The 72,089-nt window shown below is 45.9% G+C and overlaps 1 protein-coding gene and 1 long non-coding RNA gene across 2 annotated transcripts; one reads left to right on the top strand and one right to left on the bottom strand.

The window, feature by feature from the left end:
• Positions 1-3,923: 3,923 nt before the first annotated feature.
• On the bottom strand, positions 3,924-8,740 carry LOC129387285 (uncharacterized). Its single transcript, XR_008614544.2, has 2 exons — positions 7,190-8,740; positions 3,924-6,982 (listed from the first exon to the last, which is right to left on the bottom strand). It is a non-coding gene; the product is annotated as an uncharacterized lncRNA (long non-coding RNA).
• An 18,298-nt stretch (positions 8,741-27,038) lies between these two features.
• On the top strand, positions 27,039-34,401 carry LOC129387440 (uncharacterized). The gene is made up of 2 exons (XM_055076362.1): positions 27,039-27,203; positions 34,098-34,401. Exons 1-2 carry the CDS (start codon positions 27,045-27,047, stop codon positions 34,302-34,304), a joined length of 366 nt encoding a protein of 121 aa, XP_054932337.1. The 5' UTR covers positions 27,039-27,044; the 3' UTR covers positions 34,305-34,401.
• The last annotated feature ends 37,688 nt before the right edge of the window (positions 34,402-72,089 follow it).

The following is a 72,089-nucleotide window of genomic DNA, read 5'->3' as shown; positions in this document are numbered from 1 at the left end:
CTATACCAAGGGCCTTCGAGGGATTTCCCATGGCGAGAGGTGCTTGTTGTTTGTTTTTCTTTCTTTATTCAGTGAGTGTCCTGCTTTGCCAAACGACGTTACAGCAGGGGTTTACAAAGTTGAATGAAACGCTTCTTCATCTATACAGCACACTTGCGTCTCCCTTGCAGCCGGTTCCAATCTCAAATAGTCATCAGAAAGATGAAACTGAATGACATACTTGTCCTTGCACGGTACGCTTTCACTTTGTGTCGGTGCTCATTTCGACTAGATATGTAATTGGATTCGTCAAAATAGTCGTTACGAGCAATTCGAGTGTTACGATGAAAAACACAAAAGAACAACTTCAATCACACTCTTTTTCTGCGAATAGAAAGCGATTCTCAACCCAATTCTGTTTTCATAGCGGTAGAGCTATCTGTGCGCTTGTACCGCTCTAAAAGAAACCGCGCAGCTCTATTCTGAATTTTTTCGAGCTTACCTATAGACGTTGCATGCATCGGGTCCCATACAGGGCATGCGTACTCCAATATCGGTCTAATACTTGTGAGGTAAGCTGTGTTCTTCAAATTCGGGGGTGCGCATGTCATTTTCCGCTGCATAAAGTTAGGAGCCCTTGCTGCTTTACCAACGACATAATATTAGCATTCCATGAACAACCATGTGATAAAACAGTGCCAAGATATTTTCATGTTGGCTCGGTAGTAATATCATACGTATTTGTGGTGCATGCTGTTTCTATTCGTTTCTTTTTTTTTGTTGGAAACGCGCATGTAAGCACACTTTTTTGGATTCAACGTTATTTGCCACTTCTGGCACCACCTTGTACTACGATCCAAATCGTCCTGCAAACAACGCCGTCACCTGCGTTCCTAACATTCTCGTGGCAACTTTTCGAGCATAAACCTCAGGGCAAACGCGGACGTACAGGACGGCCAAATTGGAGGCCACCACCTGTCGTTACTGCCATTGCACTGAGAGATTGTTATATGGACATTTTTCGCGGTAGAATGTATTTAAGCTATCTATTTGGTTTAATAAAAAATAAAGAATAAATAAGCTCTGGCAGGACCCAGATTGAGTGGGCTGTCTAGATAGATAATGCGGATACCGGACGTTTCCTAAATTTACAAATTAGTTACAACAATTGTCTCTGGTCATAGTTGAATGTTACTTACGTTCCTAACTGTCCAGATATCGTTACCACGTATGCAACTTAACACTTCACATGTGATTGTATACTACTAGCAAAGTTTTTCAACTGTATTGTCCTATACATGTTTTGGGACCAACTGGTAAACACTCTTTAATTAATTATTAATTAATTTTACACTATTTGAACGTGAGGAGATGGTAATAATTTACTAAACATTCATTTATCTTTTGCTACGCGTTTCTAAACGAAATATGAATACAACGTTAATGCTGTTCTCTCCGAATACCTACTCTAAAATATTGGCCGCTCTGTCAAGCGACTTGTCCCGTTTAATCATACCACCTTACTCATTCTCTATTTGCCAGTTTTCTATTTCATTCATAAGGACTGAAATGAAAACCGACTTCTGATGTGCCCCTTTCCCGTACAAAAATGACTGTTGATTAACCATTGATATATTGTTGGGCAATTGTTGAAGCAACGGACTCCAACAAATTTTCAAGAGCAATTGAGTTCACTCAACCCTTGCACAACAATATTTCCGTTGAGTGTTCTCAATAAACAATTTATTGGGTAATTTGTGTTGATTTTTCTAGTTGTTTTTTTTGTTGTGTAGCAGTTGAGTATAGTATACAATAATTAGGATTCGTATATGAAGACATTCCAAACATTTATTGCGATGCGTTCCAACCTCATTCCTGTCATTTTGCGGCAGGTAGGTTTTCCGTTCGCCTCGATTTTATTAAAAGAAAATAATGTGTGACCGATGGGGTGGAATCGAACGTCGGCCGTCGAGCCCGGTACTCTAACCAATAGGCCACGAGCGCGCGTATACTCCTCTCACTCGAAAGTCAGCAAGCTCTGAAATGCTTGGCGCGTGCGTCGCGTGCCACTTCCTGGTGCTGTCGCTACAGCTGGCGCTTTGAAGCGCCTATCTCCGGGTCCGCCCCATTTTCGTAGCCATTTTCGATACGTAAGAACTGCAACGTTAGACTAGATTCATGACCGCCCAAGTTCATAACGATTTATTTCTTCGCCGGTATACAAATGCCATCGTCGTTTTAACATATGCTAGATGACATAACCATTGGTACGATCCGAAATGAGCCCGTTTCGGGGAGCAGAAGAATGCGAAATTCACTTGCAAACACGGTGACTACGCGCATGTGGAGTTCCCCAAAAGTAGACACGGCGGCAGCGCGGCCGGCGATAAGACAGGTGCCTACAGGCGACGACGCTACCTTCGAGCATCGGACGCGCTGTGGGAACCGTAGGATGCAAGCGCGCACACGCTACAAACATACACGGGTGAGGTCTTCGAATTTCCTGCGACGTACCCATTGTCCGAAAAGCAAATATAGTTTTTTTATCCAATGTCCGTGGTACTAGAGATCAAAGAACGAACGCGCTTTGAGATCGCAGCGTGCAGCCGCTATAACCATTGACTTCAAAGAGCTTCCGATTCAGCAACGGCCGCAACAGTATCACAGCTAATCGCTGTATCTGTGGCTGCTCTCGTCTCTCGCCTTGCAAGAAGCACGCGATTTATTTGAGCCTCGCCTAACTGTCGTCTTCTCATCTCCCAAGCCTGCAGGTCTCGTGTGTTCAGTGAAACACACCAGAGGGATATGAAAGAAATACAGGTAACGGACTTTTATCATGCCTTACTTGTCACCTCGTCATCTGCAAAGGCGCTACAAGCTATTTTAGTAGCTTTACTTTTGTAAAAATAGCAAGACTAGTAGTAACGTTTATTTCTAGGTAGCGCTACAAACGTCAAGGTAGCGTTCGGGTGTGCATAATTGCGCGCAAGTGGATGCAACCGGGCTTCGTTTTGCGCACACTTTTGCAACAGTACACACGGTTACCGCTAGTTTCGTAGTCGCATTTTTGGTTGTAGTATTTATTGTTTACGCAACAAATGACGTTATTCTTAAAAATTTATGAAGCTTAGTTGATGATAAATTATTGCTAATTAATTAGTGGCTTTTCAGTGCCGTTATTTTGTGTTTGAAAGGTTTTTATAACTGAATACGATAGTGAAGCTGTGAACGGCTTTCGGCTCAGTTGTTCGGTTGCAGTTGTGCGGTGGTCCACGCGTCGTGGTTTTTGATGAAAGTAGTTTTTTCTTTTCGGACATCATGACACACATTTTAGTGAAATGCTTTAACGACGATAAGTGGGACGTTTATCCGTTCAAGTGGTTGGCTCACCCAGCTACTAGTCTTCTACTGATGTGCGAGCCTGACGGTTTTGATGAGTTGGGCGGCAGAGGTCATGATGCCTGTTGGAGAGAAGGCACCCCGAAACAGTCGCAGCCGCACTTCTGAAGATAGGTAAGTAATCTCGTTTTCTTGGGCACGTAGCCTTTTTTTTCTATTTTGACATTGACGAGCGTGAGATGTTAAGCCCACTGTTCACTTTCTTCAAGCAAACCGCATGCCCCGGAGCAAATGCGCGCGATACTAACCATAGAATAAAGAACAACTTTAGAGAAGGGAAACTGTACCTTCCGCAGTGGTTCGAAAATAAGCAGCGGCAGCGCATGGAACTTACCTAGGTGGACGCCAGATGACGTTGCTAAAACAGGAAGCGGAAATGCGCATTTTTTTTAGAGCATTATTCAATATGGCCGCTTGTATCCGCTCGTGTACGCTTGTATCCGCTCGTACGCGCCGTACTCGCCTCGGCTGCCGCGTAGCCGGTGCGTTCTAATTGCCAGGAGACCAAAGAGCCTCTACTGACGCCCATACAAACAAGCCACAAGTGAGTGAGCAGAACGTGCGACTTTATTGGCAGAAGACAAGCAGTGTATGTACATTCTCGTGCAATAGCAGAAATAAAATTTGTATGTCGAGATACACTGGAATCTTTGACGCGAGCTCGTAAACGGCTCACCGTCGTCGTCACACATGGCGGTCTAGTAACGAGCGACAACCAGCGGCTCATGCAGATTGGTCAGTGTCCCGCCTGTTTGCAGCGGCAGTCGCCGTTAAAGATGAGCAACTTGCACTGCGAAACAATCGGGTGAACCAGGCATCTGCTGCCGCAGCCAACACAGCGACATGGACTACCCGGCATTTTAGCCTTAACTCCTTTACAACCTGCACGTTACTTTTCTTTCGGAGGCCGCTAATGTGTGGCTCGCACTTGGTGTCCCACATTGTCTCAATATGGACAAGTCGCTTTCGTGGGCATCACCTTCATCAGCCACTTTTGCGGGCCTTTGCACCCAACTTCACACACGTCGGACCATGTAAGCACGTATGCCGGTCTCCGTTCGTGCTTAATCGCGGCCGAGAAAGGCAACAGGCACAATTTGCCCATGGCTGCAGCAGGAAAGGCTGAACGTGAACGGGGAGCACGAATCGCGGTGTGTAAATTGGAAGTCTATGTCGCTGTGCAGATTGCAGGAGCAAATGCTTACTTCGAGAAACTGCTTTCCAGTGCAACTGACCAGGCCGCCACATCCGATAAGCATAACACGGCGACCGTAACCAAGTGAGATAACAGTAAAAATAAACGGCAATCATTCACCACATAGTGTTCAGAGAATACGTTATACATTGGCTACAAACCGTATGGCAACAGTGAGCATTCACATACACGGGTCTCTTAGGATACATTCAGCCGCCTACTTACAGGCATAATGCTTGCCTTCGTCGCATGTGGTGGTCTGGTAACGAGCGACAAACAGCAGTACAAACAGATTGGACAGAGCGTCGCACCTGTTTGAACCGACAGTTGCCGTTGAAGATGAGCAACTTCCATTGCGAAGAAATCAGGTGATGCAGGCATCTGCTGCCACAACCAACACAGCGAAATGGACTATCCGGCATTTTAGCGTTAACTCCTTTCCAACCTGCATGTTTCTTTTCTGTCGAGGGCCACTAATGTGTGGCTCACATTTGGCGTCCCACTTTGTCTCAATATGGACAAGTCGCTTTCGTGGGCATCACCTTCGGCAGCCATTTATGCGGGCCTTTCCACCCATGTGGCTATGAACTTCAAACACGTTGGACCATGTAAGCACGTATGCTTGTCTCCGTTCGTGCTTAATTGCGACTGAGAAAGGCCGCAGGCACAATTTGCACATGGCTGCAGCAGGAAAGGCTGAACGGGGAGCACGAATCATGGTGTGTAAATTGGGAGTCTATGCCGCTGTGCGGACTGCAGGAGCAAATGCTTACCTCGCGAGACTGTTTTCCAATGCAACTGACCAGGCCCCCACATCCGATAAGCATAATACGGCAACCGTAACCAAGTGAGATAACAGCAAAAATAAACGGCAATCATTCACCACATAGTGTTCAGAGAATACGTTATACATTGGCTACAAACCATATGGCAACAGTGAGCATTCACATACACGGGTCTCTTAGGATACATTCAGCCGCCTACTTACAGGCATAATGCTTGCCTTCGTCGCATGTGGTGGTCTGGTAACGAGCGACAAACAGCAGTACAAACAGATTGGACAGAGCGTCGCACCTGTTTGAACCGACAGTTGCCGTTGAAGATGAGCAACTTCCATTGCGAAGAAATCAGGTGATGCAGGCATCTGCTGCCACAACCAACACAGCGAAATGGACTATCCGGCATTTTCGCGTTAACTCCTTTCCAACCTGCATGTTTCTTTTCTGTCGAGGGCCACTAATGTGTGGCTCACATTTGGCGTCCCACTTTGTCTCAATATGGACAAGTCGCTTTCGTGGGCATCACCTTTGACAGCCATTTTTGCAGGCATTTCCCCCCGTACGGCTATCAACTTCATACACTTCGAACCATGTAAGCACATATGCTCGTCTCAGTTTTGAGAAAATCATGGCCGAGGTAGGCCACAAGCACAATTTGCCCATGGCTGCAACAGGAAAAAATGAACGGGGAGCACCAGTTATGGTGTGTGTACACTGGGAGTCTATGTCGCTGTGCGGACTGCAGGAGCAAATGCTTACCTCGAGAGACTGCTTACCAATGTAACTGAGCAGGCCCCCACATCCGAGAAATGTAACACGGCGACCACAACCAAGTGGGGCAGCAAAACCAGATTCTGCAATCTATCATTCAGTGTAGCTTGCGCAAAGACCCAGGCTATCGAGGAAGAAGAGCAACCATCAACGAGACTAGGAATATGGAAAATGAGAAAGCTTGCATTCAAGAGAGAAGCCACCCTGCTCTGCAAGCACTGAAGGCCAAAAACATCAAGAAAAGTAAAATGGTGCATAGCAAACAGTGCGTAGGTTAATGCAAGAAACATGTCGATGTTGCATCAGCTATTTCAGGAGAGGAATTGTGCATGACAACATGCACTAAAAGGTACTGCTACAAATATGTTATGCTACTAGACAGTGACTGGTATTAAGTATCAGCGAAGAATCGGTTGACCTTTATGTTTGGATGAGGATGAATGATCTCTAACAAGAATGGACAATGAAAAAGCTTGCATTTATAGAAGAAAAATTACACTTGGCACAAATGGAATTGACATGGCCAGGAAGCTGATTAAGGGCAAACTGATGGAACTCTTTTGGCCAGCGTCGTCCGTGCTTGATCAGAAGTTGCAGGCACATCTGGAGACGAAGAATTTCCATAAAGTCCTTTTTGAGTTACCTGGATGACTCAGCCAATTTGTCCGCGCTGGTGGAATGGTGGCTGAAGCTCTTTTCAGTCTTGACACAGTGCTCTGCAGACTTGATATCTCATGTAAATTCTTCTGCATGCGCTTCTTTGTTCGTGGTGTAAAAGCCTTGCAAATTCAGCTCCAGCCCCTTTCTGTTGGTGTGGATAGGAGCTCCTGTGATGACCAAGGTATGCTTGGCATGGACTCTGTTGGGGCAGAATGGTGACACATGAGATACAGCACAGATTAGCCAAACTCATGTGTGTTTTCTTTTATGTTCGAACCAATTATACTGAACCATAAACATGAGCAAACATTCATTTCTGCTGCAAACAAATGACATGTATCTCAAGACTAGCAAGACAATACAGCATATATCAGGCATACTTATTTCTGAACCACATGTTGTTTACCTTGTAGTAGCAGCCAATGTCCACACAATGGCCTTGTTGTAGCAGGCAGCAGCTTCTGTTTAGTGTGTGGAGTGTGTTGCTTTATACTGGTGCCATCCTCATTACTGCATGTCTGGAACAGAAATTTTGACTGAATCAGAAATTGAAAAAAGCACAATTTTGCAATATGAAATGCAAGAAGGTGTGACATATATATTGTATTGGTTTGCGACTACAGAACACATGCAAATATACCCTGTCTGTTCTAGGGCACTTAAGCAGCATGTTAAATAAATATTGCTATTGTCCATAAATTTATGCCTGCCTAACTATACAATGCATGTAAACAGTTTAAGTATTATTAAGATCACAAATGAGAACATTTGTGCGTTCATTTATACACTGGAAGAGATCACACTGCTGGTTCCACAAGCAAATACATGAAAGTCATGAAGCTATTAGAACTGATGCATTATTTTTCTGCACGAACGTGATGCACTGCTGCACTACTGCAAAAATAAATGCCCTACGGTAAACCAAAGTGAACAGCAAGAACATTTGGAACCAACAAGTACGACATATGAGTGAATTATCACGCTTGCAACTGTTTAATACATTAAATTCTGTACTTTCACATCATTTTACCAAAGGATTATTCGATTTTGTGGACGAAAAAAGTTGCCGGCGGACTCGAAAATAAGTTTTATATGTATATTGTTAAGGCTACCCAGTCACCTATGGCCACGGCTACAATAAGATTAAAACTGAGGCGCGCGTTCCGATATCGCTCTTTCTTTCCCGATTTGTGTGTGTATAACGACAGCCTCGCAAGTAACGGTTTACTTAGGAAACAGCAACGGGGGATCCCGGCTGCCATATGCTGTGCAGGATCTAGTTCGTTAACTTGTCTCCGCCTGTAAGTTAATGAGATGAATATTATATAACGATTCAAGCAGCGGTGTTAAACGACTCACCGTTATTGCCGTTGTCAGCCGCAGCAGAATCCAGCTCCCGTTTCGATGCAGACGTGTTCCGAATGGCTCACGACCGATACCCAACTTTCGGGCTTGCATGTCCGCTTGCAAACACGTCACTTCACCCCAGATTAAATAACGCGTGACATCGAAGCGCAATAAACTAGTTTTAGCGAAAAAGAAGCAACCAGCCTGAGCGCACGAACGAATGAATCCGTGCCGCCATGCACTCGAAAATACCGGTAAAAATTTTAAATCCAGGCCAGAGGTCACGTGAAAGATCGATGATGCTGAACGCTATTTGCGTTTATAATGACAAAGAAACAATAAACTTACTTACAAAGAATACAATATCAAATTAGCAATGATAATTTCGCCCTCTTTTTCATGTAATAAACGTGCTTCGGTAATTGTAGGCGAAAGTTTGCAAAAAAAAAAAAAAATTGCGCTTATTACGGCGCCTCCAGCGGAAAATGTTCAAACTAACGTAAGCATCCCGAAGTGATATTACTATGCTAGTTTTATTAGCAACAGCGCGCGGTCGATTTTTTCGCCCTCTGTGGCCATTTGTTGAACTTGAGAGTGTGCGGGGCCTGATACTAACTCTCGCTGCCGCCGTCACTTCGAAACAATGGTAGGCGAAGAGGCAGCGGCGCCCCATGTGCGTAAAATTCCATTGCTTCATTTGTTCCTGTCTAATAACGTTTCCTTCTTTTGTAGGAGAGAACACAATTGTAACATTAGGATAGGCTTCCCTGCGCCGTGATAATTTTGTACAGTGGCCACGTCATCTTTCATGGGGGCTCACGTGGGCCGTCTAAGCGCTTGTTATCGCGTTCCTATACGTGAGAGGCGCGCTGCCTTTCAAGGTATTTAGGCGGGCACTACGAGCTTAGGAGAACCGCGACAAATAATTGTGCAGCAGGTGTGCCGCTGTGCTACGCTTGTACCACACTCGTACCGGAAGGCAGTGTTGCACTTCACGCTTACGCATTTCGTAACTATGGCGGCCGCCGTGGCAGTTTGGGGCTCGAGGTCGTGGATACGATCCCTGCAGCGGCCGCATTCCAAAGGAGCGGAATGCAAAAACGCTCGTGCATTGTGCATTGTATCCACGTAAAAATTTCCGGGAAGTCAAAATTAATACGGAGTACCCAACTACGACGTGCCTCATAATCAGATCGATGGTTTCGCACGTGGAACATCAGAATTTTTTTTTCCGTAGTGGCTCATCGTATACCATACGGTTAGTGTGATCACCTTTTTCGCCGTAACGGTTAAGCGCACCTCGATTTAGGTTGCGGCTAATGATGCGGCGCACCGCGAAATATATTTCGCCTCTTTGGGATTTGCGGAGAACGGCCAACCGAAAAGTCACAGCTTCCGCGCGGTGACTGTACACGGATACACAGCGCAAATGAACAGAGGTGTGGTGACGACGTCGGCAAAGAACACAGCCGCCAACGGGCTCACCTTATCGCCTATCACCGCCAAAACTACCGCCGTAAACATCTTTATCTAGCGCGGTGGGTTGCCGTTCAAGGCGTACTGTACAATTTTAATAGGCGATAACCGAAACATGCCACCGTTCTCATGCTGCCTCTTTGAGCTGGGCCGATCCGAATGTGCGTTGCTTGCAGAAGCGAAAGGAGCGCCAATTGGCGCGTTGTCGCCTCGAGCTAAACGTCGCACTCGAGCGCCGTTTGCGCGGTGAAGAATTACGCGTGCATGAAAAGCTAGCTCACTGCGCGGACGCTACCGCACAAAACGCGCAAGGGCGTGTACGCGACGTTCTGCACACAAATCGCGCAGGATGATCGGAGCCACGCCGGAGCGGCTAGCTTCAAAGAAGCGCTACATACATGTTCTCACTCGTACCATAGAGAAAGGGATAGAACAAGAGCGGACACTCGGCGAAAATTGGAAACAGGAAACACGTCACGCTGTAGTATTAACACCGACGAATTGGGGCCGCGAGCATCGAAAAACAGAAGAATGTGAAATGAGATTAACAGAAATTGTTTTATTTTTTTTTCTTTCCCGGAAAAATTAAAAATATCTGCGTATAAATTAAATTACACTTTGCGGCATACTTCCGTTGCCTAGCGGCAGGCGAACCGGCGAATGACGAGCCAGATGTTTGCATCATTCGTCAGACACACCGCCGAAGCGAGAGAGACCGGCCGCGCATTTGAGCGTTGGCCTCTTCGGGCACCCGTCTGCCTGTGTTTCTATTTTGGGATTTAGCCTGGTTTGGTGGCCTCCCGGCGAATTATTGCGTTCTTTCGGAACTTCGACATGGCAGCACTGCACTATTGGACTACGGCAAGGTGAGAAACTTTGTTGGACAGTTTGCGGAGCACTTCAAGCAATTAGGCTTACTGCCCGGCACCTAGGCTAGACTTGTGACGCAGTTAACGAAAAACAGCGTGGCCGTCGTGGAGCAGTTAATTTGAATTAATGAATCGTACTGGGAGATGTTTGCGACGCTTCCTATAAGCCTCAATATTATTTTAACTAATTTAGGTAGTTTTAGGGCACGCTAGTCTCACGGGGTGCTGTGACGCAGTTTCGCGTGTACTGAATCTTACTGCGACAAGTTATGGCGCTTTCTCTGACTGCCAACATTATTGAAACTAATTTCATTACTTCTTGGGCTACCTTTCGAGCGCAGCGGGCGCGCCTGGCGCTGTGACAGCGAAAATCAGCTCGGCCGTGGTGACAAAGTTAGTTTGGCGCGTACTGAATCTTACTGCGACAAGTTTGTGGCAATTTTTATGTCCCCGCAGCAATTTAAGCCTTCTTTCGGCACTCACGCTTGTCGAAAACGCGACGAGCCATCGTCAAGAGTGATAACACGGGAGTGCGTTGCTTGCGCCTGCAGAACGCACAAAAGATAAGCCAAGGTGCTCAAACGCCAGGAACTAGTAACTCGAAAATTCTGTCTTCTGAACGGCACCCACGCATTTTGTCTTGAGTGCGAGTAGAAGGAATTCTGCGAGCGTCCAGCATGCTCTGGTTGAGAGCCTGTGTTGTGGCCACCTCTGTGTATTCGTAGCGTACTATCGCGTCGGTTGTAGCCAAGTTCGCGAAACGCGCCGTTGCCCGCGCATTCGTGCTATTAAAGTGCAGGAAATAAGTATTGGGAAGAGGGGAATGCTTGGAATTACAATGTGTTTGTGGTATGTACGGTATTGCTTGGGATGTGCCGGGTATTTTCTACGCCGTGTGTGTAAATACGAGCTGCTTTTGTTTGTAATGCCGCCCACTCACCACTTTCTCACGCTTCGCCTCTACAGGCATTATTCTTACATGTTAATACCAAAATAACGCTTGTAATTTTTTCAGCTCACGTCGTCTGGTGGAGCTTCCTGCGGAAACTACTGCTGCTTACCTGGTGCCGCAACGTTGGCTGAATGCACAAAAAGCCCGCGACGAGCATTTACAAAGAATAAAATAAACATTAATTTTTCCTCATTTCGCAAGGTGTCTTGCGTCTTTATGAAATTGCACGTGGCACATATTCAATGGAGGCTTGTGAATATCGTTCACAATCAATTTTACTTAATCAAATAATTTGCAAATAAACGTTTAATAAATAAAAAATAAATATATAAATAAATATTTGCTTCAAAAGCAAGAAGAAAAAAACGGAACCGGCGTGACGCGCATCAGCTAGTATTTAAAACGCGCGCGCACAAGACCGAAACCGGAAGTGGGCTTCAGGTTTTAACACCCGCGGCTTGGTGCGCTGCAGTCAATTCGGCCGCTGGGCTCTATGGGAGTGTCCGCTCTTGTTCTGTCCCTTTCTCTATGCTCGTACAGACACGCTCACGCTTGCGTCGCTCTCGGCTATCTTTAGGTCATTCCTTCTGCTGGACTTCTACCCAAAGATTCGATATCTGCCTGGTATCGGCTATGCACTGTCGCGTGGTCTTTGGTTCTGCAAGAGAGCCGGGAATATTTTTCTCCGCTGTGAAACATAGCTGTGCGTGTTTTAGCTAACATTTACCATAGCAAGCCATTTCTTCCTTTTCTCGGCGGCACTTGTAAAGAGCCACAAACTTTTACTTGCCAGTAGAGTGTGTACTTCTATTTCGTGCGTAGTTATGTGTAGTGTGACAGATTCTTAATCCGCGTAATCTCATTTTCTGTCCACATTCCCTTCTCACAGGTTACGCATGCAGCAAATTCCCAGGTGCTAAAGTGTTCTACGCCAAAAGCACCTTGGCGTCGTGCAAGAGACACCCGCAAGAGACACCCGTTGATATGTGGCTGATTCACTAGCAAGCTCGCATCTCTGTTGCCACTCTCCATCAAGTGGGATTTTCAACTATTTTTTGTGCTGCTCTGTGGTGTACTAGCTGCCGCATGGACGCTGTGAAGGCTTACTTTCGATTTGCTCTGGCGTTTAGTAGTAAAGGATGGGCTACCTTTTGAGGGGAGGCATTTACTTTTGTTTGTGAGAACGTTTACCAGCCTAACCAAGTGATACGTGCGTACTGTAAACAGCAGCACGAACAGAGACGGACGACAAAATAGGTAGGAGCACACACGAGCGCAAGCTCTACTAAAAGTTTACTTTTGATTACAGAGGTATTAAACACACTGGTCAACTTAACAAAGTTAAAAATCTGCACGCGTGGCAGAAACAGCCACGTGCGACAAGAAAAAAATATGAGAAAGTCATGTCATGTAGAATAAACGTGCGTGAAAAACGAGAACTATCGGACAATTCTTTCAAACAAGCGCAAGATTTGTCCGATAAATAAGTGATACTACCCAACGAGAAATACTCTTTTGAGAACTGCAAGTTTTTCCCACTAAGGGCAACAGATAACTTGGCTATGCATTTGTTTCGTTTGTGATCAATAAATATTGCTTCTGGAACTCCTCTGGTTTTGCGGTATAGAGCAGAAAGAACGATTGTTTCATCACAAAGACCAGAACACAAGAGGACTTAAGGAAGCATTATTTATTGGTCACGAAGAAATATTGATAAGCAAGATTTCTGTGACCCTTAGTGGGAAAGAGTTGCTGCAGTACTTCTCGTTAATATCACTTACAGGACAAACCTTTCAGTTTTCATGTTTTTGTTAGTTTTTGATGCACATGTTTATTCTACAGGACGTATTTCGGTCTTTTGTTGTGCCGGGCTGTATGGCTTTTTCTTCGTGAAGTTGGCCAGTGTGTTTAAAATCTTTGTCTTCAAGAATAAATTTCTAGTTGAGTCAGCGTTCCCGTGTGTTCCTAAATTCATCCTTCTCGTCTCTGTTTGGGTGGTTGTCAAATATAAATGTACACCGCATTGGCGAAGTGTCCATAGAATTGATACGTGAAGTTATTTGCGCTGTTTCTTTCTGGAAGAACGCTATAGGGTCTTATCTTCTCTTTGTTTTTAACACTGAGTACATTTTTCTAATTCAAGGAGTCCCCTGAGGAAGCCAATAAGAGCGATGGCAACTTCCTTTGTGTGTAAGATTTATAAATTTCATCCATTCAAGGCATGACATGGCACATGCCTGATTGTAGGTTGCAAGCATTCGTAGTAAGATCTACTTTTCGGTTCTCATGACGCTTCTTTGTACTGTGCTGTGTTCTCGAGGCACATGAACCTTTTTTATGTTCTAAGTGTATGCGTTCTTTTTCTATATGTTGGAGCGAAAACTGTTAGCTTAAATATGCATATATATCACTTTCCTTGTAATTTTTTTTCAACTCCGGTGCTGTAGCTCCCTCCTTTCAGTTACTGCTTTGTCCCAATTTTTTTGCAACCTTTATGTATTTTATGCAGCAAAATTCTGGTGCTATTTTATTAACATTTTACCTGCGAAATGGAGGTAATTTGTGTTTTGTATATACATTTATTTGCGTTTTTCACTGTCGCACCAATCTGGCTGTCGAGTCATTGGAACCTTTTCTCACCCTTTATGACTGTTTCTGGGGTACTTGATACTGAAAGTGCAGGTGACCATTTATTTGGCTGTTTGGAATTCTGTTAGCCGTGTGTTACTACCAATTTTCTGTGCTAAATAATATTTTTCTCTTATCGTTCAAGGTATTAGCCTTGCCTTATCTCTTTATTGACTGAGGTACCACTTAATTGCTGGGTATACGGAAAAAGGCCCCCAAAAGTGCTCTAATTAGCTTTGTGCAAGTCTAGAAATATTACCTGAAAATGAGCTCACTAAATTGAGGAAATGCCACCAACAAACTCTTCTGTACCCCAAATAAACATAATCAAATGGTGTACTGTTCTTGACTTGTGCCAGGGAGATAAGCTGCATTCATTACACAAAATTTTTACAAGTTTATTTATGAAGAACGCAAATCTGGCTCGTGAGAAACATGATTCAGGTGTTCACCATGCCCGACAACTTTCTAAATGATCTCTCGTCAATTATTAGATGTTGAGTGATGTTATTTTATAAAGTAATTGGGCAAGATGAAAATATATACAAATCGAAGACAAAGCTCAGGCATGTCTACTTTGGTACTTCATTAAATTTTAATCGCAGTGAAATACGTGTGCTAAAGCTTGTATATATTTACGTGAAGTCATTTGTTTCAAGTCTCTTATATTGCTTTCTCACATTCAGCCATAGCTCTTCCTGTGATGTGTTTGTGTACGAAACATCTTAATGTAATATATTCAGATGTCTTTTGTGTATTCACACGCAAGCAGCTTCAAGTGTTCATGTGTTCAAAGTTGGTTGTTATAAGGGTATGCTTAAGCCCTGCCTTTTGAGTCACTTTGCCTTCTAGTCATAAACTTAAGTCGAAAGTGAAGACCACAATGATCGTTTTGATTGAATTCATATGTATAGGTGTTTTCAGATGTATTTACACTGCTAGAGTGCAGTAGGTACTAGCCTATGTCTACAGGTTCGATGTAGTGGTGCCTTATGTACTGTAATAATGTTTCACGTGCACGCATCTTTAGTGTAAATAAAGGTACTTCAAGTTGACCAGTCTCTCCTTTGATTTTCTTTGTATTTGCGAAAGTTATGAGCAGGCACCGGGGCATGCAAGTGTGAACAGCAAAGCAATTTCAATATATGAATGTAAATCCACTAGCCCAACAAAACGTCAATCATATTTCAATGGCCACTTCTGAAATCTCAATGCCATCTCAACTGTGCCACAATGTGCTTTTCAGTGCTGTGGCAATAATAACTCAACAACAGGTCAACAGAACTACCGCAACGTCAGTTCAACGCAGCATCAATGGTAACTCAACAACCATTCAACAAAACGAACACAACGGGCCGTCTAAGCACAATGGACATTCAATGGTAACTTAAAAATTATTCAACATTGAGGTACCCAATGGTGTTTCAATTAAATTTCAGTGGCCAATATTCAGCAGCCCTCAAAACTCTACCCAACAATTCTCCAACAAACTCTCAATAATTCCTCTATAAAGAACTCAACATTGACCAACGAAACTTCAATACCTTCTCAATAATTTTTTTTGTACGGGTTTCTTTAGTGCAACGGAAATCCTACTGGTCTCAGTGTTCAATTATACTGTAGTAACGCGAAAAGCACCGTGGAACATTTTTATCAGCATTTTTGCGATCTGCATTGAGGATGTAGTCGTGATCAAGAAACAAAATGAATACAGTAATTAGTGAGCACGATAGCGTATATCCACCGGCTTCCGTAGGAAGCAGACAACAAAGGCGTCCCTAGCTGTAAGAATGTAATGTGTTGCTTATAAAGCCGCTTTTACTGTAGGTGACGTTTTCTAAAGCAATAAATTATTCTTAGAAAAATAGCTGGTGTCAAAATCTACGCCCCACTGCCGGCTCTCTCCCTGTAACAGAAACTACTCTCGAAGGCCATCCTTTTGCTGGCTACATGCGCCAGGCGTTTTTAATGCGTAGCATTCTTTGGCTAGATGCAGCGTTCACTTTCTGCTCCGTTCTATTCTACGTTCCGTTTCGTGTACAAAAGAAAGGAAAAACACTGATGCCATTTAGGATGTGATAAGCGAATTTCTCTGCCTATATAGACAAACTTCCGTAATATACACGGGACCTCCAACGGGGTATTTTGTAAGCATGCATAGGATAGAGTGATGGTTTGTACATACATTTGCTGAAACTTCGTCCTTCTACTTTACGACCACCCTGTAAACTTATCGTTTTAAACAAAGTGCTCTTTTTGGAATAATAAAATAAATGCCATCAAACTTCCCGATGGCAGGATTGGAACACACGACTTCTACTACCGAAGCCCGACATTGAAACAATAACGCCATGGACGCATGCATCGACAACCGCAACAGAGCACCTATATAAATGAATGAATGAATGAATGAATGAATGAATGAATGAAACACTATTTATCCCTCTTTAAAGAGAAGGCGGTATGGTGTGGAGGTTGAGGGGTGGAACTACTTGAAGTAGGCCTCCTCTATCCTCTTAGCCTACTCCAGGTATACCTGGGCTGGCTAACGTTCATAAAATGAACGAGAACAGCTAACAAAAGATAGTACGACGCAGAAGAATGAAAGGACACGTGATTTCACCGCGCGCCGCACCGGAGCAATGAGGTAGTGCACCCGCGCTGGCCGCTGTTGCTGCCGGCTGCGTCTGCTGTTGTGGCTTCGTCTACCGCAATTGTGGCGGTTAAACGCGGGGATGTGCGCCGTGGTAGCTGCCACGGGGTGTACGAACCGGATTGTGCACTGCAGCATCCAAACGGCAGACGTGTGAGTTGCAACCTCCTTAGAGGTTGACTGGGGAGAATTCCAAATTTAAGAGAATGTTACTGGACGCAGAGTTTGGCCGTAGTTGCACGGTCTACAATCGACAACTTCCCTGGCTAATACACCCCTATATGAATGGTACGGCCCAAAACTTTTCGTTCCTCCATGGATTTGGGGCACACAGGTCTCTTTACTGAATTCCATACTTATCAGTAGACGCTGTGGAGGCTAAATGGACTTCTAGCAATGGCTTCGTTCGCATATAGTTTGCTGGGAGCTTGGTTTAGCGGAGGCAAGGAATACATATTTTGGTAGGTGGAGAACAGAGGATCGACTGGCTTTATTCAAAAGTAGTAGCAGGTTTAGCGAGTGGCTGTGGTGGTGCCCCTGTCGGTCAGCCGCTTCGGTTGGAGCAGGAAAAAACGAGCACGTTGGCGGGGACAACGAAATGACGAACGGTCACTAGAAGTTCAAGACGGAAGACACAGGCGGAACTGGCAATCATTACGGAATTGGCAGAAAGAAAATCAAGCCCATTTATGAGGTCCTGTGGGCACTGCGCAAGGACAGTACACAGAACAATCTGCTGACCAGCAGTGGTAGCCTGAGTTCTGCATCTCCCAACAACCGCGACCATCGCAATGTCAGTGACACGTACGATGCGAGGATGTAAGGATCTTTTGCCTGCGACGACGAAACGTGCAAGTTCGGCCCAGAGAAGTTATCACTCCGTGCGTCCCGTCTATGTTGCACGTGGCGTTCTGTCAATGCTTCGCTGTGCGCGAACAGCGTTCGATTGCGCGAGCATGCACGTGAGCTTCCTCGCGATGGGTCGGAAGTAAAAAACCCGAAAAGAACAACAAAACTAAAAGTAGTCTAAAACAAGGCATTAGCAGCGGTAGACCACAGTGTGTGTGTTTCTAAGGATTAAAACTTCTTTGATTCAGTACTGGCCCTATATAAAAACAGTGGCGCACATTTGCGGTCAGAAACATTGAAGTTGTAGCAACCATCCGTGTCTTCACTGTCTCCGTTCCTCGGAAATCCTGTTTATCTCATGGGAGAGGGGGGGAGGGGTTATTGGTCCTTGCTCCCCTCGCCGTGCCTTGCCGTGCCTCGCCCGAAGGGAGCGCCACCACAGACACTCGGCAAACATGCTTTTACTTTTCCGTAAAGACTCTTCATTCTCAACCTGTCAAAACGCGTATTTCTCGCCTCCCCTAAACCGAGCTCCCAACAAGTGGTAACCCAGGACATCTAGGTTTTCTGCGAACACTAGGCACGGGCGACGCTGCTCTTACTCCTCCTCACAGGGATGACGTCACGATTACGTCTCCTGTCATCGCCGCAGAGCTTCAGTTTCCCAGCTTTTGGCCAAAGAATGCCCGAGTTTGGTCTATGCAAGTAGAGACCCATTTTAGACTCCCTGTGGTCACTTAATAGTCAGAAAATTACCTGCACATCGCAGCGGCGCTATCCTCCGACATCGGCGATGCCATAGAGGACTTGCTAGCGGGCACGCTTTCAGCCACCGGATACGACGAAGTGAAACGCACGGTACTGTGGCGCCTCGAGGTATCGCAACAGAGTCGGCTCCAACAGCTCTTCTCCGAGGAACTCGACGACCAACGACGGTGACAACTCCTGCAGCGGTTGCACCGGTTATTGGGTGAGCACTCCACCAACTGACGCCAACTACCAATTTCGCGCGAGCTGGTCTTGTAACGCTCTCGGTCCGCACACATGGTACTTGCGGGTTCCGACGAGATGGGTCTCGATTGGCTGGGGGTATTCGCTCACCACATATGCGACTGTTTGTTTTCAGCACAGTTACCTGTCACTGCTGCGAAAGTCTCGGAGCGAGGAGACCAACTCTCGCGCCTGAAGGTAGACAGTGGACCGCCATATCAGTGCACTGAAGAAGCTGACGGTTGGCGGCAACGCGGACGGCCAACTTCGGCGCAACCATTCGGCTTCACAGTCTCGCAGTGCACCTAGAGACTCACCGTTGCGGTTGTGCTAGTACCACCGTCGCTTTCGCGAACAAGCAAGTCGTTGCACTCAGCTCTTTTTGTGGAGCACCACTGGCCCACCTGTCACTGCCCTGCCACGGAGGCTCACTGGACGGAGTTTGGAAGTCGCGCGCCGTGAGTTCGAACACATGGTTTAACACATGGAATGACATATTCCATGCGCTCGAACACATAGAATAACACATGGCGTTGTTGTTCCTTTCTCTAGCAATTGGTCTTCCCCTCTCCATCTGGTTCGAAACCAAGATAGTGGTGACCGGCGGCCTTGTGGTGATTACCGAGCTTTGAATGCCGTCACTTTTCCGGATCAATATGCCCTTCCCCACACACACTTTCGCACCCGTCTCGCAGGAACCAAAATATACAGCAAAATCGCTTTCATGAGCGTGTACCACGAAATTCCTGCCGAGCCAAGCGAAACTCCGAAGACTACAATCCCTACTGCAGTTGGCCTATTTAAATTTGTCCGTATGCCTTATGGTTTGAAGAATGCGGCGCAAGTTTTTCAAAGGTTCACTTTGAAACAAACACTTTCGCCTTCTATTTGAGCGACTGACTGAGCACGGCCAGGTCCTAAAGGCCCACAAATGGATTTTCGGAGTTGAAGCCCGGAATTTTTTCGGCAATCGCATTTCACTCCCAGACATCAAGCCTCTAGAATCATGGGTGCGGGCAATCAACTTCCCCTCTCCGACCTCCTTCCTAAAGTTGCGCGAGTTTCTGGGGCTCTTAATTTTTAACAGGCGCTTCATACCATCCTGTTCGAAAGTTCTTCAGTCGCTTACCGACGGGCTGCGTCGCGACTAAAAAATAGTCTACCTTCAAGTGTTCGTCGTATAACGAACACGTTCCAGGAAGCCAAAATGTGGCTGGTGACTTCAGTGTTGCTGATTCATCCGTTGCCCGCCGCGCTAACTCGCCTTATGGTAGATGCGTCCATCATGGTAGTGGGTGCACTACTGCAGCAGCCCGACGGCCCAGACAGGAGGCCGCTAGGCTTCGTCTCAAAGCGCCTCAAACCTGCAGAAGCTCGCTAAAGGGCCTTCGGGAGGGAGATGTTGGCCATCTATTGCGCTGTCAAGCATTTCCGTTTTTTGGTTCTTGAAGGCTGAATGTGTTACATTCTGGCCGACCGCAAGCCAAAACCTTCGTTTTCAAGCACAACAGTTCCTTGTACTCAGAACGTGAGCTTCGGCAACTTTGCTTGATCTCGGAATTTTCTACGTACATCCGCCATATCTCCGGGACTGAAAAGGAGGCTGCTGACACACTGTCGTGGCCTAGTGGATTTCGAAGCTCTACTCTCGGCCCAGTAAAATGTCCCCGAATTGCGAGAAAAAGGCTCATCGCTCCAGCTTCCGAAGGTGCCGACTCTCTACACAGCTACACTGGTCGCATGTGACACATCGCAGGCAGCTCCTCGCCCGTTGGTGCCCCATTAGTTTCGGCGGCCAATATTCGATTCACGGCACGGGCTAAGCCATCCCGGTATCAGAGCGACACAGAGGCTTATCAAAGGCCACTTTTTCTGGCTATGGATCAACACAGTCGTTCGAAGCTGGGCAAGAAGCTGCCAAGCCTGTCAAGCTGTGAAAGTGACCCGGCATATCGCGTTCAGCGGTGCAGCTGTTTTGACAACCAGAAAGCCGTTTCCATCACGCCCATTTAGACTTGGTGGTGCCTGTTCCGCCATGCCAAGGTTCCACGTACCTTCTCACGTGTTTCTCACCAGTTCAAGACATCACAGCCGTAACATTAGCGGCAGCATTTGTTTCTATGTGGGTGTCATGGTGCTGTTGCCATTTGCTCATAACTGCTTACTGAGGCCGACATTTTTAAAGCTCGTCGCGTTTTTTCTTCCTTTGGGGCGACTGCTCGGCACGCGCCTTCATTACACTACAGCTTAACACCCACACAGCAACGGCATGGTCTAGCGTCTTCACCGACAACTAAAGGCGTCATTGACGACCACGGTCGGCAGAGAGCACTGGGTGGTAAGGCTACCCCTATGCTCCGTTGCATGCATAGAAGTCAACGCTGTGGAGGCTAGAGAGACTTCTTTCGGTGGCGTCGTTCGCACCTGGATATAGTTCGATGTTTTTTGACCGCAATTGTGCGCAACAGTTGTTTACATATGCTCAGTATTGAATGACACAATTTTGATCCTTAGAAACAAGCGCACTGTGGTATATGGCTGCTAATGCGCTGTCTTAGATCATTCTTATTTTTGTTGTTCTTTTCTGGATTTTCATTTGCAACCCGTCGCGAGGAGCCTCACGTGCATGCTCACGCGAGGGAAGGCTGTTGGCGCGCAGCGAAGCATGGACGGGATGCGCGTAGTGATACTTTTTCTTCACCGAACTTCTTGCATAACTTCTATAGCGTTAACTGCTATGTATGGCGCGGAGTATAATACTTCAGGGGCTGCGAAAAACAATCAAGGATGACCTCGGAGTTAGCGCAACCGAGAAGCCTTATGGGTTATCAGTCTGCAATACAGGCCAGTTTTTCGGCACCCAGCAAGGCACTCCGCCAGGGGCCGCGCAGCACTTAGAGAGACTACATTCCTAGTTCGACCAGTTTCGTCCTACATCTCCACGTGTCGCGCGCGGGCAGCCTTGCTTACTTTCCTCACAATGAACACAGCCACGTACGTCTTTCTGTGACGTGACTTTATCAAGTCACCATCGACTTCTTCCTATGAACGCCCCCTTGCACGTGGTTTCACGTTCGGAGAAAACCTTGAAGATTGACGTTCGCGGCAAAGAACATACATTGTCGTGCGACTTCGTGAAACCAACTTATCTTGATTATTAACTCTTGATATATTCTGCCATTCGCAACCAAGCCTCCGGTGTTCCAGGCGGCCGCTCTTGTAGCAACCGTCTGTCACTTGGTTGCCCCGCTGCTAGGAAATCCAGCTTGCCTCGTCGTGGGCATCATTGTCCCTGCTAGCGCTATAGGGGCGGCACCGAACCCACTTGGCAAACCTGCATTTCATCCTCATCATCAGCCTAGTTGCGCCCACTGCAGGGCAAAGGCCTCTCCCATACTTCTCCAACTACCCCGGTCACGTACTAATTTTGGCCATGTTGTTCCTGCAACCTTCTTAATGTCATCCGCCCACCTAAATTTCTGCCGCCCCCTGCTACGCTTCCCTTCCCTTGGAATCCAGTCCGTAACCCTTAATGACTATCGGTTATCTTCCCTCCTCATTACATGTCCTGCCCATGCCCATTTCTTCTTCTTGATTTCAACTAAGATGTCATTAACTCGCGTTTGTTCCCTCACCCAATCTGCTCTTTTCTTATCCCTGAACGTTTCACGCATCATTCTTCTTTCCATAGCTCGTTGCGTCGTCCTCAATTTAAACAGAACCCCTTTCGTAAGCCTCCATGTTTATGCCCCGTACGTGAGTACTGTTAAGACACAGCTGTTTCAAGTTCGGAGAAAACATTGAAAACCTTGAAACCTTGACGTTCACGGCAAAGAACATACACTGTCGTGCGACTTCGTGAAACCAGCTTTTCTTGATTATTAACTCTTCATATATTCTGCCATTCAAAACCAAGCCTCCGGTGTTCCAGGCGGCCGCCCTTGTAGCGACCGCCTGTCACTTCGTTGGCACGCTGCTAGGAAATCCAGCTTGCCCCGTCGTGGAGATCATTGCCCTGCTCGTGCTATAGGGGCGGCACCGAAGCCACTTGGCAATCCTGCATTTACTTTTAGGTAAAGCCAGTCGACTCACCATTCTCAGCCTGTTAAAATGCGCATACCTTGCCTCCACCAAACCGCGCTCCCAACAAACTATATGTGAACGAAGCCATTGCAAGAAGTCTCTCTAGCCTCCACAGCCTTGACTACTGTATGTGAAACGGTGTATAGATACCCGCACAACCCTAGTCAGCGCCTCCTTCTTTTTTTAATGCCAGCTGGATGCAGCCGATCCAACCGTTCACCACCCTCTCCTATCTTGTCCTTTCCTACTGCCCCCCCCCCCCCTTTGGCTAGCGCTCGCGCCTGATTTACGGTCGTCGCGCAGAGTTCCGCTGGGATGCCGCCTCACGACGGAAGTCAGAGGAAGACTGACAGAAGCGTCATAATATGAAAGATGCCGGGACTGAGGGTCTATCGCTTCTCCACCGGCACGGCAGCGGCGCGCGCTCAGACGCACACGTGACGCAAGCAGTCATACCATCTGGGTAACGTGGCATCGCGGAACTCGCGGAATCAAGGCGCACCAACGACTCCTCTTCTGGAGCGAGCGATTTTACTGGCATGGAGAAAATAGAGCAAGCGATACTACGCTGTGCAACACGTTCATGAGCCCATAGATTTCAATGATGTGGGCGGCGCGGTCAGTGGCTGTCAGCCTGGCCATGTCCGTCAATCCCAACAGGGTCTTCCGTTGCTTCCAGATGGTAAGGAGTTCCGCGCCCCGTGAGGGAGGGTTAACCGAACATGCAAGGAGCATGTGGGTAAGATTAGCGGGGGGTTGGGTGCATTGGGTACAGGTAGGAGTATATGCCATTGGATGGAAGAGGCACAGGAAATATGGGGACGGAACGGTGCAGATCTTAAGGCCTCCTCATATTTCATGGCAATTGCAAAGGGACTGGTGGTGCTGGGTTTATAGCTAGCGTTCGGCGCAATATCCCTGGCTCTGCTCGCTGAAAGCAAGCGTGCGCTCCCGGGAAGAGCCCGATTCCGCCACCGCCCGGTTGATGAGATCTCAGGCGCGGTGCACGCAAATCAGCTGCACATGGCGGGACGGGTTTGTGGGACCAAGCTGAGAATGCAGAAAGGATTCTCGTAGACTGGTGCTGGCCCACAGCTTAGGAGTACAGTTTTTGAATCAGTAAGGACGTACCGGGCATTAGTGCGTATAAGGGCAAGCGCGATTGCCGCCTCTTCTGTGGATGCTGGGGTGGGTATGACAGGAAAGGGGTGGAGAGTTACGATGGGATGGAGTATATGGTCACGGCCGCTCTATCGTAAACGACTGCAACTGCGTCTTCGCCCGTGAAGGCCGCGTCCATCCATACGGCGCGAGCTTTGAACCGTAGTCTTTGAGGAGAGCTTTTGCATATGATATGCAGCGGGCCGAGTGATAGGTCACGCGTGTGTTATTCAGGAGGGGTTTCACTAGGAGCTTTGCGTGTATGGGGCGAGCGACTGGTAGTAATTTGGGATCCGCTGCTAGTATGCGAGATTGGAGAGTATCAATTATGTAACGTTCTTTGAAGGATTAAACTAGGTGAGCGTGTTGTGCTTGTATGTGGCCCTCTATGAGTTTGTTTGTGGTATTGATGGACGACAAGCTGTAGATGTAAGAGTTTTGGTTTGGGGGGTGGGGAAGGTTTAAGGTTACCCTGTAGGCTTTACGAAGCATGATATCCAGGGTGATGATTTAATCTTGTCAAGATCGGAGGCGTGAGATTGTGTAGAGGAAACGACTGATTTGGAAGGCATGAATAATATTTGCCTGAAACTCTACGGATGAGATGCGAGAGCGTCTCCATCACCCGCTTCAGTTTCCGGATAGTGAAAGTGTTCTGGTCGTTGTTGTGGATATGAAGGCCCAGGAAGCGGAGTGTGTCAACCTTTAGGATAGGGCGTCTGTCCACAGTAACGACGATGTGGGCCGTGATCAGGGCACATGGTGAGGGGTGTATGAGATGCAGCTCAGACTATTCTGGAGAACAGGATAGACTTATCCTTTGTTCGTGTTGTTGTGTGAGGTTTGCGATAGTTGATAATGTTTCCTCTATGGTGTCATCACTGCCGAGGGTGGTCCACAGAAGGATGTCGTTCGCATAGATAATGTGGTGAAAGTAAGGAATATGATGAAGAGCGCGATCTAAAGGTGGGTGTGACATTTAAGAGAAAATAGCATACCAGGGAGCCTTGCTTTGTGCCCCATTCGCTAAGGGCGCAGGGAGAGGACGCATGGGGGCCCATGTGAACTTCAACCGTGCGTAGGGAGAGAAAGGCTTGCATGTAGGCATACATGCGGGCGCCTAAATTGAGGTGGGGGAGAGCCGTCATGATCGCTGGCTGTTCTACGCGATCGAAGGCATTGGATAAACTTCTGAAGAGGGCGCGTTAGAACGCAGGTGACCGTATCGGTGGGCAAATTGTGCGAGCAAGAAAAGCTCTACAACAACGTTTGTTTCAGTTGTCAAACGCGAAATTGGTGCTAAAAACGAGCGTGTTACTGTGGATATTGCCATAGTGCGCGTGGTATTCTTTGCATTTCCTTGTCTCTTAAAGTGCGCAAGGTTGATTTCAAGGTTGTAGTATCGGCTTCATAAGCTGTGATTACAAAAATACTACGCAGTATAGGACAATTCCCCAGTGGGGAGTTCCTGCTGTAATTGTTAATTAGTCAAGCCAAGCTAAGTAGTGGGATATGCCAGAAATGCCAGTGTTGCAGTATCTGTTTTTATCTCACAGAGACAACAGAACACGGGTTTGTAATTGAAGGACTTGCGCACGTACAACACTCCTGCCCCGCCATGCAAAGAGCGGCTCTGCCGCTCCAATAGCTACCACGAAGGCAGAGCTCGTTAGTGTGTACCATATGTTTGTCCTAATGCGCCTAGAATAAAACGCAAAAGCCTAATAACATACAAGCTGAAATTTTAAGCAATAAGTATGCGGTACTTATAATAGCTGACTTAGGTATACTAATATCATGTACTATATCCGACGTACCGAGGGTTCACCAACAGTTCGCACCACTTACGTTTTTTGTTCAACTTTCTGTGCGAATATAAAATTATTTCTACCTTGATTGCGAACAGCATGTTTGGTTGTATCGCTATAAATAATGGCACATAATATCCACCAAACACCTCACAACACGTTCTGGCAGGTTGTCAGTGCCTTTTTGAGCACCGTACTTATGTTATACAGGATATAGATAAAGCTGTACGATACCAGAAACATGTACATATGGGCCATCAAGAAAATACGCTTAATGAAGATCAAATAATAAATAAGCACAATAGTATCTGTTGAAGGAAAGTCAAACAAATAAATAATGCAGAGAAATACTTTAGCAATAGCAACACAGAGAATAATAGCATTTCAACATGGATATAAATTATACAAGTACCACGCAAGAAATAGAGTGGAATATGAGCAAGGAATAAAGACGTCATATAAATCTGAAACAATTGCAGGATGGCCGCAAGCATTACGAAAACACCCGAATCGACCGCACGATAACTATTAAAATGTCTTTCCCTCAGAATGAACGGTAGGGCTTCACTGCTTTACGTGTGTCTGCATCTCTATGTTGAAAGACAAACGAGTGCGAAAAAACATGAAGCGAACCAGCCGTTTACGGTGTATTACGGTGTACCTTTGTGATGATGAATGCCGTCCATTGCAGATTGCTTCTGCTTCGTGGTCATAGAGGAAAGAAATAAATGGGAGAGAGCATTGCACAACGTGATTGAGGCCGAACGAGTAGGCTCGACACGTGGTCGTCACATAAGGGCCAGCGGTACGTTTTAGTGAACCCGGAAGAAGCTTACAGATACACGCAAAGTTATCGCTCGGTTGACCGCTGGAGGCACTTTGCGTGTATTCGCGGGCTACTTTCACGCACAGAAGAACACTTTTATGTAGCACGTATCGAGCAACAGAAAGCTGTATCGGTGGTTTTTCATGTTGCTTTACAATTTCGTCGTTGATAATTTTCATCTAAATATATTGTTTGAGAAGTTGATTTATTAATTGAGACTAATTATGTAAGTGGGAGGTAAAAATAATGTGAGTGTCTGCAAGTGACGGCAACCAATACCTTGGTTCTATCTAGTGAAGCAACATTTGATGTTTTTCTTAAATTTTGCTCAAGTTAGGTGGGACACCCTGTATACACTGACACTGGGCCAATGGAACTGGTCTCAAAACCACTTACAGGCTTTCTACTATATCCTGGGTAGCGTGAGTTAGTGGCCTCCTATTTACAGTGTGCTTCAATCAATGAGGCTGCTGATTGAAGAAATAATCCTTGAAAGGGCGTCGGAGGACGCATTGATGTTATTTACATTGTTCTTTCGATGAGATGCAGCGCAGTAATTGTGCAAGACGTAGCAACTTGCCAGAATCTTGTTCACTTGTATGCAGGCTTGGGCTGGACGATGCTGAACGGCGACCTGCTACTGGTGGTGTTCCACATGCCCGCGGTAGCCTACTCGTGGATATATATGACAGCGTCCTTGTCGCCTGTGCTGCCCTGGACCGTCTGTGATGAGCACGACATAGGACACAGCGGCTGTTACCAGAACCAGCACGGCAAAGTAAGTAGGTCGAAGAAATTTGCTGATTTGCACGGAACAGAATATGTTCCACCGATACATCGAGGGCAACGAGGATGCATTCTCACGAGTCCGTCATCACTACCGAAAAAAAATGCAGGCATATAAAAGGGACAATTTTTATAAAAAGTAACATTTTTCACACTACTACCGCCGCTCACAGGAAAAAAAATCATGACGTACAAAGACTTTTTCCAAGGGAAAATGTGTCTACAAACGTGGACAGTTGCGAAAACGTCACCTTAGCTGTTCGCGGTCCTTCCTTTCTTTGTTCTTAGTATTTTTTATTGTATGTGTGTGCCCCTCCTTAGGCGGTAGTTTCTCTTCGAACCTAGGTAAACCCTGGCGCAGAAAAGAAAGCGGCGTGATTTGAATGCCTCAGAACTGATTGCTGAGTACTTGGCTTGAGAAGATGTGTACACGAACCTGGACACTGGTAGCGAAGCTAAAATATTTTGTAAATAAAGGTGAAGAACCATCTGACGGAACATTATTTCGAGTCCTCCACTACATCGAGCCTCATAATTCCATAACGCTTTGGACCAGTAACGCTGTAACATGCGCAGCCTTTATCTGCGTAGTCAAACGCCAGCTGTACGCCAATGGCTGCTTTTGTACAAGAACATGTCTTAAACAAATGGCCAATTTTTATTAAATACTGCAATTTCCTCATTTTGTTATTTGAGCAAGAAGTGGTAATCGAAAATCAGGATAAGAAAATTAATCAAGCAATTATTTACAAATAAAAAGAGAACCAGTGACTTTCAGTATAGGGAAGTCCTGGACACAGCTTAACATGCATAAGTCAGTTTAAATATCCGGTAATATTTTCCCAGATTTGAAGTAACGCAAGCATGTCAGCTAAATATATTCAAAGTCATCTGGCCAATTAGGTTAGTGAAAGTTAAATTGAAAAGACACAAACTAGAAGTGTATAAAATTCTTGTGAAGCCAGCTTTTGCGCGGCACTTGTCTGTTCACCACATAGTGCATCTGCTCAGCTCATACGTTCCAATATTTCCACGGTTTTATTCGACATAATGAGAACTTCACAACTTTATTGCTTGCAGCGATCTTATCAGTTGAAATGTTGCCTCACAGACGAACCTGCGAACGGGTAATAGTGCTGCATATAATTGTACAAATGCCATTCGCATTATCCTTCCTTCTGCGGTTTATAGGTTCCTGCGCACGTTCTACTCGTAGAACGCACGCGCATGGTTTTATATATTTTAGGTGGCACAAGGATTGTTTCAGATTCTAATTTTTTCCACTCACAATTGAATTGGGGAATAACCTGCAGAACCTATTATCTGCTGAGTTTCAGAAATTGCCTGACCATAGAATTTGATGATGTTCTTTTATTTGTTGTTTCTATTTTCGGCACCCACTCCTGGATCCTTTCAAGGTAACGCGAATCGTATTCGTAAAGAAATTTTAAAACTTCATAGCACATCGATTCGTGTTACCACAACGAGAAAGCATTTGGCATTGTGCGCTCGGGAAACACTTGGTACCTGGCGAGAACCATTGCTGTGTTTACTGCTTACTTGACAAGAACTAAGTGTTGGGCCAGTTTCTCCGATATCTTGGCTTTAAAGTCGAGCCCGAATAAATGTGACAAATACACGTTGAACAAACGAGGTTCAGCCCTATTAACACTGTTATAGTCTCCGCAGTCACACTCTTGTGTATGGCAGCAGTGGCTACAGCAGTAAGTGCGTGCCTTTGAACTCTCCAGACCTTTTTCTTAAACGCTACAAATTTGTGATACATTTTGACGAATTCGCGATTGTTGCATCAGGTGCTGCGAAAAAATTATGTTCGCGAAAAAGTATCGCTCGTTGGGCTCCGAACTACGAAGAGTAAGTTGTTATATGGGCAACGTGTGCAAGAAAGGGGCTTACTTCTTGCAAGTTGACACAAACAATTTCCCTGAAGACGGCGAAATATGCAATAGTCGCGGAAAACACGCCGCGGTATCCCAGTGTCTGCGGCTCAGCGCTGCTCAGCTCGATGTGGCGAGATCGGTCCGGGTCGCGGCAGCCGCATTCCGATGTTGGCGGAATGGAATAATGCTCGTGCACCATGCATCGGGTGTACGTTGAAGACGCCTAGGTTATAAAAATAAGGTTCTTAGTCCCCCACCATTCGGCGTGCCTCATAATCAGGTCAGAACTCTGGCACGTCATACCTCAAAATTTATTTGCTTTATTTCAACGTCGCCGAAAAACTTAGCGGGATATAAGAATATTGTGAGTCGATCCTGAGTCTCGGATTTACCAACTTTGCTGCTGTTGCTTGTGGGCTAGGTCTAAAACCTAAACCATCGTTAATAAATTCCGTACACATCCCACATAAGGCATGTACTCGAAGCAACCTTTAAATAAATATCTGTACTCCCATCCGCCGGTTTCGTGTCTGAAGGATTTTTACGAACCATAACATTCGTAGGGTGGCAGGTTAATCAGCGAGGCTCAGCTGTACTCTGCTGCGTCATGGCTGATGGTCAGTAATATACAAGCCTGCACACCAACGAAAGCGCCGAGTCTACACAACACGCCACCGAGCTTGGCTATTCGCCACTATCCCACTTGAATAAGAACCGTGCCTTCCGAAGTTAGACGAACAATGGCGTTTTCATCTACAATCTTACAATCTTTAAGCACGGATTGTCTTTTCATCTGGTTCGAATTAGAGCAGCAGCTGTATGCCGCTGGCCTGTCGTCTCAGCTGTTGCGATACTTGCCACTGGATGTACATTCATGTGACGCACCTTCCACAATGACCTATTGCGGTCGGAGGAGAAGTAGCAGAAAGGTCTGAATAAAACATTTTGGAGCTTCTACGGCATATCGCTTCATCATCGATGCAACATGGCGCATTGTCCTTCAGCTGCTGGGCCTTCTCAAACGGCTCTTCATATACTCTTCAGTATTGGTGAACGTTGTATCATGACCCAGCATTTCTCTCAATGCCCACACCGCAAGAGTGATGTTTCGCACAAGCACCCGTATGTGCATTTTCTCCGTTTCAGCCCCCACCCTGACGTTCAGTACTCGTTTACCCACGTACGTTTCCTTATCTGGCTGACTCCGACTGTGGTGGTTGCTTCGTGTTCATTGCTTCAGCCGCAGAAATTTAAACGTGTCTGCAAGAACACAACGTCAAATCAGAATGCTTACTCCAGCTAACAGGCTGTTCTTGTCATGAATTTCCAAGCACCTTGAATGCGGAAACTGTAGCATACAGGACAGCCATCACTGTTGTCGCGCTCTCCAGGGGCGGAAATCATAGGACTGCATTCGCTCGCCAAACAAGGAGTTGCCATCGTCCACTGTCACATTCCAAAGCCTAACCACAGGGAAAGGTTCTGCTGCGCTCAGACACAAGCACCCTTTTGAGATAAATGGTACCCACATAGCCAGTTTAGTACATTTCTGTAGTGACTGTGCATAGAGTCTGCATTTCTTTTACTTCTTTTTGTTCTTGTTACGCATGATTCCGCGCTTGCTCGCGCCAACTGAGTATTTCAGCATCTGCATGCTGATTGCGCGATTTGCTATTGGATATTCATATCTATATCTATATCTGATATTCATATCATATCATATTGACTGCGGATCCGGATCATGAGACTGAAATAATCAGAAGAATAAGAACGGCTGGGGTGCGTTTGGCAGGCATTCTCAGATCATGAACAGCAAGTTGCCATTATCCCTGAAAAGAAAAGTTTATAACAGCTGTGTCTTACCAGTACTCGCGTATGGGGCAGAAACCTGGAGGCTTACGAAAAGGGTTCTACTTAAATTAAGGACGACGCAACGAGCTATGGAAAGAAGAATGATTGGTATAACGTTAGAGATAAGAAAAGAGCAGATTGGGTGAGGGAACAAACGCGAGGTAATGATATTTTAGTTGAAATCAAGAAAAAGAAATGGGCATGGGCAGTACACGTAATGAGGAGGGAAGATAACCGATGGTCATTAAGAGTTACGGAATGGATTCCAAGGGAAGGAAAGCGTAGCAGAGGGCGGCAGAAAGTTAGGTGGGCGGATGAGATCAATATGTTTGCAGGGACAACATGGCCACAATTACTACATGACCGGGGTAGTTGGAGAAGTATGGGAGAGGCCTTTGCCCTGCAGTGGGCATAACCAGGCTGATGATGATGATGATGATTCATATCTCACTTCTCACACTATTGCGAGTAAAAAAAGGACCTTCTTTTAGAAGCGTCCAAATACTGTTGCGTCAACTCGCAGTGAAGCAGCTTACTACCCCATTAACTAAACTGCAAAAATAGTGGAAAGATCGCATAAGACCGCATGTAAGAGCGCAACCGGAACTGGTCCACAGCGCCTGAGGTTGTTGCAACCCTCACTTTTGGCTTATATAATCGGTGCAAATATCAAATATCGGTTACCAGCATGCTTACAAGAATAAACGCCGAGGTCATAGATGCCTGAGACAACGAGAGGTTCAGACAGCGGAGTAACAGGCTCCGTAAGATACACTGGGGTACTGACTACTTCAACAGGCAAAAGCGACTCCAAAAATTAGGTGCACAGTTTTCCGAAGGAATGGTATATATTCGTGTACTGGTTATTTCTGTCGGTAGTAATGACTTCAAAAAGGAACTACGCAGTTTGCTGGAAGCAACTTTTTCGCGAACCAAGAATGAAGAGTCTAGCACAGGTTACTAACCACATTAGATAGATTGTAGCGTATTTCTCATGTATACGTGTGCTCATTGAACGCAGTCCATCATTTGCAACATTTGTGCTGTAGAAGAACAGCCTCGTGTTGTTAACTTGAAGACCACATATAAGTACACTGAAAAGAAATAGTCGTCAGTGACCGTGAGAGAATCTACTGTGTCGACGACTGCTGAAAGAGGATCGCTTGGGCCAACAAAGTGTACGGTTAACCTAGGGCAGCATATACTACGAAACCGCCTGACATAGCTGAAAAGGGCAGGACGGTTACAAGCGTCATTGATGCCCATATTACGTACAATGAGGCTCATCTACAGGAGAAGCAGGTGGTCATGACGGGGCTACTGCTCGAATCACAACTTCAAGAGAGTGAATTTCAAAACCTGGCTTGAAATGTACTATCCGACGGCCGAAAAGCTTTTTCCCTGTTACATGACGTCGTGGATCACGTCAGCGTCTCTGTTTTTCTAGATGCCTGTGGAAATTCTGATATTCAAAATGTGTCCGTTGGCGTCGCCAAGCCAGCTTCGTCGCAAAGTCCCATGTGGGGAAACAAGTATTTCAGTAAAGTAAATCTTTTGATAGGGTTCTGCGGCTGCAATTTTAATTTATCTCACATATGTCAGCGCAGCGACGAAGTTTATTTGATGACGCAATAGGACAAGTACTTGAGTATCACAATTTGCAAAGGCATCTAGAATGGCATGGGCTGCGACTTGGTCCACGACGTAGTCCGCGTAAGAGGTGAAAATATATTTCGATACTAAATAACCCATCATAAGCCAAGCATTGAAGACTTTCACTGACTTGAAATCTTAATTGAAGCAATGGACCTGATTTTCTTCAAATTAAATTGCTGGTATTGGCAATAATTGAGAAAATAAAGACAGCACCTCGGGCTAACGCTGTCGATGCTGTATGGGCCTTACGATGGCCGCTTGCCAGAAGAGAACACGCGCAGTCCAATGGAAAGAGGATAGTGCCTCCTCCAAAGAGATACCAGAAAATGCTCCAGGATAAGAAACCATGCAAAACAGGACTTTATCAATACCGCACCGTACTATGTCGTGTTCTGGCAGGTGACACTTGTCTTGGGGTAGGGAAACCCGTGGGAAACACCATGATGAAGATGCGCTGTCCACCACTGGCAGCAAGTTGTAACAGAGCCCGATCGGGGCCGTCTGTGAAGTTTGACATGGAATGCTCACCAGAATTGGCATCAGCGTCTTCTTAAGAAATTTTGCAATGTACCTAACGTTTTCTTTCCGTCTTACATTATTTGGACAATGTTTTTACAGTATTTCTTATAGCGCACGAATACGAAAGACAAACTATATCATCCAATCAACATAGTTGGCCTCTATTATATTTTCTTAACACGAAATCACTCTAGTAGCTCTGTTTTGAATGCTTTGCTCAACCATTTTATAAGCAACACTCCATCCACTGCTTCTACATCGCAGCGCTTTAATTAGCTGATTTATTGATCTCATCAAGAACAGACAAGTAGACCACGATTTCAGAGAAACCAACGAAATCCAACTATTGCTTGGGAGCTTCGTTCTGAGGCTCACGTAAATGAAATTACGCAAGTTTATTCGTCCTTCTATTCGACCGAAAGCATCAAGTGACATTTAATATTCCTACTCAAGAAAGGTAGCTAGGGACAAAGGGTGATGTCGTAAAATCATTGCTATTTAATATAGTACAGGTTCATACTAAACAGCCACAGCTGAACAAAATTGAACGGGCGCCCTCGAATATAGAGTGTCCCACAGCACCGTAGAGCTTGTGGCGTTAAACCGGATGATATAGACCAATCAAGAAATTCACTTTCCGGCTATGTCACCGCGCGCCGTACCGCGACGTTCACTGTTAGGACGCCTTAATTTTACACATGTATAGACACTCGAGCCTCTGTGTGTACATGAAGGCGGCTGTCCAATATACCATTTAAGAATATGTAATTTAGTTTCTGGGATGATGCAACACGAATACATACGTGTATACGTATGCTGTACGTCGTCACTGGTGAACTAATCAGTGGTGCTGCGAAAAAGTAGCACAGCGAAGTAATCGTAAAAGATATATGGAGTTCTTTTTTGCACGATGGAATTCGCGGTAGTAAGTATGTGCCGCGAATGTCATTTTCGCGCAGCATCTGTGCTCCAAGGTGAATGACAGGCTGGCCAGGCGTTACTTGTTGGACAACAACACGAGTGACAGAGCCATCGCAGTGCGCACAGCCACAAGCCGAGAGCTGGTGTACGTGCCTGCCTCCGAGTACGAAGCCATGCACAACAGCTGCATCGACGGGAACGTGTCGGCGGCAAGGGCCTTCTACGAGTACGCACGCAAAAATTAGAGCAGAAATCATCCTAGAGGATTGCGTATGTCAAGCGTATAATTTTCGAAAGGTATACACCTGTAGAAGAGGCAGATGTGTGGGCGAACTTGTCACTAAAGTGTTATTCTTAAATGCTATATTATATTCATTGATGCTTTTTAGCCGCATAGATGCTATGCAATATATGTAGTAGCGGCTTATGCGCATTAAAGTAGGACACATACTTGCAAGTGAACAACAAGACCGGCCATAGTGAACACGTGGTTCATGACACCGCCACGTCACTAGTGGGCACTAGGTCTGTGGCGCTAAGGGTCACCCATACACTTCATCCGTGTAATGAGGGTGTTCGAAGTGGATTTCAGGTCCACGTTGATATCCACCGTGTGAATCATGGGGAGTCTCCTCTCCTGAGATGAGTGTCATTTCGTCGCGTGTGCTTGCCAAGAACGGCCAAAAAAGAGGGTGTCGATCGAGCACGTCGGCTTCTTTCAACACCTAGCGGGCTTGATCAGTTTTCCGCACCCCAAGGCGCAGAGTCTATTTCTGGCACGTACCCTTCGCCGCGACCGGGGTAAGGCGAGCAACTGAAATATCTACGGAATTGGCCCACTATACTGTCGACGAAATTACCGCGTCTTGGGCGAGACCTTCTATTACTTTGGCTCCGACTAGGAGAGGAAACCAGCCGCAAATAAAAACTTTGCCGACGACGCTGTTCTTAAGAAAACTGTAGCACAAGCGGCCATTTACGAGAAAAATATGCCCCCTCCTGCTGACTGTACTACACGATCTGTACTTAAGCGATTTGACACGGGGCGCATAATAATGGGCAGAGAAGATGAAAGCAGGAGGGGCAACGCAGATAACATTGCTAAAATTAGCGGGATATTTACATGGCCGACTTTTATGCTATATAATTTTGTATATTTACACAAAATAAGGTGTGCGACATGTGTTGAACTCATTGCCTTAGAAAGCTCTTACCTTGCCGGGCCTTCACCAACTCAACATTTGTGCGCGGCTGTTGCTTTCTCCCTTTTAGTCCCGCTTGCCGAGTGAAGGTTTATCATGGTGCGCGTCTGTGCTATGCAACTTGCTTGGTGTTTGACGTTTTGATAATATGCAGTTTCGCTGTCCTGCGCAGAAGCCTTCATTATAGCGCCTGCGCTGTGCATAGGGATACAGTAAAAGCACTGCATAATCTATTCATGCTTATTAAAGGGATGCCAGTGTTAAAAAATTATGCTAAGAAATCAACCTTTGCGTTTCGGATATGCTCGCCAACATCAGAGCCCACAGGGAATTCGGCCCATTTACATCTGTTTGCTTTGTCTTTCCCAGTCGTGCCATAATGTCTCCCGTTTCTGGACAGGAAATCCTATTACGAAAAATAACGTGTAAATAAGATTCTTCTATGCGCCAGCCGATTGAACACCACGCATTGTTTAAGTAATCTTGCCAAAGATAACGCGACGCTGCACGCAGTTGACGCTTTACTGCCACACTTGCGTGCATTCGTACAGGCTCCGGGTGACACACTTTCATAACGCAACCAGCACCACCAGTCAACTTGACTCCGGCGTCGCCTTGGCCTTGATCATAGTGTGGACGCTGGTATTCATCGCCATAATTCTTGGACCGCGCTCACTGAGGAAGGTGCGATTCCACAGAGCATACTCTTGCTTACGACATAGACGCCAAGTTCTGTTGCAAGTGTCCTTAGAAAGTTTGTGGAATGAAAGATGTGACCTAAAATTACAATAATCCACGGACTATGCTCCCCAATGGGCAGTCATTATATTCGGGGTGTCATTTGCAAGTTTCTTGACCAAAGATTTAAGCTAATAACATCATATTGGTGTCAACCGGCCTTCCTGTCAAATCTGAGCGCCAAGAGTGCAGAGTTAAAATCGTGATCTGTTCTTGAAAAAGTTAGTTATTGCTTAGTTCGATGACGTAGATGGGTGTACAGAAGCACTGGTGCGCAGCAGATTCTGATCTGTTGCTTAGTCAAATGCGTATAATAAACATTTTACTGATATGGCATGCGTTTTGCTGGGACAAAGTGAGAGAAATAATATAGGCATGTGGATAATATAGGTATGCAGGACCTTTGCGACTGAAAGCACATACGAGCAGCATAGATTACAACACAACGTTGATGTAGGTTTAGCATAGCAGTCACCGTTGTTTTTATTCGCCACGCAAAATTACGATAGCAATAAAAAAAACCAAGTGGGAGCCAAGCTTTGTTTTGGCTGCAATTGTACAATACCTGTGAGGGACAGAAAGCAATGTACTTTATGCTCACTATATATGTACAGAACGTTCCAAACAATTGTGCCACAGAAACAAAACGAAGCAAGCTAATATGCAATATTATTATCACTATAACACTTTCCATGACGCACTGCTGGTTCTCCGAAAGCATTGACCGGGAAAATTGCTAGCAAAGAAAGTTGCTTTCAACGGAACCGCAGCGTGTGGGAAAGTGTGCTTCTAATAATTAGCAGTCACCATTGGCTAGCGTTCTTCTAGTCATTACTCTATTTTTCACTTTGGTTTTCTTGTGAAAGGTTTTCTTGTGAAAGGCCCCATGCCTGGGTAACCGTATTCGATGCTCTACAGCTATGTTGCGTTGCTGATGCGCATGAGTAGGCGACGTGAATTTATTGTCCCAGCAGTCGCATTTTGATCGATGCGAAGATACTCGTACAATATTTCTTTAACTGGTGGAAAAGCCAACCATTACATAGCTTCGTGTAGCTAATTGTTCTGCATTTTGTCAAGTATTAGCATCTTTATAAAATCCATGGCGAAAAAAGTGTTCCCATCATCAACGTCCCGCCTGTTTTACCGGATCACGACGCCAGAAAACACGCTGATCTTCACGCATGTGCTGAAACCTCCACATGTGCCTGCATGACGCCAAAATGGCTCCGCATATTCACCTCCCACTACCCCGTACATTGTCTCATCGCATCGAGCTCTGACATGCTATAAATGCCTAGTCAATAAATAGGCCCTATTTTGCCAAGTGGCGTAGTATCAGCAGAATTATCCCACTAATTCAGAGTTGAAAGCAGCTACTATTTATTGTTTGCTCACAGACAAGCCTTATATGTTTGGAAGGGCCTAGGTGCATCCCGAATGAGGCTTTTACGATTTCTTGTACATGTGAGACTACCGCTCTAATTAAAGTCTGATCAAGGTAACTATGCGATTTCTTGCGGCAGCTATTCTCAAAGTACAATAATTTTCGTCTCAATACTTTACTTGATTTCGAAATTATTTAGATGGCCCAAATTTCTCTTGATCATGAACATACAACTCTCTGTGCTCGCAAAACACCTTCTAATGAAGCATACACAGCTCTCGCTAAGAAAAACTTACATCCGCAGTTTTGCGGACACTGACGAATACAGAGTGTTTGAAAATGAACTGGAGCAATGCATCATGGTGCGTGACGCATCAGATGTATAATGCTGGGAAACAGAACACATAAACGAAATCCTTTGCGTCGTCATGCCAGAAATATGCACAGTGTATGCAGTACAGGATGTAGGTGTTCCTAATTCCTCGATAGTTTCAGTATTTCCGCTGAAACAACTCTTGTAATGTAAGTGCCGGGTGAAGGTGTATCTTTTGAAGTGAGGAATTTATTCCATAAGGCTATGTGGACCAAAGTGCGTATAGCGCGTGTTCGCATCGACGGTGCGCAGGCGTCACTCGTGATGCTGGTGACTCGGCTTTGCATGCTTGCCTTGCTCTGCATTGCTTCCTGCACGCTGAGCGGCGCCAGACAAGGTATGCTTTCACTCCTGTGGCCGGACTTATCGAAGGCTTACTCCGCAAAGGTAAGGGGTTCGCACATAAAAAAAAAACACGTCACACGCCGTGTGACAGTGCGTTATCTTCGTTCTATCGGGTTTACAGGTTCTCTCGTAGAGCAACGTGTTGTTAGGCAGTTTAAGGATCATGAGCTCCATGCCAGACGTTGACTCGACACTGCTATTTAAGGGGCTGAGAATATGCTTATTCGCGTATCATGGATGCATGTTTGAACCCAAAGTGCAATAAAAGGCGTTGAAGTCTGTGGTAGTCATGGAAAAATGACTGCAGTAAAGATCCCTAAATCTGTGCCTAAAGAGGAATCAACCGAGATTACAAAAAGGCACCTATTTTTCACGTCAAAAAAGCTTAGACGTCGACAGATAACCGACAAAAAACAGGTGCACTAAGAATGCCAAATTCGGCCCGAAGTGCATATATTACCGACATGCTCTCTGTTTGAAATGGCAGCTGCACCTCCGACTCTTTGATAGAGTGCGTAGTGATCAAAAGTCCGCAAGAAAGTTCCATTCTACCTTTGCAGTCAATGGTGATACTCTGGAATGCATGAAGGCATGGGTGACTATCGTAATTATGCACGCAACATATGTGTCAGATTAACACGCGTGAGCAATGGAAACGTCGGCCGTAATTTACGAGTGGTGTGAGTAAATGAGGCATTTAAATATAGTTTGCAACAAACTTCACTTCAACTTGTGGCACTGACCTTATAGGTATTACAAAACGTGGCATGCACACATCCCGCTGGACATCTAGGGTCTCAATCCGAAGTTAGTTTTGACTGAGTGCTGCAATAAACAAAGCTCCTCTCATTTTATCTGTGGCATGTGTAAATAAGGCGCTCAGGAGAAGTTTGTAGCTAATTTTATTTATATACAAGAGGTCCTCAGTATAAAAAGTGGTGTGTATGTGTTCCACTCACAATAAATGTATTTTTTCTGAAGAGTGGTACTCATTTGCAGCAGTAAATTTCTAGGTTCACAATGAAAAGATATGTGTAACTACTACCCTTGTAGAACAGACCGAAACACGACGGACAACTGTGCACAGTGGAGCCTACGAAAAGTTCGAAAGAACTTCATCTTACATGCGTCGAACACAGCGCGTTTCTGTGTGGGCATGTTTTCGCACGTGCCTTCACAAGGACGAGCTTTGCAGACTAGGGGCCTGGTGACGTAAAACAATTACAGCCTGTTTTTATTCCAATCCCCTGATGTCAAGGGCACTAAACCTTAAAGCTATTCAAACTTTTCTATTCCAGTTCTGCAATCAGCCCTCCGCGAGGGGTCAAAAACTTTTTTGGAACACCCCGCTTCCCCTGTCTGTCACGCGACGTTACGAAAACGGCAATAGCACCGCATCTAATATGACGTGAACACACTGATTATTCATGATTGGAAAGAACAAAAGCAAAATACTTATTTATGATTCAACGCCTTTTCACAATTAGCGCTCGGCTACTCGTCAAAAGTTTTCGGCCGACACCCACTTCATCTGCCTGTCACGCGGCGTCAAGAAATCGCGAGAACTCACCACGTCAAAGTGATGTATATGCGCTAAGATGTATAAATGTGCCGAACAAAGCTGTATTTTTTTTCTGAATAGCCACAGGCTGCCCCGTTTTGAAATGAATAAAAGATGGCTTGCCGCCGATAGCTCAGGCACTGGCTATTCGCACCTGCAGGAAAGCATGGACCCACTTGTATAAGTAAAGATTTTTGCGTGGCCGTATAACGTTTTCGAGCACTTTCGGCACGTTTACAGCCTTGTTCTGCCAACTCTCCTTTGCTGACGATTCATTTTAGCGGCATTCTTAAACTTCCGTTGCATGCTGTCGCGATTTTCTACCAGTCACCGAGCTAAGTAAGGTAAAACGGACCAATCACAGACGCCGGCACCACCCTCTTCATCGGGTTATCGATCTTCCGTGCACTGTCTCGGCCATATCGAATGCCTCTCCACTTGAGCGTGCTTCTCGCCTCCTGGCAGCCACTTACAAACAAAAAAGCGCTCATTACAGGCAATGTTATTCGTATTTAAAACAAACAAAAGTGGCCTCCTATCAACCAGGAGAACGTTTGATTCACCTCTTCAGACAACCCTGCGGGCCATCGCCTCATGCTTGCATCGGCGGTTACGCATATTTGACGTCAGAAGATTGGAATAGAAACATATTGGAATAGTTTTACGTTATACACTCTTAAGCAAACTTACACCTTTTTGCCACACAACAATAATCGTCATCTGTCTTGTCCGCATTTCCTTTCTTTCGCGGCGAGCCGTGTACTAGTAATGAACGGCAGGCGCTTTATCAGCATAACATAGCATTCCTGACAGTCAAGTAGCGGGCGCAGCATTTTCAAGAAAGGAAAGACGAGCAAGGCAGACGATCATTATTGTTGTGGGGCAGAGGTACATCGCAAAGAGTGTAACTTTGCCTAAGAGTGTAGGCCCCAAATTTGCATAACCGCCGACGCAATCATCGGGCGCTGACCCGCAGTGTTGTCTTAGCAGTCCAATCAAACGCTCTCCTCGTTAAGAGGTCATTTTTGCTTAGTTTGAAAACGAATCACATCGCCTACATTGAGCGCCATTCCTATCTCATTGGCTGGCAAGAGGCGAGAAGCACGCTCAAGTGAAGAGAATTGCGATCGGCCAAGCCAGCGCAATTTAAATAGATAACTGGATGAGGAGGGTGGTGCCAGAGTCTGCGATTGACCCACTTCCCTTTTCTTAGCTTCCGGTGGCTGGAAGAAATGTGCGACGGAAGGTAAGAATTCTGCTAAAACGGACCCTCAGCAAAGAGTTGGCAGAGTGATGTCGTAAACCTACCACAAGGTCTCGATAACGTTATGCTGCCACCCAAAAAAGCTTTACTATATGCAAATAAATGTATCCATTCCGCCCTGTGCGAGCAGCCAGTGCCTTAGTGATCGGTGGGGTGCTATCTTCTATTCCTTGCGGAACGGGGCAATATCCGGCAATTCAGAAACAAATTCAGTTTTGTGTGGCATACTAACGCACCTTTAAGCCGTACACGTCACTTTCACTTTGACGTGGTGAGTCTTCGCTGTTTCCTGACGTCCAGTGAAAGAAAGGCGAAGTGGGCGCAACCCGAAAGCACTTGACCAATAGCAGAGGGTTAATGGCAAAAAGCGTCGATCAGAAACACTTTTATTTTGTTTGGTCTAATCATGTATGATCATTGTGTACACGTCATATAAGATGGACTGCTATTGCGGTTTTCCTCACGTCGCGCGACACGCACGTGAAGTGAGGGTACCCTGAAATGTTTTTAACCAATCGCGGAGAATTGATTGCAGAATTGCAGAAAACTTTCCAATATCTTTACGTTATAGCGCCCTAGACATCACTTCATGATAAAGAAATTGGGCCTTATTGTGGGCCAAATGTGTAAATATAAATGCAAGAAAGCGGAATAAGTTATCGTGCATCTTGCGAACAAATGTGTCCCAAACTTGGGAAGCGTTCCAAGGATGAAAAAAAAAATGTCCTAGCAGTTGCACACTTGTCGCTCTCTTAGTGACCCTTCCAAAGCAATTATCGCTTGAATTGTTGAAACGGTTAGGTCGACGGCAGCGCCAAATAAATTAGATAAATGCATCCCGTTACTGCTGATGAGCGTTCTTGTGCAATCATAAAGTGGGACGTATACATTTCACTCTTCTCTAAAGGGTTAAGTATACTTACCCCGCAGGGGCGTGTGCGTCAGCAGGCGTTTGGTGTGTTGCGACACCACGTACCCGAGCACACGAGGGTAGGACCCTCCCGCGTGTAGCCATGCGCGGCTTAGCCCTGTCTGGGAAAAAGGGGATCCTGGGGGTTGAGCCGATGCTGGGTGTTTGGACCTTTAAGGCCCCCCGGCGGAGGCAACACACCTCTTCGGCCTCGGCTTCACATAGACGGCACCCCCGGACTGACCCACCCGGGGGAAATCGGTAGTCGCCTCTTCCTGTCTCTCTCTCCTCAAACCTTCGTCTTTATCTCTCCCTTTTTCATCTTTCCTGTCTTCTTCTCTCTGCCATTTACTTCCTTTCTCCACGACGGCAAGGGTTAGCCTTGTGTATGTGCCCTCCCTTGCATATAATATATTAGGTGGCAGTGTACGGTTGGCGCCGGCAACCTTACCTGTTAAGTCCTGAAGCGTCCCCAAGTTGGGCTCCATGGTGGGTGGCCGCCATTGCTGCTGAAAACATACCAAATTACTATGGGAACACCCGCATTTCCCCGCCTACTTGATCGTCACCCTCAGAAGAGGGGACGCACCGAAGACTTAAGCACTTGTTTCAACCGCTCGAAAGAGACCTACCCAAAATACCACGTAGTACACAGTGAGAATCCTGAAAAACAAGCTAGATTTATTTCTCCATTCACAGTAGCAAAATCTTTGACCGAAGCCTTAGGGTCAGATTATAAGGTAACGAAAATGGCTAGCGGAGACCTTCTCCTTGAGATCCCTCAGAAACATCAGTGCGAGAAGCTTGGCAGTCTTGTGACATTTGGTAACATACCAATTTCCATTTCACAACACCGAACAATGAACAGCTCACGGGGAGTCGTATCAGAGGCAGACCTCCTAGACTTGACAGAAACTGAACTCCTGGAAGGGTGGAAAGAACAAAATGTTACTGATGCAAAACGTATTATAATTAGACGAGACAACAAGGAAATCCCCACTAAACATCTTATCCTAACATTTTCTTCCAGCGTACTGCCAGAAACAATCGAAACAGGATACATCAGGTTAAATGTTCGACCATTTATCCCCAACCCTAGACGGTGTTTCCAATGTCAGAGGTTCGGCCATGGCTCGCAGAGCTGCCGTGGTCAAACAACTTGTGCAAAGTGTGGAGTCCAGGGCCACCCCTCCGACAACTGCAGTGGCACACCTCACTGTGTGAACTGCAGTGGTGACCATCCAGCCTACTCACGCTCTTGTCCGAACTGGAAGAAAGAAAAAGATATAATCACACTTAAAGTCAAGGAAAATATTTAGTTTAAGGAAGCCCGTAAATGGTGCTCACCTTTCCACAACACACCTTATGCTGATGCGGCGCGCCGGGGGGCAGCGTCGCAGCGGCCAATGCCAAGTACCCAGCCCGCGTGCAGCGAGCAGGTACCTTTGCCTCCTGCCCCCAGGGTGGAAGTAGGTAAGCCTACTCCGTCCAACCAGCAACCAGGCCAGGCTACCCTTGGGTTGCCGGCCCCACAAGAGTTACCTGCGGCAACCTGCGCTACACGCAGCGATCCCGCAGTACCGATAGCGGCCACGAAGGTAGGCGCAGCCGAGGCTGCCTCGACCTCCCGGCCCCTCCCAGCGCTGGCAACAGCCGGCGCAGCCAAATTCTACAGGGAGCCCCATCGACCTCCGGGCTCGTGGGCGCAGGGGTCTCGCCTTCCGAGGTGAGGCTCTCTCGAAAAACTTCTTGCTATCAAGAGCGCGTGTCCGGCGCCTCACAAGAGGCAATGGACACAACACCTATCCCCACGGCGCACCAAGCGCCTAAGGGGCGGCGAGGCTCCCTCGAACGCTCCAAAAAAGGCAAAACCCCGGTTACAGGGCCTCGCAAGAGCTCTGTAATCTAATTCATCATTTCTGTTTCCGTATACACAGCACCAATTTACATTAAATATGGATACACAAATCATACAATGGAATGTCAGAGGTCTTCTGAGAAACTTTGATGATGTACAAGAACTCATCCATCAACACAATCCAAAAGTGCTGTGTTTACAGGAAACACGCCTAAAATCAAAACACACAAACTTTCTCCGACAGTATATAAGCTTTCGTAAAGATGGCGATGATGGTGTCGCATCATCGGGCGGCGTTGCTATTGTCATCCATAAAAGCGTTGCGTGTCAACATTTACAGCTACAAACGCCTCTTGAAGCAGTGGCGGTTCGAGCTGTTCCCCTAAACAGACTCATTACCATTTGTTCACTTTAAATACCCCCACATTACAATTTAAACAAGCATGAATTTCAGTCCTTTATAGACGAATTGCCTGAACCTTACGTTGTTCTTGGCGACTTCAATGCGCACAGTTGCCTGTGGGGCGACTCTCGTATAGATGGGCGAGGTCGTCTTGTTGAACAGTTCCTTTTCTCTTCTGGTGCGTGCCTTCTGAGTAAGAAGGAAGCCACATATTACTGTCTTGCAAACAAAACCTTCTCTTCAATTGATCTCCGCATAGTTTCTCCATCCATACTGCCCGAACTCGAATGGGAAGTTACAAACAATCCTCACGGGAGTGACCACTTCCCCATACTGATAAGAACATGTAAAGAAAACGAATATCCTCCACACGCTCCTAGGTGGAAGATAGACACAGCCGACTGGGAGAAATTTCGAACTCTCACCAGCATCTCATGGGCCGACATTCCTTCTTTAGAAATTGATGCTGCTGTGGATTATCTTACATCATTCATAATCGATGCCGCAGCAAAATGCATATCCGAAGTAAGTGGTCTGGCATGCAAACGACATGTACCGTGGTGGAACAGCGAATGTAGGATCGCCCGTAAGAATCAGAACAAGCCGTGGGGGTTGCTACGCGCTTCTCCCACAGCAGAGAATCTTATGAACTTTAATAAAGTGAAGTCCCAAGGCAGGCGAACCCGCCGACAGGCCAGAAGAGAAAGTTGGCACAAGTTTTTGTCGAGTATTAACTCGTTCAGAGATGAGGCCAAAGCCTGGAACAGGGTGAATAGGATTAGAGGGCGCCAAACATATTCACTCCCTCTGGTAAACACACAGGGCGATACACTGCAAGACCAGGCAGACTCACTTGGGGAGTATTTTGAGAACGTGTCAAGTTCAACAAATTATTCACTATCCTTCCTCAAATACAAACAAATAGAAGAACGTAAGCCTTTCAACAAAAAATGTCGTCGAAATCAACCATACAACCGTCCTTTTAGTATTGCAGAGTTTAGAGCTGCCTTGGGCGCATGCAAGAGCTCTGCACCGGGATCTGACAGAATCATGTATGAAATGCTGAAAAACTTACACAATGACACGCAAGTTACACTACTTACACTTTTCAACACTATCTGGGACGCAGGGTACCTTCCGACCACATGGAAAGAAGCCATTGTGGTCCCTGTTTTAAAACAAGGCAAAGATCCTTCCTCAGTGGCAAGCTACCGCGCGATAGCCCTCACAAGTTGCATGTGTAAGGTATTTGAAAAAAATGATAAATCGGCGCCTCATCGATTTTCTTGAACAGACCAAAATGCTTGATTCCTATCAGTATGGTTCTGAGAAGGGCGCTGCACAACCGACCGTCTTGTACGTATTGAAGGAAATATCCGGGACGCACTTATACATAAACAGTTCTTCTTATCGATATTTCTCGATATGGAAAAGGCGTATGACACAACGTGGCGATACGGGATCTTGCGAGAATTATCGGAAATAGGCATTCATGGTAATATGTTAAACGTAATAAAAAGCTACTTGTCCAATCGCACCTTCCGGGTAAAAGTTGGCAATGTGCTGTCACGTCCTTTTACACAAGAAACTGGTGTACCTCAGGGTGGCGTGCTCAGTTGCACACTTTTTATTGTTAAGATGACAACACTTCGTGCATCCTTACCACCGGCCATGTTGTATTCCATCTATGTGGACGACATTCAGATAGGTTTCAAATCCTGTAACCTCGCAGTGTGCGAGAGACAGGTACAGCATAGTTTGAACAAGGTGTCAGGGTGGGCAGAGAAAAATGGATTTAAAATCAATCCTCTTAAGAGTTCTTGTGTTTTGTTTACAAGAATGAGAGGCCTGGTCCCAGATCCTTCCTTAGAGCTGTGTGGACAACAGATACCTGTAAACAAAGAGCAGAAATTTCTAGGTGTTATACTTGACAATAGACTCACTTTCGTCCCACACATTAAACACCTCAAAGAAAGTGTCTGAAAACAATGAACCTAATGAAACTTCTATCCCAGACTACGTGGGGTAGTGACAGGAAGTGCCTAATGAATCTGTATAAGATCCTCATCCAGTCATGATTAGATTATGGTGCCGTGGTATATAACTCTGCCGCCCCAAGCGCGCTAAAGATGCTAGACCCGGTTCACCATCTAGGCATCCGTTTAGCCACGGGCGCTTTCAGAACAAGCCCGATTGAAAGCTTATATGCCGAATCGAATGAATGGTCTCTCCACCTACAGAGATCATACAACAGCTTTACATATTTGGTTAAAGTACGCTCTAATCCTGAACATCCATGTTTTGATACCGTTACCGATATGACGTGCGCTACACTTTTCAGCAACCGCCCCTCTATAAGCCTTTCTCGCTGCGTGTGAAAGAGCTTAGCGATGAAATGCATGTCCCACTCCTCGAGCATCGCTTAATCCACCTAACCAAGCTCTTACCTACTTGGGAGTGGCAGGTGATACAATGTGACATATCCTTTATAAAAGTTACAAAGCACACTCCTGAGGCAGAAATCCGGATGCATTTCCTAGAACTACAGTACAAGCACTCCTGCGCAGAGTTCTACACAGACACTTCGAAATCAAATGCCGGGGTATCCTATGCAGCCGTCGGCCCATCGCTTTCGGAATCCGATGTGCTGCATCCGGAAACAAGTATCTTTACGGTCGAGGCCTACGCATTACTCTCTGCTGTGAAGCATATAAGAAAATTAAAACTTCCAAAAGCAGCGATCTATACTGACTCTCTAAGCGTCGTGAAAGCCTTAATGTCACTCAGCAAACATAAAAATCCCGTGTTTAATGAACTATTTTCGGTCTTGTGCAAAGCGTACTCATCTAACCAGAATATCATAATATGCTGGGTCCCTGGCCATAGGGGAATCGAAGGTAACGTTCTGGCGGCCGAGATGGCCACGTCAACCACATTGCAAGCTGTTAACGCTACCGCTGCGGTGCCTGTCACAGATCTGAGGCCTTTCTTGCGAAGGAGTTTGCGAGACCACTGGCAACGCTTGTGGGACGCGGAAACGGATAATAAGCTCCACCTGATAAAACCACAGTTAGGATTCTGGCCCTCTACTACAAAATCGCGCCGAACAGATGTCCTATTCTGTCGTCTCAGAATCGGACACTGTTTGGCACTCATAATTTTCTACTCACCGGAAGTGAGCCTCCAACCTGTGGTAGATGCAGGGAGAGGCTGACCGTACTCCACGTCCTCCTGGAGTGTTGGAGTGTGGGGAAGCCGAATCTGAGAGAAAGAGTCATTTTTCATTAGCATACCGACAGCACATTCCTCTTCATCCTGCAATGCTTCTTGGTCCAGAACCGCTTTTTAATACAGACACAGTGCTAGGTTTTCTCAGAGATGTCTTACATGTTATTAGTCCAATGAATTCGTAGCGCCTCCTCTCTCGAGAGGATGCCACTGCGATAATTGTTTTGTATAGCACATGCCTCCAGGCCCTTGTGTTTCAAGGGCTCTAAGGAGGCAGTAGTGCTCTCGCATTTCTCATAATCTGATATATTTTACCTATTGTATCATTCTTTTTATATGCATCTAAATGTTCATAGTACAAGTCATACGTCATCGCCATAATTTTATCATACAGATTTTGCGCACTTTAGAGCGTATATTTTTAAGGCCTCTTTACAGCCACCTCACACAAACTTCATAGTAATCATAATTACACTGCAAACTCATTAGCACAGACATGGCGCTCTTTGGCCATACCTGGCCCTTGCGCCACAAAACCCCATACATCATCAATCATTAGCATGGCTCTCTTTGGCCACATCTGGCCCTTGCGCCATTAAACATCAAATATTCATTCATTCATAAGTATACATATGCAACACCCGCCGTGGTTGCTCAGTGGCTATGGTGTTGGGCTGCTGAGCACGAGGTCGCGGAATCGTATCCCGACCAAGGCGGCCGCATTCCGATGGAGGCAAAAACACCCGTGTATATAGATAGAGGTGAACGTTAAGGAACCCCAGGTGGTTGAAATTTCCAGAGTCCTGCACTGCTGCGTGCCTCATAATCAGAAAGTGGTTTTGGCAAGTAAAACCCCATGATTTATTTTTTAATACTCATGCAGCGCTAGAATTTACTTTGCACATAACAATATCTCCACCGACTTTGCATTGCGACGATAATGAAATCAGCAACAGAGCTCCGCATTGTGCAAGGTGGACAGCGCTCCCCCCATTGCAGTAACAACACCCTACTACGAGGGCACCTCGTCCTCATGTTTAAACAAGATAACACTCATATTGTCACGTAGTAGTGACGCCGAAGAACACAGTAGCAAAACTGTGAATGATAAAAGTAAGTTTTGTTGGGCAAAGATGTGCCCACAAAAACAGTCTACACTCAAAGCACAGGGGCAGCAGTGTACACAGTCGGCGATTGTCGAAATATATCTGCGGGTCATGCGCGTCAGCCTTTATACATGAGTCATAGAATGTTCCAGAGCAATCGGCGGTACCCGCTTGTTTTCCAGAATGTACTACACATTTCGCGTTGCGCATACAATCAGATTACACAAGGTCCGGTGACGACACACAGTGGAGAGAACCGTCGATATGATTCGAGAAACATCCAATACACGTAGGCGCGTCCAGTACCAAGCGATAATGCTCAACATTTCTTAGCCAGTAAAAAGTGGTCACCGGTGAAAGATAAACAAGTACACGTGTCATTATTACTCTATGCAGCTAAAGAATAATAACATGCAAACGTCAGAATAGCTGCCAGCAGTTTCTTATCTGTTCGCGCGCTTTACCGTATGTGCGTAAGTGGCAAATGGTTTGTATTTTCTGTCTATATATATTTTTTAATCGTGCACGTAATTTTTGGTGGTGGCCGATTCGTGATGGCGGTGTACACTAGAGTTCTGAAAAGAAAAAAAACAAAGCTATTAGAGTGCTTTCATGATCACCATGGTGAACATTTTGGAGATGTGCTATTTATTGCTTATAATGATATGTATTGTTTTTGGCTTCACCAAGTGCACTATGGCTAAAGCATCAGTACCGGCTGCCTTGACTTCTTGAGGTGGCAATACTTTACAGATGCAGATTACAGATATCGTTTGGTATTAGGGGTCGCACGTTACTCTTTTAAATGTTGGACAAGCCTAAGGAAGGCGTACTAAACAATTGGTCTTGTCATAGCTACGATATCATGCTACTAAGTGTAACCTATCAACGCTAACTTTGTATTTTTTGTGGCATTTCTGTTGACACAAATCTCGAATAGTAGTGCCTAGGCGAGCAAAATTCCCAGGAATATTGAGTATTTGAGTAATCACGTACGAGAAACGAAGTGTGATTCGCTTTCTATGGGCAATGGGCGAACGCCCATTGAAATTCACAGGGAATTACAGATCCCGTATGGGAAAAGGTGTCCCGCGTTGAGAAGTGTGAGGAGGTGGTGTTGTGAGTTCACAAAAGGCGGTGAATAATTGCAGGACAATGAGCATTCGGTGAGGCCGTGTGCTTCGCTTACAGGCCACAAGTGCACCTCAAATTTAGCGCTGAGATGAGACAAATGTCTGATATGCTGTGGGGACTATGTGGAAAAATAGTGTAAGCCATGTAGAATAGTACGTAGCACGTATGTTTGCAATCACCTGTATGTACCCTATTGGCTAATAAAAAAATTGGGGTCAATACTTTCTGATAAGCCCTCGTTGCTTAAAAAAAGGTTCCTGAGCCTTGCAGGAGATGCATTCTGCTCACTGGTTCCTGGGATAAATTTCGGTTTAGGCTGCAATGAAAGGTGCTAGGTTATGCACATAACTTTATTTGCGTAGTTGAAAGCTAGCTACCTGCAAACGTATTTCTTCCTTGGTCGACGCGTTGAAGCACAACAATACATATTTCTTCCTGTTAACAGCGCAAAACGTAGACGGGACTCGAGACAAGAAAACGACACAACAAGCGCTGACTTTCAACCAAGTTTATTTGAAATGAACGTGGTTTCGCAAGGCTTTGCCCATACGTGTCACAGACACGTATTGCACATCATGTGAAACACGCAGTTATTTGCTGTAAATATCAACAATCCTTGAGCAAATGTGGCACTACGCATGACTGAGAAACGTTTGAGACATAAAAAGCTACTGCAACTACCCCCTAACTGCGCACTACGTGCAAAATCAAATCATACGGGATAATGCATTCCATATTTTCATGTGATCGATGCCGATTGAGGTTTTACTTCATGTCGCAACTATATCTTCTTTCCTCGTCGCACGTGGCAGACGTGGATATCGGCATCTCGGCACATGTTCTACAGTGTCGGCCTGGCCCTTGGCACGACCACCTTCTTCGCCAGTCACAACAAATTTGAATGGCCAATCCTCGGGTGAGCAGAGTCCAGCATATAGCGTGCATCATTTTGTCGGAATGCACTGACTCGGTGCTAGGTGCCGGAGTCTTCGCTGTGGTCGGTTTCTTCAAAGCCATAATACAGGCAGTTGGGATCTCTTATCTAAAAAAAAAATACTAAAGCTTCCTGTTTTGCTTTCGTTATAACCCTTGAAGTTAAACAAAAGCCGTCATCATCACTATTATTTGACAAAGACGTGGTAGCAAATGATTATTTTCGGGTCCATTTATGTCTCTATATCTCATAGCGGCTTTAAGAGTGGAGTACTTTTGCAGAAGCAATAAAAAAAAAACAGGCAAGTACATCAATATTTTCTTGCCTCGTAATAGGTCCTAATCAATTCATTCGTGTAGTTTATTTTTTTAATGAAAGCATGAGTCATAATATATGCGACTTGCGCACGATCATTGTAAGTCTTCAGGACAAGCTGTGGCCTTTGAAGCTTCCCTAAGTGCCATTAACAATAGATGCAATATGATGTTCTTAAAACAGTTATGCCTGATTATGTACAGTCGGAGTGGACAAGAGCATCTGTTTTATGTTACATATAAATGTTTAGGAGCGTGCGCACGCCCAAATTTATCAACAGCTACCATGGCAAGGCATGTAATTCAAGCTTTCCAAGAGTGGCTCAAGAGCGACACAAACTTCTCTTGAAACAAAAATGGGAAGGCACATATTAAAAGAACACCAAAAGCAAATATTAGGCCAAGCTGTAGTGATATATTAGTGCTCGAGAATCTCTAAACTGTTAATATCATCCCGAACAGAGCTTTAATAATTGAGAAATTTAGGTAAATACAGGATAAGCTTTAAAGCTCCCCCGGGACACTCTAGGACTTGCCCGATGACGAAAGCACTCCTCGGTTAAATTTTGTCACTAGTACTCAACCATTCGTTGCAAAAACCATCCTTGTATTGAATTATCAGGCGAATTAAAATTCCACTTGTGTAGTTTTATTTCATGTTTTAGAAAAAAAACTCATTGAATTTACCATTGACGACTACGCGGGCGGTCGAAAGGTTTGATTTTCGCTCGACTCCACGCCACCCGCACTTTCGCCACACTTTCATTTGTTTCGTTATCTCGTAAAACTGCACAGGTTTTGCTGGCTCGCGAAACTGGCACAAACTGCAAGTAGCAGACAATTCAACTTCCATGCGATGTCGCGCTATGCCCGAATGGTCTACGCCACTTCACCAAAAAGCAGCTACAGCGGCGAATACACCAGTACGTCTTGGATCTGTAGAGCCGTCTGCCGGGCAGGTTTTACTCACCGACCACAGCAAAGGGAGTTGATGGCCTATACAACGTCACCACCCCCCAATTGTGTGGCTGGAGACTTGAATTTCGAAAAAGGCATTCAGACCCTTCAGATGCAATTATGATGTAAAGTAAATCTTTTCTCGGCGCGAAACAAGCGTTGCGGGGTTTCTGGAATTGTATTTAAACAGTCCATGTCGACTTAGTATTTCCCTTTAGTGTCCCTTTAGGTGAGCGATGATTCCTTTCATGTAACTGAAACCACTGCAAAAGTGAATCACGATGCATATACTTCTATATTAGTACACCACGCCACACGAAATTTAAAACATCCTTTCCCTCCCTCACAGAGAGAGAGAGAGAAGTTAACTTTATTACATGCGCATTAATGCTTGAGACCCTGGCAGAGGAGCTAGCGTGGAGGCAACGCGGCCCCTTCGCGGTTAGCCCACTCTGCCAGCATGACTCGGCATTTTCGGTCATCAGAATAGATCGTACGCTCCCAGGACTCGAGCGTGGGAGCTTGCCGAAGAATCGATCTTAGTTGGAGGGTTGGATGGGCACCCCCAAAGTATGTGATCTTGGTCTGCTGTTAGTGCTTCGTAGTGCCTGCAGTAAGGTTTAAACCCTTGCTTTAAAATTTCGGCCAACCTTTTGGGGCTTAGCACAGATCGAGTCTATACTCGCCGTAGAATCGTGGCCTGCTCCCGGGAGAGAATCGTGCTGGGGAACGGATACGTCGATATTTAACTTAAGTAAACTGAAGCTATTGAACCTATCCTTTCCGTAGCCGCCTTATGGCATCGGGTCCATCCAATTATATAGTGTGATTTGTATTGCTGACGTGTCCTTGAAGTCCTTTATATCGTGGTTATTTTTATTTCGCCTCCTGTCGAGGCCAGCGAGACCTGAAGTACCGTAAACATCAATTGCAGTCATCATCAATTGCAGTCGCTGCTTGTGCTCGCTCAAACGGCGTCAAATGAAACATAACAGGCCAGGGAAACTAAGACTTCTATAGGTGACTTCCCATCTACCAATATGCGTGCTATCATTTTCATTTTTTTCATAATGTGATCTGTGATCATAAATATGCAGCTTCAAAACAGAGAGATGAACATGACAGAGGTAATGAATGAAACCGTGACTACGCTGGCTTCAAAGGAGCAGTTGAAGAGGTAACGCTAAGAGATAAGCTCTCCGAATTAACAAAGGACCTAATAAGGAAACGACAAAACATGAAAGTATCCAATTCAGGAGATCGTATAGAATTCGCTGAACTTTCAAAACTGATCCATAAGGAGAAATTAGGGGATATTCAAAATTATAATATGAGAAAGACTGTGGAAGCAGCAAAAAATGGACGTAGCATGAAATCAGTGAAAGGAATGCTTGGCATCTGACAAGCCAACATGTATGCACGGAAAGATAAGCAGGGTAATATGATCACAATTGAGAAGATATAGTAAAGAAGCAGCGGAAGTGTTTTATACTGACCTTACCAGTACCCAGACCAGCCGCGCTACCTTCATTCCAAGTAGTACTGAACAGGATACCGAGGCTTCTTCTGTAACTAACACTGAAGTTAGAAGGGCCTTGCAAGACATGACCCGAGAAAAAGCGGCAGGAGAAGATAGAATAAGGGTCAAGTTAATCAAAGATGGAGGAGATATAATGCTTAAAAAGCTTGTGGCCATTTATAATTAATGTTTCACAAATTCAAGTGTGCAAGACAACTGGAAGAATTCCAATATGATACTAATACACAAAAAGGCAGACGTTAAAAAATTGAATAATTATAGGCCCGTTAGCTTATATCCAGTGTTAAATAAAATATTTACCAAGATATTCTCCAATAGAATATCTCAGCTACTTAGAAGAAGGATACTGGTCCGGGCTAGTTAGTTACAATTCATAATCAGTGTTACTTGCACACCACTTGGAACGGGGACACAAGCGCAAACTTTCAACGGGTTTTCATGGCAGGAGGCAAAGTGATTTATATACATACATGAATGTGACGTAACATGAAACAAATAATGAAATATGCATGTTCAATCAACAAGACAGACTTGTGCACGTGCATCCGCAAGAGCGAGATAAATTCTAAATAATACTTGTTATACCCAAGGCAGACATGTCTTGGATATCATATCTATCGCTCCAATTTCGCAAAATCCGGCACCGTTGAGCCTCTATTGCATGGCGTCCCATATTTGGCACGTACCGGTTACCATTTCTTTTTCGCGTGTGTGAGATTCCCAGATGAGCATGTGATACCGTCAGAGTAATTCTCATAGTTATGCAAACTTATTATGGGCAAGTGCTGCCATCTCTTGAGCAATACGCGAAACAAAGGTGAAGGAGATTTTGGGCAGCGACGTGAAACTTGGAGGGGGCAAACACGAGCAATGTTTTTTTTTCTGTGAAAATTTCCACCATGGTAACAGAAAAATTATTTTCGCATATTTTTTGGTATCACCAATTCAAGCCAGTTATTAGTTTTCTCAATTTCGTCTGCAACTACTGCAGAGAACCGGGAATCGGTGTGTGCCATATTTGGCACAGTATGAACTTGAAGGACAAAATATTGTAACGTGCTGCCATCTGTTCAATAGCCTGAAGCTGCAGGTCACTCTATCACAAGATGGAATTTTGTCGATCGGTACGGTGAGGGCGAATCGTCTACAAACTGCCTCCTGAAAAGCGAAAGGGAACTGAAATGTAAAGGACGTGGTGCTTCAGAGACACTCACAAGCGCTATAGATGACGTGGACTTATCGTGTGTGCGGTGGTACGATAGCCGCGCCGTGACATTTCTGTCGAGCTTTGTTGGGAGAGATCCAGTCCAAAAGACTAAGCGCTGGTTTACTTCCGCCAAGGAGTTTCGCGAAATTGATTGCCCCAGCATAGTAAAGGTCCACAACAGGCATATGTGCGGGGTCGACCCGCTGGACTCACTGCTTGGACTTCACCGCATGCATATCAGGTGGAAGAAATGGCACTTTCGAGTTTTGACGCATATGCTAGTCTTATCGGTAGTAGCAGCATCGCTATTGTACAGGAGGGTGCAGGAGCAGCTTGGGAAGAAACAAGTACTACCGCTGGCTCAATTCAAAGCAGAAATTACAGACTGCCTTACCTCGCATAACAAGTGCCTACCCAACAAGCGTCCAGGTAGGCCTTCTAGTCAAGAGATCAAATTCCAAGTTCAAGTAAAAAAAATTGGACGACGCTTAAGCTTTGCCTTCAAGAGTGGAACGCGATAGCGTTATCGCACCCCGTTCGCACCGCCTACTCAAACGCACTACGCCAGCCAAACGTCGCGATCGGCACAGATAGCCGGGCCCCGACGCGCCATGAAGGCGGACGCGATCATGGGGCGAGTGGCGCGCCACGTGTCGGGGCAGCGCCGTACTTGCGAGGAGGGGGTCTTCTGTGTTTGCCGCAAGGTGGCTCTGCGTGTGCGCAGAGCGAAGATGAAATGTAGCGTAAACGTACTTCGCTACTCGTGAAACTGCAACTTCTGTAAGTTACATGGTCATAATTACCGATATACACCGCAGTATAACTTTCTACGGCATGTTTCTAAGGCAACACCGCATTCACTAGAGGCGATTTTGTCCCGCTTTGAAGGAACGATCTCGTGGCTGAGGGGTAGCGTCTCCGTCTCACACTCCGGAGACCCTGGTTCAATTCCCACCAGCCCATCTTGCAAGATGTTTTTATTTATGAAGTGCCCTCTCGGATTTATCGCCCACGGCCAACGCCGCTGACGCAGACACCGACGCCGACGACACCGGCTTTTCTGCTACACGGGCTCCTTAACGATGTCACGTTAAAAGCACAGGGACAAGTGGCCGCAATGTTACCCAAAGACCACCGATCTTACCAGGTCGGCCACTGGCCCGAATTTTGATGAGAAGAAACAAAGATGTAAGCGGCCATCTTGCGCAAACAAGGCGTCGGTAAGATAGAGCAAGTTGAACATTCATCTGTGCCTGTACCTAGCAAACAACAGTTTCATTTCATTCCACATATCGCGCTAAAAAGACCGCCGTCCGTGAAGCTTTGTTTTCCGCCCATGGCAGCAAAAGCGCTCGGCCGCCTTCATGGTGTGCCATATTTGGCACAAAGCTGTATCTTTATTAATACAGTCGTTATAACTCTGAAACATTTTGAATGTATGTTTGTTCATTCAATTATTTACAAAAGCTGAAAAAATAATTTTTAAATTGGCTTTTTCGTAATTCATGCAATAGAGGGTTAAGATAACTAATTTCATTTCGTGATGGTCCCAATGAAGCACGTGTAGAAGTCTGTCTTGTTGATTGCACATGCATATTTCATGATTTATTTCATGTTACGTGACGTTCATGTAGGTATAAAACCACATGACTTCCTGCCATTAAAACCAGTTGAAAGGTCGCTTTTTTGTCTGTCGCTCCCCTGTCCTCGTTCCAAGTGGTGCGCAAATAACACTGATCTTAGCAACCTTTTCTTTCCAGGTGACATTGCCCTGTTCAGTGACACTGGGGACTAATTACCACTAGTGATTAAGGACCTTAACCGAGAAAGTGTAAGAGTGGGGCTTGAAGATTATTATCCAGAAGACAAATATAATGATTAATTGCTTGGCAAAGGAACGAGAGTTCAGGATCGCCAGTGAGCCTCTAGAGTCGGTGAATGAGTACGTTTATCTAGGTCTATCACTCACAGGGGACCCTGATAAAGAAAATAATATTTAGAGAGGAATAAAAATGGGTTGGAGTCAATACGCCAGGCATCGCCACATCCTGACTGGAATCTTACCGCTATAATTTAAAAAAAGTGCACAATTTCTCCATTCTACCGGTGCTAACATATAAGGCCGAAACGTGAATGTTGCCAAAAAAGCCCAAGAATAAGTTAAGGATTGCGATGAACGACGGAACGAAAACTGTAAGGCGCAACGTTGACATGAAAGCAAGCAGGGATAACTGAAAGTCTGACTTTCACAGAAAAAATTGAGCTAGCAAGGCCATATGATGCGTAGAATGGGTAACTGGTGGACCATTAGAGTTACAGGATGGGTACTAAGAGAAGAGAAGCGCAGTCGAGGACGGCAGAAAACTGGGTGAGGTGATGAAATTAGAAAATTTGCAGGCGCACGTTGGAATCAGTGGGCGCAGGAAAGGGATAAATGGAGATCGCTGGCAGAGACCTTCGTCCTGCAGTGCACATGATAGGCTGGTGATGATGATGACCTCTAGGCGCTGTAGCTTGAGGATCAGGCGCCAGAAATCTAGGGGGCGGTACTTATGCTTTAAAGCGTCCTGATTCATCATGCCTTCACGTAAACTGCGAAATTATTTGTTCGGGGTTAAGGAAGACCTCAGTTAAGAAGATACACTAACCAATGCTCTTCACTGCAGGCGTAGAAGTGTCTAAATTATCATACATGGAAGCTTAAGAGTGAGTATTACCTGCAAGTATCACAGCAACCTGCGCTATGCAGATCGCATTATCTTGCCCAGCAGCACTGGCGATGACTAGTAAAAATGATTTCGGACCTTGGAAATGAAGTGTATGAGTGAGGTTGAAAATTAATGTGCAGAATAGAAAGGTAACGTAAGATATCCTGGCAAAAAATGACGATTCATGATTGGCAGTCAGCTTCTTGAACCTGTGCAAAAGCTGCTTTATCGAGGCCGATTATTGATAAGAGGCTTATTGTGAGAAGCAAATGTTACTGATCTATAGGAATTAGTTGGATCATGTATGCACGAATTACCGCGTCATGACCAGCAGCCCACCGTTACCGTTGGAAAAAAAGTTACAAGCATTGCATTCTGCCGGCACTAATATGCGGGGCAGAAACTTGGTGGTTGATGAAGAAACTTCGAAATGTGTTCAGGTGCAGCAAGTGATAAAAGGAAACATGGTAAACCAAACCTTAGGAGAGAATATTACGCCGGTGTACTGTAGAGACAAAACAGGTGTAGTTAGTATTGCGCTTCAGATAAAAGAAAACAGTGGAAATGAGCAGGTCATGTAAACCGTAGGACAGATAACCGGCAGTCCGTTAGAGTTACAACGTGGCTCCCGATGAAAGGAAAGTGCACTCGAGGATGGTAGTGGATTGGGTGGCGTGATCAAATTAGGAACTTGGAAGGCGTAAGAGGTTTTCGGCTGGCGCGAAGCAGGTGTAATTGGAGATCACGGGGACCTCCGTCCTGGGGTGCACAGAAGCAAGCTCATAATAATGATGAACATCATGACATTGAAACGATGATTGTTGAGATGCAAAAATTTTACTTTTTTGGTTCACGCTCCTATCGCCTGTTCGATGGTGCGTCTGTATAAGTTTATATGACAGGACTATGAAGGTGACTACATCAGCACTTTGCTTCAATACGTAGTTTTGTGTCTGTGTTCATCATCTTGCTGCGCCATGTACAGCAGGCTTTCGCTGCCAGCCTGAGAATCCCAGTGTGACATGTGTGTGTGTGCCCATCGACGTTAAACAAAATTAAAAATTCGGCAAAATTGTACGTAGTAGTTCGTGCCTCTATAGAAAGACGTTGTGAGGAGAACAGCAAGATGAAGTGCCAATGACATCAATCAGTGGTATCGCTCTGCCTGTGATATAGAGCTACGCATTCTCTCTGTACATAAGTTCCCTGTGTGTATTCTTCCCGGTAATATTTGGTGGAGGCACGGGGTAAGCTTGCCCCAACCCAGATTTGGATTACTGCACCGGACGACACGTCTGTTCTGCTGCTATGGCTAACGACGCTGCCTCGTCCACTCACACAGCACCAGTACCCACTTGTATTCCCCTACCCACTGGACCTATTTAACCTTCACCGGCACCGACGAAGCTGACGCTCAAGAATGGTCGGCATGGTACGAGCACGTGAGTAACCACAGCAAGTGGGATGCCGCACTTATGCTGGCTAATGTTGTATTTTTTGCGAGGAACCACGAATCTGTGGTTTGAGATGCGCGAATGCGACAATTCGACTTGGGACACATGCAAAGAGGAGCTGCGCGATCTTTTCGGAAAGCCTGTTGGACGCCAGTTAGCAGCCAAGAAAGAGCTCACCTCTCGTACCCGGATGTTCACGGAATCGTACATCTCGTATATTCAGGACGTGTTGGCTCTTTGTCGAAAAGCACATAAGGTAATATCGGCGCCAGATAAAGTCGGCCACATTTGAAAGGGTAAACTGCTTCTTTGCAAGTGCTTTAAATGATAGAGTCCATCACAGCGGTGTTGCCGGCGCTTCGAGCAAGCTAAGAGCAAACGTATTGCACAGCGCTTCAACCTGCTTCCCAATATCGATGCCACCTCGTTATGCAACCATCTGCGAACCACCTAGCGACGATCTACTCAACAGCTAGCATCACCGACTTTGACGCAAGCTATCTGTCGCTAGATAGAGGCCAAGGCTCCAAGCGCTCGTGCACGACGGATTAACCATCTCGCTCATTCAAGCCGTCATCCGCAAAGAGATTGAAAATATGGAGATTCAGCCAACCGCTGGCCACCGCTCCAACCCTGCCGCTCCTGTCATTGCTGCTACTCTTTCACCCAGGTCGAATACCAACCAATGTTACCAGAACTCAGCGAAGTGGCGAACATCGGGAGACAGACCTATTTGTTTCGCGTGCTCTTGGGTCGGTCACATCTTCAGCCACTGCCGCAGCCGCTCGCCCTCTTCACCTCGGCCTTACGCTGACCGCCGCTGATCGCTACAATTACGATGCGATCTTACTAGACGGAGAAAAAATACCAGCCGTTCGCCCTCATCACAACGCCGCCAGTCCCGTTCACCTCCATTTCGACGGTCCCCATCCCCACTTTATTCTGGCCGCTTCTCGGGAAACTAAACAGTGCAGCTCTCGGATGTGAGGCTGCATGGACGACGGAGACAGCAAAATGACTGTAGACCCTTGCTGCCAGACCGAACTTAATCGAAGTTTTTGTTAATGGTGTTCCAGTTAGAGCTGTCATTTATACCGGAGTTCAAGTGTCAGTAATGTGCTCAGATCTTCGTAATCGTCTCCCAAAAGTTCTCATACCTGCCGAATTGCTTGCCGTTCGAGCAACCAACGGTAGCGCCGCGGCCGCAATGCGAATGTGTACAGCCCGCGTAACTTTTCCGGTCACGCAACATCCCTTCTTTTCATTCTGCTAGCCGCGTGATCTCACGAACTGATTCTTGGAATAGACTTCTTGGCAATCCACGCTGCACTAAATTATTGATCAACCGGTGTTCTCCGCCTCGAGCTGCCTGAGTAATCTGGCGACACTGCGGCAGACGAATCCCCACTTCTGTGCGTTGAATTTGTCCGGCTGCAACCGGATGCTAGGCTTTACGTTCCTATGTCTCCTTTTCCATCCCTTCGTGATGGGCAATACGTTGTATCTCCGCTCTATGACGTTCTCCTGACACTACAAATAGCACTCCCCAATGATGTTGCCACAGTTACCTGCAAGCGTGCGTGGCTCGACCTCATAAGCATCGCAGGTCTCCGCAGGTTATTGCTCAACCTGTTATAGCCACTGTGCTGTACCCTTTGAGTTACTTCGCGGTGACTGCGTTAACACCTGATCTACCGTCGCTTACAGCTGGCCTCATAAATCCATCCATCTAGAGCAATTCTGATCCGTCTGCGTATACCAAAGTTCGCACTGATGCAAGTGGCCACGGCATTGGTGCTACCTTGTCTCAACATTGACGAGATGCAAATGGCGTAATCTCTTACGCTAGCCTCCTTCTCTCAGCCTCAGAGCGGAATTATTCAGTAACTGAACGCGAGTGCCTTGCTCTCGTTTGGGTCATTGCTAAGTTTCGCCGTTACTTGTTCGGCAGACCTTTTTTTGTCATCACAGACCACCACGCTTTATAATGGTTCTCCTCACTCAAAGATCCAATAGGCAGTGGCCTAGCCTGAAATTTCGTTCGGGAGGGGCTCACGTTGCAGCTCGGCCTCCTCCTTAAGAGGAAGCTTTAGTTCGGGGGCTCGAATCCAAATACATGTAAAAGGAGAAGTCGTTTTTCTCGGTAACCACTGCACCAAATTTGACGACGTTCGTGGCATTTAAACTAAAAACTTACGTTCTAGTGATTGTTGGTTTTCGATTTTTCATTTCGGCTGTCACTTCTTTATTAAATATTGAAATAAATCGCAACTTTTCTGAAAACGAAACTATCAAGTGTAAGACTCTGTAACTCCACAACGAAACATATCAAAATTTTGTGAATATCATCTAATAGTATATATGCAGCGGACAAAAAGCTTTTGTTATACATGATTTAAAAAAAGATTAGCTTTATGGAAATACGGCTTTTGCAGAACCCTCGTACACAACGTAACCCATTCGCGTAAGATACCAATTGACGTACCAAATTTGTCCGCTTTGACTATTTTAACAGATACATTTTACAGAACCACAATGTATGTTCATGATGCAGAGCTATTAATTTGTAAACGTCGTGCTTCTACTTTTCTCAAACTTTCAAATTTTTCAAAATATTTTAAACAAAATTCAGGCCCTAAATAAAAATTTCGTTTGCAACACACACTAGAATTTAACTTTATCTCTCAAATGCAACAAATTTCATTAAATGCGATCCAGGGGTTATCTCAGAAAGCCGTGTCTGCGATTTACATGTATTTGAATAGTCCGCCGCGTAGGAGTTGGGCCCGAGCTAAAGCTTCCTCTTAAACAATTCCAAGGAATATGAATTCATATGTCAAATACATACTGCATTGTCATCTCCAAAGATGCTGCAAACCATTTCTTGAACGCTACGCACTGTCTAAACAAGTAAGATATGTATTTTTTCATAAAAGAATATGCTCGTACGCGCCGGAAATTGCGCCCAGAATAACTGATATCAATGCTTCCATATTTTTTTGTCTATTTAATAAGTAATGAAAATATCACACGAACTTTAGAATTATATCAGTTCGAAACCAGCAAAGCAGCGCGTGCAGCTGATATGAAAAATCTAGAGGCCATGAAATGACAAAGTTGAGGACAAATATGCTAATGAAACTTTGTCATTCAAGAACCTTGTTTACATCCTTGTACATATGCAACGGCCAATGAAATATCTCAATGATGCTGTCAATTGCTCCGATATGTTACGCAGGATCATGTGTCACCGGTCGTGCATCGTGAGTAATTTCACCGAAATGATAGTCGCAACAGAGATCACGTATAAAAAGCAGGAGTTTTGCAAAATTTACGAGGGCTAGTCAAATGAAAGTGAGCCAATGCGAAATATGACAAACGGGGTACTTTATTTAAAATTAGTGTCCATGAACAATTAGACATTTGTCCTATTGACTAACGAGTCGCGTGATTCCCGTCTCGTAAAACTCCTTGCCTAGCTGCTTTAAAAATCTGCAACTGACTTTTTCACGTCATCGTCCGACACGAATCTGGTTCCCTTGAGTTGTTTCTTCAGTTGCCCCAAAATGTGGAAGTGGCAAGGCGACAGGTCTGAGTGGTATGGCGGATGTTGCAGCGTTTCCCAATTGAACTTTGCCATTTTCGTATTAACCACATCAGCGACATGGGGACGGGCATTGTGGAAGAAGATGACCCCATTCGTCGATTTTCCACGTCGTTTGTTCTTGATTGCGAGAGGCAACCGATCCGGCGTTTCACAATATCAGAAACAATTGACACTCGCTCAATATTTGGTAAATTCTATCATAAAGTCAACACCTTTCAAATAAGTCAATCAAATAAGTCAACACCTTTCCGGCGAAAATGACGGCCTTCGCTTTCTTTGGGCGTAGTGAATTCGAATGTTTATATTGTGAGATTTGCCGTCGTATTTCAGGCTTGTAGTAGTGGCAACATGGTTCGTCCCCGATCAAAATTGCAGACAAGAAATCGTCACCGTCATTGTCATACCAGACCAGATGAGCCAAGGCAGTGCCTAAGTTCTCCGTCTTCTGGCGGTGGTTCAAAAGCTTTGGCATCCATTGCGCGGAGAAGAGCCGATAACCGCGATACTCATGAATCATGGTGTGAACAGAAACGTGGCTGATGTTCACACGCTCTGCCAGTTCATCGATGCTTATCCTCCGTTCTTGTCTCATCAGCTCATCAACCTTTGCAATTGTGTTGGGGGTGATTGCACGACGACTCTGGCCCGGTCTTGGATCGTCTTTGCAACTTTCACGTCTTTCTTTGAACCGTTTGCCCCAACGCTTCACAGTGGCAAATGAAAGGCAACGTTCAACGTACATGGCAGCTCTACGGCAACTAATTTCTTTTAAGGAAACACCTTCAGCTGTCAAAAACCTCAACACCACGCTGTTCAACTTCAGGAGCGTCCATTACGTCACGCAACCACGTTCAACCCAGTGTATGAGAGCATTAAAGAAAATTTCTCCTCCCACCTGCATGTCACTTTTGTAAATGGGAGATGCTTTTGTGCTACGTGCATGCCTCGCAGATAATGAACCGAACCATTATGCGCGGGGTGGGTTGGCTCACATTCATTTGATTCGCCCTCGTACATCCGAAATTAGAAGATGCAATGGAATATACAAATGCGAAGATACAGCTTGATAAAGGGCAAAAAAATGACACTGGAAACAAAGCTCACGGCACGTATACACAAAACCTCGCAACAAGATATTTAAATATACGTATATGTCGCCAATAAATCTACGTATTTAAAAAAAAGCCACTGTTATAATGTGTCAAACAAGGCAAATAAACATGTTGCGCCTTCACAGATTCAGAGATCACAGAATCCTAAGGCCCGCCCACCATCCTTCCATTTCCCCCGACGTATGTTGCGCCACGGAAGGCAGCGCGTTTTCTCCCCGCTTTTCTCATTTGCGCACAAAAGACTGAGCCACCATCGTCGGCTCAGCCATTCCAACCCCCCCCCCCCCAACCCCTTACGCTTTCTCTCGCACATACACCATGCGGCGCGCGGTCACGATGTTATCAGCCTTGGACTTTATACGAAACACGAGGGCGACAGCAGGAATGCGCCTGGAGTGTCCATATAATTGCTATCGCAATTATATAGGAAGCGTATTTGGCAACTGAAGCGTCCCATGGCCCATTACTTTCCGCGAAAGAAGAAGTAACAAATGAAACTTTCACCATGCTACAATGTTTTTTTTTGTTTTATGTTTTTTTTTGTGGGGCGGGGGCACCGAAATGAAGAAACGCAAAGGAAAGTATGTTGGCCACAATCGAATGCCTACTTTGGGCACCTAATATGGCTACCTTAGGAATATCGAAGAAAACGTGCGACGCTTGGTCCACCGGGAACCCATACGCATACTTCTCGCTATCCTACACCGGCGAGACAAGACTTTCCGCAGAGGTTGCGCTCAAGTGAACGCGGTGCAATCCGTCGAGTCCCCACAGTGATGGCGGCGAGTGACCATTGTTTCTTTTTCTAGTCTGCTAGTCAGAAAGCGTCCGAAACTCTGGAAGGCGAAAATCCACTCGACCAGAGAAAATCGAACGCGCACCGAAGTGCGCCGCGTGGTGGTTGGGGCAACACCAGAAAAACGCATGCGCTCTGGCTTGCTCTGGCTTGCTCTGGCAGTCCGCGGGTATGATAGCATGAACAAAAAACATTGCCGAGGCTCAATGTGTCCTCGCAAATAAAAGTCAAAGTAGAAAAAATAAATAAGAACATAGTTACCTTGGCTGGCTTTAGTGTCTTGACATGGATGCTTTGGCGTAGGTGAAAAGAAAATATATTGATTTTTTTTATGTGACATGACGGCACAAATTAACCACCATAATGTTTCGTCTCATCGGACCTCGCTGCGTGCTTTGTCAACTTGTCTGATTTCGCTTTTCTCGTTGCATGTTCCGATGTAAGATTTTAGACAAGTCAATGAACCTTTGGTATCAAATGTTTATAACAACATTAAACCCACAAATTTTCGCAAGTGAAAATATAAAGCCAAATTTGGAAATGTAAATGCACCTTTCACATCAAAAGTTTATGAGAACTTTATACCCATGAATTTTCAGGATTTATATCCATGTGCTCCGTACATTCCGCGGCCTGCGCGATATGCCGCAATGAGCCCGCTCGCCATTAAAACGCCCTTGAAATTTTTTCTCGGATATGGCTCCTTGCGTTATGTGACTCCAGGTGCCGGGCGTTGCCTCGAAATCCAGCCCTAGTTCGCAATGTTCGCGGTGAAATGTGTTTTCGAGCGTGAAAAAACATTGTAGACAAAATCCAGAATGATTTCCGGCGCCTAGGGTAGCTTTGGTGGGCGATGAATAGATAGCACGAAAAAATTTCGGGGGGGGGGGGGCTGAAGCCCCATAAGCCCCCCCCCCCCCCTGGCTACCCCTCTGCCAACAGGCCATCTTGGACGCTGGTCTTTACGTTTCCAATAATACACCTTCTTTGAATGCTGTAACTATGAGCGGCTGCATCAGGATGCCGACTGCCTCTCCCGCTGTCCGGTCAATGCACCCGGTGCCAACAAACTTGAAAGCCGATGCCTGCATTTTGTCACTCACCGACTTCCTCAAAATCACCGGCGAACAGCGTCGCCACCAATCTTTGCGATCGCTTATCAAGCGCCTCGCCTCGGAAAACCACGACCGTTCCCTCCGCGTGTTCCTACTACTCGATGACACTTTATACCGGTGCAATATGAAACCCGACGCCACTGCTCCTTGTTGTTCCCCAGAATACGCTCTATACTGATCTCGTGCAATTGCAGGATCACACTTCTGATCGTGTTCGCAGACGCTCCTTGCCTAGGCTATACCACTCAGATCGTTTCTACATCCCGGCTTGCGAGCTCCGTAAATGCCTCAAGAAGCCTGCTTTGCTTCCCGCCCAGTACCTTCATCCGATAGACATAGCATGCGAACATTTTATCCGCGTCATCTCGTACCTTCTTGGCCCTTTTCCAATGTCATCCTCTGGTAACAAGTGGGTCGCCGTCGTGACGGACTATGCTACGCTTTATACCATTACATGAGCGCTTCCAAGTATATATGGAACTGATGTCGCCGATTTCCTTCTTTACGAAGCGGTTTTGCACCATGGCGCTCCCCGCCCGCTAATCACTGAACGGGGCCCTTGCGTTCCTTCAAAAGTAGTCGAGGACCTTATCCGCTCTTGCTCGACGTCTCACAAATTCGCCGCGGCTTACCATTCCCAGACAAACTGACTTACTGAACTCCTCAACCACACACTCATAGACATGATCTCCATGCACGTCTCCGATGACCGCAGTGATTGGGACTGCACTTTGGCGTTTGTTGTATTCGCCTACAATTCGTCACGCCACGATGTTACTGGCTACTGTCTTTTTATCTGTTACATGGCGGCAACCATCTCATGCCTCTATACTCGACAGTTTTAGGTGAAACGCAGCGCGGCACATTTCAGTTACCTACCCCAGTTAGCGGAAACTCGAATCAATAAGGATCCTCACACATCCTAATGACTTAGTGGCCACTTTCACAACCCTTACCAAGGTTGAAACGCAGAGATTGACGCATTTCTGTAGCTAGAGTTACGACTCCGCGCATGTCCCAACTGCTCAATACGCATCGGACCATAGCATACCACTAATGTTAACACCGCCCACGCAAGAACTCTAGAACACGAGCTAGAGCCAGGCTCCTAGGGATCGAATGAAAGTGTGGGCATTGATCACGATACGTAATAGGGCCGTTGCCAGGGACCATAGCGTTTGTTGGCCTCTTCGTGTTTTCGTCAGTGTACTGTAGCCAACCGAAAATGTGAACCTTTATTTCTCAGTTAATTCCCTTATATTTAGATATTAATCCATGCAAGTGGTGTCGGCAAAGTACAATTACTGATCTAGATATAACGTGATCTAAATAAGCGTATACGTCAATGTAGAAGGCACACCATCAGCACTCTGTGTGTTCCTTAATCTATCCTCGCATGATTTAGCGCTGTAGTGTCAAATATGAACATACACTATCTAGTCCAAGTTTATCAGCTAATGCAGAAATATACGTACACGCCAATTGTGATCTACAGCACGCTCCCTTTTAACATGTGTGGCTTTGTGATTTTTCATGTCTCTGACAGAACTGCCGTGAAGATATGCATGATCGACATGGTTTATGCCCTCTTCGCGGCCTTCTTCGTGTTCGCCCAATATGGACATTTGGCTGACGTGCTCGACGAAGAGATCGCTTACGTTGCCACTTCGGGTACGTCATTTTGGGGAATAATTTATCTCAATTAGTTGTAGTTCTACCTGTTGCGGCACACCTGTGTTGTATGCTCTCATTTTTAGTGAACACTTTCTTTTTCGGGTTTCCATTGACCTAAATTGGGTCCTCACTCACGTCACGGCGTGCTCCACACTTTATATTGCCGCTTGATTTTTTAAAGATAGTGCCAAACAGAATATTGCATTCAATATTTCCCAAATTATCTCAATCATGGCACAGTGCAATGCGTATACACAATTTTGTTTAGAGCTTTCTTGATCAATAAATGTTTTCCCTTTCAACAAAGATTTGCTATTGTGTAGAACTTGCTTAAAACACAGTACCAAACTGTTCATATCGAAGAAGCGCTACTGCAGTAGGAATTATTGGTGGCGAAACCACCTCAAGCAATGCAGTGCACGGTTCCATTAAACCGATGTTTCTAATGATTGCGATGAGTTTGACTTCAACGAAAGTATTTCTTTTGCAGATATCTAACTTGATTTTAAAAAAAAAAAAAAATAGTTCTCCTCTGCAAAGGTTTATAAAAACGTCCACCAGGTTGCTACTTAAAAAAATAATTGAAGCTTACTTTTGCCTACTTACTAACTTCCCCAACTGATTTCACCGGAGAGGTTCCACCAGGAATTATTCCTTTAAAAGTATGATTACCGACACAGTGCTCACTTCGTGCTCTGAAAAAAAAAGAGTTTTCTGTATAACTACATCCTGTGTACTGGTGAAAACAAGCTGAAACACGCTGGAGTCGAATAGGTAGGCTTTGGAATAGTAAGAGATAAATTCAACGATGCACATGAGTCAGAAAAGCAGGCGCATTCACGTGAAGAATGGCGCTATGGCAGTTCTGCCAGACCACGTAGCTTGAATATAGTATAACTCACCGATAAGGAATACGGGGATACGTGAGAACTTTAAACGTCATTTAAGGCATTATGACATTGAGCTCAGAAAGAAGTAAAGGCATTCGGTGCACTGGAACACATGCAGAAAACAATGTCGCGGTGGACTACGCATAAGCGCGAGCAGATAGATGTGTTCCAATATTGTGGAACATGGAATGAGATATGAGGGTACGTTGTCTGTACCGAATGGTAGGAGAAATTTTTTTGATTTGAGCCAATAAGTGCCTCCATAAACGCTGAAAGCTCGATGTCGCTGGAATACCCACAGAATATCTATTTGCAGAGAAAGTCAAGTTTTCGTTAGAGCAAAACTATCTTTGTTGCGCACGTCAGCAAAAGTAGACAGTGCTTCTCGCTCGATGACAACTTAGCGAATGCTTCAGTACAGAATGAATAATTTGTTGACTACTGAAAGAGCTCTGCGGTATAGTTACTCTCAGTCTTTAGTTAGCCTGAGGCTGTAAGAATTTTGCCAAGTTCCGGGCACAAGCGGATTGCAGTTCACGTCACATTCACATAATCTGTCAAATGAAGCAACGGTGATGTGACATTTTTAAATTAGGGACAGTTCGTTTTATTGGAACGGAAACTTAGGACCACTGTTCTTTTTTTACATTCCATACAGATTTGGTAACAATAACCTCATTACAACCTCTCAGGTTAAACTATATCTTTCTTCAGCGGCTGCAATGTTGTTTATACGTGGCTTACGCACATCATAGTACGCTTGAGTTTATTTTCTTTTGCTTCAGTAGGCTCTGATATTGCTTGAACTTTATTTTTGTTTATTTTAGTGCTCAGTAATTCAAGTAAGGGCAAAATATTTAGTTACGCAAAAGTGCCGCGTAACTAGCCGTTGGAGGCACTTTGCGTGTATTTGCGGGCTTCTTTCACGCTGGAAAAATACTTTTATGTAGCACATATTGAGCAACAGAAAGATGTATTGGAAGTTCTTCATGTTCCTATACCATTTTCTCCTTGACACTTTTAATCTAAATATTGTTCCGTAAGAAGACGCAGATGAAAAGCTATATACAAGTATATTTACAACGTAATACGCCGCACTTGGCCAAGAGGCAACAGCCCGCGCTAGCCTCTAATCGTCGTCGTCGTCTTCTTACTCCTCGCCTCTTCGTCATCGGTAATACTATTCCGTAGCACTAACCCCGGCGGCAAAAGCGCCGTCCCGGAGCGACTAAAGGCCGGACTCGGAGGCAGTGTAGTAGGCCTTGAGCCTACTGACGTGCACGACATCACTAGATGCCACAGTAGATGACGAGGTTGAGCTCACAGGAGCAATTTCGTACGTCACAGGCGTCACCTGGCGCAGCACACGGTAGGGCCCCGTGTATCGCGAAAGGAGCTTTTGTGAAAGTCAGACGTGACGAGAGGGCGACCACAAGAGCACGAGCGCACCAGGCGAAAACTGTACGTCACGGTGGCGGGCGTTGTATTGACGCTGCTGAGTGGTTTGCGAGTCCGTCAGTCGAGCACGGGCAAGCTGGCGTGCATGGTCGGCGAGGGGGATGGCTTCACGCGCATACTCGCTTGTTGAGATCGAAGCAGGAGGAAGTGCCGTGTAAAGGGGCAAGGTCGGTTCGCGACCGTAGAGTAGATAAAAGGGAGAAAATCCGGCGGTGTCGTGCCGGGAAGAATTATATGCAAATATGACGTAAGGAACGGCAATGTCCCAGTCGTGGTGGTCCTTGGAAACGTACTTGGACAGCATATTGGTAAGAGTACGGTTTAACCGCTCTGTCAGGCCATTGGTTTGAGGATGGTATGAGGTAGTCAGCTTGTGTTGAGTGGAGCAGGAACGTAAAATGTCGGCGATAAGTTTCGAGAGGAAGTTACGACCACGGTCAGTGAGCAGCTGTCGCGGGGCGCCATGAAGTAAGATAATGTCACGCAAGAGAAAGTCCGCGACGTCAGTAGCGCAACTGGTAGGGAGAGCTCGCGTGATAGCGTATCGGGTGGCGTAATCAGTTGCGACGGCTACCCATTTGTTCCCAGAGGATGACGTGGGAAAGGGACCGAGGAGGTCTAATCCAACACGAAAGAACGGTTCCACAGGGACAGTGATCGGCTGGAGATGACCGGCAGGTAGCACCTGAGGTGTTTTCCGGCGCTGGCAGGTATCACAGGCAGCAACATAGCGTCGGACGCAGCGAGCGAGACCAGGCCAATAGAAGCGGCGGCGGACGCGGTCGTACGTGCGGGTTACGCCAAGATGTCCTGCAGTAGGTGCGTCATGCATCTCAAAGAGCACAGTCTGTCGTAGATGTTTTGGCACGACAAGAAGAAGATCAGATCCGTCAGGGAGGAAGTTCCTTCGGTACAGAATGCCGCCCTGGAGAACATAGCGGCGAATGGACGCGTCGGTAGGTGTAGAGCGCAGACGCTCGATGAGTGCTCGCAGTGGTAGGTCTCGGTACTGCTCATCGGCGATGTTAGCGAAGGCAGACACAGAGAAAATGCCGTTGGCGGTACTACTGTCTGCGTCGTCAGGCTCGTCTACCGGGTAACGAGACAGGCAGTCAGCGTCCTTGTGTAGTCGGCCAGATTTGTAGGTGACAGTATATGAATATTCTCGGAGGCGTTATACCCAGCGACCAAGTCTTCCTGTAGGATCTTTCAGTGAGCATAACCTGTGACAACGGAAAAGGGTCGGCCATATAAGTATGGGCGGAACTTCGCAAACACCCAAACTAGGGCCAGACACTCACGCTCAGTGATGGAATAGTTGCGCTCCGCGGGTGAGAGGAGCCTGCTGGCGTAAACGATAACATGGTCGTTGCCGCGCTGGCGTTGTGCCAGTACTGCGCCAATTCCGTGACCGCTGGCATCAGTACGGACTTCGGTAGGCGCAGAAGGATCGAAATGGGCCAGAACGGGAGGCGTTGTGAGAACGTCGATTAGATGCGAGAATGCAGAGGCCTCGTTATCGCCCCACTGGAAAGGGGCGTCTTTTTTCAAAAGCTCGGTTAGTGGTCGTGCTATGGCCGCGAAATTTTTCACGAAACGGCGGAAGTAGGAACAAAGGCCGATGAAGCTGCGCACATCCTTGACACACTTCGGAACAGGGAAGTGCGTAACAGCATGGATCTTGCCTGGGTCCGGTTGCACTCCTTTCGCGTCAAAGAGATGCCCAAGGACGGTAATATGGCGACGGCCGAATTGGCACTTCGATGCGTTCAGTTGCAGACCGGCGCGACGAAAAACGTCCAGGACTGCCGAGAGGCGCTCGAGGTGCGTAGCGAACGTTGGGGAGAATACTATGACGTCGTCCAAGTAGCACAGGCATGTGGACCATTTGAAACCGTGAAGAAGGGAGTCCATGATGCGTTCAAAAGTGGCAGGAGCGTTACATAGACCGAACGGCATCCCTTTGAATTGATAAAGACCGTCCGAAGTTACAAAAGCAGTCTTCTCGCGGTCGAGATCGTCCACGGCAATCTGCCAGTAGCCAGAGCGGAGGTCAATAGAAGAGAAGTAGCGAGCACCATGGAGGCAGTCAAGGGCGTCATCGATCCGAGGTAGGGGATACACGTCCTTTTTGGTAACCCTGTTAAGGTGCCGATAATCCACGCAAAAGCGCCATGAGCCATACTTCTTTTTTACCAGTACAACAGGTGACGCCCATGGACTACATGACGGTTCTATGATGTTCTTGGCAACCATTTGGCGAACTTCTGCGTGAATAACTTGACACTCAGCCGGTGACACTCGATACGGGCGGCGATGAATAGGAGGGGCATCGCCGGTAATAATGCGAAGTTTAACCGTTGTAGTTTGGGCCAAAGGACGATCGTTAAAGTCAGAAATATCGTTGTAGGAAAACAGAACGCGGTAGAGCTCACGAGCGTGCTCGGACGGCATTTCGGGCGCAATCATTTTCTGTAAGTCGGCGATGGTACAAGTTGTCCACTGAGATGGTAGAGGAGGATCGGCTGAATTGCCGTCTACCTCAATAGATGCTATTGAGTGATCCTCGAATGAGCAAAGCTGGGCCAGAGACATCGCGCGTGGCAGCACTTGTGTCGTCAAGCCAAAATTGACCACTGCAGGCAGACGCAATTAGCCGTAATAGATAAAATGGTATGAGGTACCGTGATCCCGTGTGTAAGGAGGACGTCTTGCATAGGAGCCGCGATATAGTGACCGTCGGGCACTGGTGGGG

Source organism: Dermacentor andersoni, chromosome 2, assembly GCF_023375885.2.
Source record: "Dermacentor andersoni chromosome 2, qqDerAnde1_hic_scaffold, whole genome shotgun sequence".
NCBI lineage: Eukaryota > Metazoa > Arthropoda > Arachnida > Ixodida > Ixodidae > Dermacentor > Dermacentor andersoni.
This window is presented reverse-complemented; position numbering and strand designations above follow the sequence as displayed.

Bases quoted from the DNA above. Each gene is read 5' to 3' on its own strand.
- LOC129387440 (XM_055076362.1), top strand. From the start codon at position 27,045: ATGCTGAACGGCGACCTGCTACTGGTGGTGTTCCACATGCCCGCGGTA. The intron at 27,204-34,097 runs GTAAGTAGGTCG...ATTTTCGCGCAG, and splicing joins ACCAGAACCAGCACGGCAAA to CATCTGTGCTCCAAGGTGAA.